Below are 72,089 nucleotides of genomic sequence, written 5' to 3' on the forward strand. Positions count from 1 at the left end.
ATTTATACGACGACGAGTTAGGGGCTGGAATAATGTATGAAGGGAAATGTTCGATAGCTTTCTAAGTTCTTTGAAAACCTTTAAGAAAAAGACAGAACAATTTATAGGGAATCTGCATCTGGACGATAGGCATAAATGGAGATTGATTGATTGATTGATTGATTGATTGATTGATTGATTGATTGATTGATTGATTGATTGATTGATTGATTGATTGATTGATTGATTGATTGATTGATTGATTGATTGATTGGTTGATTGGTTGGTTGGTTGATTGGTTGATTGGTTGGTTGGTTGATTGATTGATTGATTGATTGATTGATTGATTGATTGATTGATTGATTGATTGATTGATTGATTGATTGATTGATTGATTGATTGATTGATTGATTGATTGATTGATTGATTGATTGATTGATTGATTGATTGATTGATTGATTGATTGATTGATTGATTGATTGATTGATTGATTGATTGATTGATTGATTGCCTCATACCTCTCATGTATTCTTGAATTTAATATATGTTTCTCGAAATAATTTCAGTTAAAAAGACTTAATAAATTAATTTACTTAGAAGTAAAGAAAACATACATTATGGTGTAATAAAGAAGTGTACCGAGCTCGATAGCTGCAGTCGCTTAATTGCGGCCAGTATCCAGTAATCGGGAGATCGTGGGTTCGAGCCCCGCTGTCGGCAGCCCTGAAGATGGTTTTCCGTGGTTTCCCATTTTCACACCAGGCAAATGCCGGGGCTGTACCTTAATTAAGGCCACGGTCGCTTCCTTCCACTTCCTAGGCCTTTCCTATCCCATCGTCGCCGTAAGACATATCTGTGTCGGAGCGACGTAAAGCAAATAGAAAAAAAAATAAAATAAAGAAGTGAAGAATTGAAAATATTTTATTTTGAACGCTTTCACGCCATATAAGTTAACAGCACACTGCCTCCGCCATTCTTTTATGAAGACCAGAAAATAATGTTTAACACAAAGGGGAGACTCAGATAAATCTACACCAGTCCGGATAGTTCGGGAGTAGTTCGTGAATCCAATAACAATATTCAAAGTAGTAATAAACATAGTGAACGGGATAAATAGTGATTTTCTTGATCCAACCCTTACCATCAGAGTAGAAGATGTTTACAGGACGTGACCAGACTGGGGTAAAGTTATATTACAGTTACTGAGGAATTAGCAGAGTCTCTGCTACATGGATCTTTGACATTGATTTTCGTCACTCTGTAGAGTGAATTCAGCAACAGCAAATGCCAATGATATCTTGAAGTTGTTTCGAGCTGCTGAACGCCAGGAAGTATGGTAAATTGTCTTCATTTTGCATTTTGAAATAAATATATCCTATGGGTGGGTGTCATCCAGAAAAATGTAAAACGTGTGTATAACTGTATAAATGTGTGACGGAAGTGTAACCATAGCAATCGTGCAGATTGTGATGTAAGGTAAGCATGGATGGTCAGACAATGCTACCTAGCGACCGTACAGGCTGCGATGTAAGGTAAGCATGGATGGTCAGACAATGTTATCTAGCTACGGTGCAGGCTGTGATGTAAGGTATGGATGGATGGTCAGACAATGTTACCTAGCAACCGTGCAGGATGTGATGTAAGGTAAGCATGGATGGTCAGACAATGTTATCTAGCTACGGTGCAGGCTGTGATGTAAGGTATGGATGGATCGCCAGACAATGTTACCTGGCAACCGTGCAAACTGTGATGTAAGGTAGGCTTATAGATGGATGCTCAGACAATGCTACATAGCAAGCGCGCAAGCTGTGATGTTAGGTATGGATCGATCGTCAGACAATGTTACCCAGCAACCGTGCAGGCTGTGATGTAAGGTAGGCTTATAGATGGATGCTCAGACAATGCTACATAGCAAGCGTGCAGGCTGTGATGTAAGGTATGGATAGATGGTCAGACAATGTTACCTGGCAACCGTGCAAACTGTGATGTAAGGTATGGATCGATCGTCAGACAATGTTACCTGGCAACCGTGCAGGCTGTGATGTAAGGTGTGGATAGACAATGTTACCTAGGAACCGTACAGGCTATCTCTTATGGGTGGTTGCCATCTGAAATTATCAGCCGTCGGTGGATGGCCATGACCGAGTGACATATTATGATCACTTGATTTTCGCAAAGGAAAAGTGGTGTCCTTTACTTTTTTAATCGGGAAAAATCAAATTAATGATCAAGTTTAGTACTATCTAGCTACGGTGCAGGCTGCGGCTGTGGTATACCAGGGTCGTTCTGTTACGAAGAGATGCTAAAGCAAAGCAAAGTCATCTCCATACAGGACATGAAGGCCCTTGGAGGGGTGGAAGGTAAAAGCTTCCACTACCCGTAACCTTGGCGCTCGGTGGGGTAGAGTGGTTTGCTCTACGTTCGGCCGTCTATTCCTCCAGTAATTCACATGGTACTCATTTGTGCTGAAGGCTAAGTGAACCTTAATATCATGAGCACCTCAGAAGTGGAAATTTCGTGTCTTAAATCTTTTACCTTCCTGACTGGGAATCGAAGCCACGTACTTCAGGGTAAACCGAGTACATCATTACAGCCCCAGCCTGGCAGACTCTTTAGGAAGAGATGGCAACTCTCAAGACCAAAACGAGTGTAAATAAAATTAATTACTCATAACCCTGAGATAAATTACGAATATAATATCTCCTCAATTATATCCAGAGTGACAAATTATATACCGAACAAGTGGCTGTCAGCTATAAGCTTGTATGCGGGAGATAGGTAGTTTTCTGTGGTTTCCCATTTTCACGCCAGGCAAATGTTGGCGCTGTACCTGTTAAGGCCACTGTTGCTTCATCTCCATTCCTAGCCCTTTCCTATCCAATCGTTGTCATAGAATATGTCTTTGACGCAAAGCAACTTGTAAATTTAAAAAAGCCTAGTTATATGTATCGCCAGCCCCATGGTGTAGGGGTAGCGCGCCTGCCTCTCGCCCGGAGGCCCCGGGTTCAATTCCCGGCCTGGTCAGGAGTTTTTCGTTCGACTTGAGGGCTGGTTTGAGGTCCACTCAGCCTACGTGATTAGAATTGAGGAGCTATCTGACGATGAGATGGCGGCCCCGGTCTAAAAAGGTCAGAATAACGGCCGACAGGATGCGACGTGCTGAACACACGACCCCTCGTAATCTGCAGACCTTCGGGCTGACCAGCCATGCAGTCTGGAATATTTTTGTTTTGTAATGCTTGTTTTAATGGAAGTACGGATGGGATTATCAGCCCTAGTGTAAAGGGTACTTGATAAATATCACACACCAAAAGCACACATTTTTTATCGTTAAGTACCTGTCGGTTCCAATGCAAAATCAGCGACCCTAGTGGGTGTGTCTTATGTCACTCCATTATCTAACTCGCGGTGCAGTATATATAAGAGTTAGAGTGATCTGCTAGGTATCACAACTTGTAACCTCCCACAGCAACATGAGGCAGCTCCTGGTGAGTAGAACGTAGCTAATGGGAAAGTATGAATATTATCAGTGTCATTGCCATCTGTTTTGGTAATAAATATCTCTCGCGGTTTAAAGAACAGTAATTTAAAAGTTTAGTATAGTGCCTGCCTTTGAATCCAACTGTCATGTGCTCAATTATGGCAAAAGAATTCGAATTTTTGAAGGACGAAACAGTCCATTATCATTCCATGTCGGACGATGTCGGGATGTCAGTGATTTCTGGTTACACATTTGGTGCTTACCCAGCAATATTACCTGAAACATAACCATAGAGTGACCAAGAAAGTTCCATTTATCTTTCATCCAGTGGAATAGAATGGAGTGTGTAAATTGACACGGAAAGTAGCCCAAAAGGCGTGGAATGATAAAGCCTGCACACAGTAATAGATGTCATATGATTATAATTATTATTATTTAAAGTAGTGAGCTTCCATGGCTTAGGAGACAGCGTCCTGGCCTGTCACTGCTGTGTTCCGTGGTTCAAATCCCGGTCTCTCCATGTGAAATTTGTGCTGGATAAGGTGGAGGCCGGGCAGGTTTTTCTGCGACTACTCCGGTTTTCCCTGTCATCTTTCATTCCAGCAACACTCTCCAATGTCATTTCATCTGTCAGTCATTAATCACTGCACCAGAGGAGTACGACAGGCTTCGGCAGCCGGCAAAGTTTCTATCCTCGCCGTTAGATGGGGCTTTATTCATTCCATTCCTGAGCCGATCGAATGAGTGGAAACAAGCTGTGGATTTTTTCAAAAAGTATATTTACATCACAAGGCTCCATAGCTCAGGAAGCAGCGCGTCGGCCTTTCACCGCTGGATACCGTGGGTTCAAATCCCGGTCACTCCATGTGAGGTTTGTGCTGGACAAAGCGGAGGCAGGACAGGTTTTTCTCCGGGTACTCCGGCTTCCCCTATCATCTTTCATTCCAGCAACGCTCTCCATTATCATTTCATAGCATTTATCAGTCATTCATAAATCACTTTGGGAGTGGCGACCCCATCGTACTAATAGCCTATACATAGTTCATTCATTACATCTCTGACCCGGTCAATGACTGGAAAACAGGTTGTAGGTTTTCGTTCATTCATTTACATCAGAGATGGCTACAGTCCTGTACTCAGTGCCTGCACGATCCAAGACTGACAAAATGTGCACACAACCTGCATAGAAGCATTTTGCAGCAGCTGTAATACAGCGTGCTAAAAACTCTAAAAGACTATCCACTAAATAAATGAAATTAATTAAGTCCTATGTTGCTTCGACAAAGAATTATATTTAAGATGTTTTGAACAATTTAGTCAACGGTATCACTCAAATAAATATATATTCATTAAATACATTCATTATTGAAGTAATTATTTCCTATTATAAATATCAAATAAATATCGTAACTTGCTTCCTTAAATATAGATCATATGTTAGATACACCTACTCGGAAAAATTGAAGGGTCATTGCTAACAAAATTACCGAATTAACAAACACCTTTCCTGAAAATAACAAAAATGTTTACACAATTATTTACTATTAATTCATTAGTCTCACTCCATATGGAACGAGTTCGTTACTGCGAGCGATACGAAGCACTCGTTCAAGGTGTTCATATCTTCATTACAGAAAATAACTGTTCACACAGAAACAATCGTAGCATTTTCGTAGCCAGTTTATGCACACTCGAAAACATTCCCTAGGGAATACTTCGTAGAACTGTAGTAGATTTGGCCTTGAATCGTATTTTGCTTTGATCTCTCAGCGACGTCTGAAGTCAGTCTCCTTACCGGGTGAGCTGGCCGTGCTTTTTAAACATTCTTATGAGTATTTTGTTCCTTGTTTTAGGCTTTATCTGCCGTCGCGACGCTCGCCGTCGTCGTCACTGCGCAGTATGGTTATTCTGGTGGTAGTAACTACGGTGGAGGTCACGCCGAGTCCTTCATCCACTTCGTGGGTCCTGTTATAGGACACGCTCAGCCCGTCCACAGCGTAGTCAAGGACAAGCACGGACATGAGGAGCACATCGTCGACTACGTGGTGAGTTGTTGTAACATTAGTTTATCAATAAAACAACACCCCACTGATATAAACACTGAAAAATGTTTGTGTTGTATGTCCAGGCCCATCCTCACTACGAATACAAGTACGGCGTAGCTGACCACCACACCGGAGACTTCCACGGTCAGCAGGAGTCTCGGGACGGACACAAGGTGGTGGGAGAGTACAGTCTCAAGGAGAAGAGTGGTAATGTGAGGACCGTCAAGTACGTGGCTGATAAGGACGGCTTCCGTGCCGAGGTGCACAACAGTCACCACAACACTCATCCTCAAGGATACAGCAATCAGGGAGGCCATGGATACGGCAGCTCTGGAGCTAGCAGCGGCTACAGTCAGGGAGGCCGTGGATACGGCAGCTCTGGAGCTAGCAGCGGCTACAGTCAGGGAGGCCTTCAGAGTTACGGCGGTTCAGGTTACAGTCTTGGAGGTTACTAATTCTATGGACAGACCACTCAACACGACTGATCATAACCACACTCATCACTGTCAGACTTTCATAAATGTCACCATTCATAAAATCCGACTCATGTTGTAAGTGTTCATAAGACCGTTCAATATGATTTCTCATTTTAAAGTTATATTTTACTTTATGTGTTTTGTTAATTGTTAGCAATTTATATATTTTATTTTGTTGATTATCTTCTGTGCGAAATAAAGTCGAGCATTTTATAGCAACTTCTGTTCTCTTATTTGTTCTTAAATTAGCACGTATTTTCTTTTTTTCCTCATTATATCCCACTGATCATTAGTTCTCCCTCCTTTACCTTGAGATGCAGTTTTAAGTTCGGTGCAGTGAAAGTATGCATTTCTCTCCTGGTAAATTTCTTCGTAACAGTTCATGTAAACCTTCATACGTCATCTGGCCCGTCATGCACCATTACGGGGAGTACCTAAACATTTGCACCTAACGTCGGGGGGGGGGGGATGATTTCTGAATTCAAAACAAGAAAATATGACCCTATGGGAGTTATGTTCTACAGTGCGTTGGTACTGACGTACAGGAGTTTCACTGAAAATTTTGTGATCCATTTTGATCACGACGAGGCCACATGGCATCGCAACCTTCTACAACATATTTGTTAAGAAGGAAGCCATAGTTAACAGTGTCGACGCCTTTAAACGTAATTTAAGAGCTCCTCGGTCTGTTGAACACACAAGTTAATTATGAATATTATATTAAAACGTGCCTGTAAAACATCACTGTTAAACAAAGAATGACATGTTTCGTTTATAAATGGCATCATCAGATTCTACCAAGTAAATATTTCGAAATTTGCTCACTTCGAACATTGATATAGGAATTACAAAGAGTCTGGAGCGTGCATTGTGTGTAAGTGGAAGTAGCTCAGAAAGGAAGGGAACAGAAGCAGAATAATGCTGAAATTGAGATGGGGGGATCAAATCACGAATGAAGTGTTAGTGAATCGAATTTGTGAGGGTAGAACGAACTGGTAAAATTTGGCCAGAAGAGACACGTACAATGACAAGACACATCTTAACACATCCAGAATGTAGGCAACAAGTTCGGAGATGGACTAAGGCATGAAAATGATAGGTTATAGTAAATATAGGATGAAGTAGTTACTATAAATGAAAAATTTAGCACAGGATGATGTAGCATGAGAGCTGGGTGAAACCAGTCCATAGAACGTATATGCAGTCAAACATCTGTAACACGAATGTTTAACGTCGAATTGAATACTATAAATTAGAAAGGGTCTATGCGCCAAAAATAAAGAACTGAGAAAAAGCGATAAACATGTTTCATTTCAATACGAGGTTAGTAGTAAGAAAATAAACCATACGTTGTGACAGACATGCTTCATAGGAACGTGTAATGCACGAAAAATCACGAAAATTCACCATTTCACTAGAAAAAACGTATCTGGAAACTGATATTTGAGAAAGGGTCTATGTACTATGTAGACTACCATATGCAAACATCTATGTCGAAACATATAGTACTAATGTGTCTCTCTGTAGAGTATGTGGCACAGCTTAATTTAACGTATATTTAAGGGAGTCTACTCTGTTATACTGTCATAAAATTGCTTGTGTTCATTTGATAAGAAGGGAATCATTTTCTTCAAATCAGCTTTCTTTTCAAGTGTGAGGCAATTTCTGCACTCCAGTGGTTGTAGTTCCATTCTTTATAATGCTGCATGTTGTCCAGGGGGCAGGATTCTCCTTCGTAACTTTAATCCAAGAAACCCGGATATATTAACTGTTGCTGTGTTCACAGCTTTGCTTACATCCTTGAAATCATTCTCCTCCACATTTACAACAATATAAGGATGTTCTGATCTACTAGCTGTTATTAATGTTTTCAGATCATGTGGCACAAACGTCTTACTGACACGTTTCGTCTTCTCAATCATAGCAAAGTCACGGTCACAAGGAAGAAAGGAATGACCACTAACAAGAAGCCTGTGACTAATTTCATCACAGTGACCGTTGGCAACGAGATGCAGAAGAGCAACAACCATCATATTTTTGTTTTGTCCGATGCAGTTATCGATCCAAATTACCAGCTTACTCTTATTAAAGGGAAGAAGGGAAATAACTTTTAGCACTGAGAAAACAATTTAATTGCCACCACGCCCAGTAACACTCGCATTCCAAAGACACATGTATGCATCGTCAGTGTCACAAACATGAACACACAGATTGAAACAGGACAGTTGGCGGCAGTGTGTCAATGACGGGATATACAATACCTTCTGTAAATCGACTGTGATCACACACTTATCGTTACTAGGCGTTTGTGACAATAGTCTACCTTCATATAAAGCAGACATTACCTGCTCTACTTTTCTCTGGTGAAGCTCAAGATCTGCTTTGTGTTGGGTGTTGCTTGGGTCACACTTAATTTGGGCATGCAGTAAGTCACAAGTGCTACAAGTGTGCGTTTTCGGCCGTCCAAATCTCAAATTAGGAAAATTCTTCTTGAATGCATCAGCATAGTAATTGTATGTCACTTTCGTACCTGGATATTTTACAGTAAAAACTTTAAAGAGCCTTGACATATTCAAATCTGCGCTTAATGATTGTTCATTAGATCGCTCCCTACTCTAACGATTTTAGTCTATGGGGAAAGATTTCATGTGTTTACAAATTAGCTTCCTCTCACCGTCTGAATACTTTCTTGGTACACCGTACTTTCTCCTATTATCAGCATAAACGCATTCTCTTTTTTTTTCTCTCTTGCAAAACTTGGACACTTTGTGAGACGGTGCAAATATATCCGAAAAGGTTTTACCACAGACTTGTGAATGACTACCTTTACCATCTGGAACAGTGTAGTAGACTGTAGTTTGTCGACGGCTTTCTTCAGGATCGTCATATTTTCCATGCCGTCTCTTTACAACACGTATCTGACAAGACCAAGAAGTAACATTCGCTGTTTCTCCGACATGCATTTGTAGAAATCAAAACACGGCCGTTGTTTATGTTCAGCTGACAAAGTATGACATTCTCCTTTACACTTGTATATTACCCGTGAAAGAATTAATTATATAACATATCATGGTATTATTACTATTATTGTCCGACTCGTTGGCCGAATGGTCAGCATACTGGCCTTCGGTTCAGAGGGTCCCGGGTTCGATTCCCGGCCGGGTCGGGGATTTTAACCTTAATTGGTTAATTCCAATGGCCCGGGGGCTGGGTCTTTGTGCTGTCCCCAACATCCCTGCAACTCACACACCACACATAACACTATCCTCCACCACAATAACACGCAGTTACCTACAAATGGCAGATGCCGCCCACCCTTATCGGAGGGTCAGCCTTACAAGGGCTGCACTCGGCTAGAAATAGCCACATGAAATTAATTAATTAATTACTATTATTAATATTAGTAGTAGTAGTGGTGGTTGGTGTTGTGCAGACGTAGGTTATTTTAGGAGTATCACTTGCACGAGCTTTCGGAGGCTGTTTTCCTGGCACATCTTTCTGCCTGTAGTTTTTGAAGGATTGACCACTGTTCCTTAGTCTCTTCCTTTCCTTAGAAACATTTTCAGAGCCCCTCTTTCTCCTCATTAGAATGTTAACATCACCACTGGACGACATTCTGTGTTACACGCGGTAAACACGCTACTATCAACACTGGTCAGTAAAAGCGGCACTTAGACCTCTTTAAACCATTTAACTCAAATTTGCTTACTTTCGCACTTAGACCCTTTCAAATTTATAGTATTCAATTTTCGCTTTCTAAAATAAAATTTCATTTCCAGACGGAATTTTGTATATATGTTGCTGAAATTATGGCGTGATTGTATTCTTGAAGCTTCCATAGCAAAACAGACACAACAAAACAAAATAACGTCAGTGCATGAATCAAACCTGGATGATTCGCTTCACGACATCTCGAAGTTACTTATATATATATATATATAAATAGCATGTCCTGACTGACTGACTGACTGACTGACTGACTGACTGACTGACTGACTGACTGACTCATCATCGCCGAGCCAAAACTACTGGACATAATGAAATGAACTTTTGGGGATATTTGTGCATTACAATTTAGGTGCTCAGTAAGGGAGAATTTTTGTATATTCCGTCGCCAAGGGGGGTGGATTATTTAAATGAATATATCTATATCTCAAAAACTTAAAAGTTTACAGACGCAAAGATTGGTATTTGGAATCTTCTTTAAACATAAAGAAACAGTTTTTTTTTTTCGGCGAATCCCCTTAAGAGGATGAAAACAGGTTGAAAAGGGGTTGAACACATTTTATAAGGTTACTTATATCTCAAAAACTTAAGACGTTACAGTCATGAAATTAAATGTCGTATGGCTTTTAGTGCCGGGGGTGTCCGAGGAAAGGTTCGGCTCGCCAAGTGCAGGTCTTTTGATTTGACACCCGAAGGTGTCCTGCGCGTCGTGATTAGGATGAAATGATAAAGAAGACGACACATACACACGGCCTCCGTGCCAGCGAAATTAACCAATGATGGTTAAAATTCCCGACCTTGCCAGGAATCGAACCCGGGACCCCTGTGACGAAAGGCCAGCAAGCTAGCAATTTAGCCATGGAACAGGACGTTACAGTCATGAAAACTGGTGATGGGAACCTCAATTAAAAATAAACACATAATCTTTTGTTTTTGGAAAATCCAGTTAGTGGATGGTGAACAGGAGTGAGGAACGGGGTGAAATTTTCAAAATAATATATTTACAGTACATCTCAAAAGCCTAACATGTTACAGACGTGGAAATTTGTATTTTTAATCTCCTTTAAAAATAAAGAAACGTGTACTTTTTGTTTTCAGAAAAACACTTAAGGGGGTAAAAAGACTGACAAACGAGTTGAATTATTTGTATTAAGATACTGACATCTCTGTTGTAACCAAGGTTGAAGTTTACAGAACACAACTTTTATTGCTTCACTTTATGATATTTACACAAATAACAGAAATTTATTTTGAAGCAAAAAGGAATATTGAATCTTGAGAAAAGTTTGTCTTTATACAATATGTACAGGTTTACAGTCTTTAGATACACTTCTATCTTGAAAAGATAGTCTTTGTGAATTGACACGATGATAGTCGAGAACTATCTGGCACACTAACATAAATGTCTTTGAGAGTCCTTGTTTGTTGAAGTGCCTGAATTCCTAAAAAGCAAGTTCAATTGATTGAAGAAATTCCACCTAGCGAAACTAAGGGAGCTTGCATAAGTTAGGGAATGAAAATGGCTTGTAAAAGAATTACGGAACATAGGCAGTGGAAACAGGTAAGGGAGCGGTGACCAGAGGTGAAACCTCGTACTGCCAGAAATTCAGTCCACCTGGTCGAAGCACATTTTCAAGAGGAGTAGCCTCCGTGCTCGACGTAGGGTGTATTCTGGAGCTGGACACCGGGGGAAGTGGGCGATTGAGCAGGAAGGGAGCTCCTATTTATACTACACTCGATGGTCAGGCACGCGCACTGAGGGCTGCGCGTCGAAGCTAGCAGAATGATACACAGGCGCGCGTGCAGCTGGCTGTCGGAGCGAGAAGAGAGCGCCGGACATACAACACCCTCCCCTCCTAAATACGCCGGTACGGCGTGAAACGGCGGCGGCGCTGGCGGCGACTGCGATGCTGGGGCGGAGCTGCTGATGTCGCTGTTGTATTGTCCGGAGCTGGAACTGGGCGGAGTGGCGCTGTCTCGTCCTGAAAGGAACCCATTGTTATTAAATGATCTAAAGCTCGTTCTGCAATAGATTTATCTGGTTTAGCAATAGCATCAATAGCTGGACAGGGGCGGTAGCGCAGACGTATCTGATCTTGATGGCGGCAGATACGTTTCTCCGTAGTCTGTATCTCGTAGAGACGATGACCCAAAGATCTGCAGATGACTCCAGGTATCCAGAGTGGGTTGGATTTGAATGTCCTGGTGTAGACCTTGTCGTTGAGGGAGAACTTCGTTGTTGAGGTCTTATGCTGGGCCGGAAGAGGCTGTAACAGAGAAAGTAAAGTTCTGTGAGGTCGTCCATGGAGCTTCTGTGCAGGAGTGATATTATCAGCGCCGGGTAGAGTTCTGTAGGTGTTTAAGAGTTGGAGCAAGGCTTGGTCTTTAGTTAAGCCTGAAGAGACAGCTTTCTTCATACTTCTTTTAAATGTTTGTACGAAGCGTTCAGCTTCACCATTAGATTGAGGGTGAAAAGGTGGTGCTAGGATATGACGAATGCCATTATGTGTACAAAAGTTCTGAAAAGCAGTAGCTGTAAATTGAGGTCCGTTGTCCGAAATGAGTACTTGCGGTAAACCTTCTGTAGTAAAGATTTTCTGGAGAGCACGAATGGTAGCTTCGGTTGTAGTAGTCGAATGCATATCCACGACATATGGAAAGTTTGACAGTGAATCGATGACTATTAACCACATGGAATTGAGGAAAGGACCTGCGAAATCAATGTGTACTCGTTCCCATGGAGTAGTAGCAGGAGGCCATGAAGCAAGATCAGAAGACGGGGCGTTCTGATTCGTTTGACATTGGTCACAATGACGTATTAGCTTTTCGATGGCGGCATCAATACCGGGCCAGTAGCAGTGTTGACGGGCGAGTTGCTTTGTTCTGGAGATACCCCAATGGCTTTGGTGTAATAACTCGAGAACTTGTTTCTGTAGGCTAAGTGGGATAACCACTCGGAAGATGGTGCCTGCTTCTAGTAGTACAACTCCGGCACGAGTCGTGAGACGATGCTGCATACGATGATAAGGTGCCAGGTGGGCAGGAAGTTTGCTCTGAAGAGGCCAACCGTTGCGGATGTAAGTACGTACAGTAGCAAGTGTATTGTCCTTATCCGTAGCTTTAGCTATGCAGGTAGCATCAATAGGAAAACTGGATACAGTATCTTCAAGTTCTATGTCCAACTGAAGACATTCAGATTCTTGAGAATCGAAGGCAGTATCAGGACCAACGGGTAAGCGGGAAAGGGCATCAGCATTACAATGCTGGGATGTGGCTCGATATACAATCTGATAGGAATAATCAGAAAGGAACATGGACCATCTTTGAAGCTTTCTGAGGGAATTCTCTGGGATCTTATTACCAGGATGGAATAAGTGTACGAGAGGCTTATGATCGGTAATGATCAGGAAATGGTTGCCATAAAGATATTCATTGAAACGGCGAATACCAAAGATGATGGCTAAAGCTTCTTTCTCTATCTGGGAGTATCGACGTTGATGGTCATTAAGTGTTTTCGAAGCGAAGGCGATGGGGCGTTCTTGTCCATGACGATCCTTCTGGGAGAGAACGGCACCGACACCGTAGTCTGAAGCGTCAGTAGCTAGCGTGATGATCGTGTCGGGCTGAAAATGAGTGAGTTGTATAGCTTGAATTAAGGCGTTGTTGATTGTTTTCCATGCCTGTTGGCATTGCGGAGTCCACTGAAACTTAACACCTTTTTTACGTAGAGCGTTTAATGGAGCTGCCACTGTAGCGAAGCGTGGAATGAACTTATTATAATAGTTCGCTTTGCCTATGAAGGACTGAAGCTGCTTGAGGTTCTGAGGTGCTGGCATGTTTACTATCGCGGAGACATTCTGCATACTAGGACGAATTCCATTCTTATCAAGTATATGTCCGAGGTAGTGAACTTGAGGCTGAAAGAAGGTACATTTAGCGAGATTCGCTCGTAGGCCATTGTCTTTCAATTTCTGGAGAAGAAGGCGGAGATTGGTTAGATGTTCCTGATGATCTTTTCCAGTAACAATAATATCATCCAGGTAGTTAGCACAACCGGGAATTGAGGCGGTGAGTTGAGCCAAATAGCGCTGAAAAATAGCCGCTGAGGATGAAATACCGAATGGGAGCCGCTGGAGCTGGAGCAGTCCGAGAGGAGTGTTGAGTGTGAGAAATTTCTGAGATTCTTCGTCTAAAAGTAGCTGGAGATATGCTTCTTTAAGATCAACTCGAGAGAAGAATTGTCCACCAGAGAGACGACGGAATAAGTCTTCTGGACGTGGAATAGGAAAGATGTCGGTTTCGAGTTGTGCGTTGACTGTAGATCGAAAATCGCCACAAAGTCGAACATTACCATCCGGTTTCTTGATTATCACGAGTGGAGTAGCCCATTGACTAGAAGTAACTGGTACTACAATTCCAGTTTGTATCCATCTTTCTAATTCTTTCGTGACCTGGTCTTGAAGTGCGAGGGGTACTGGACGTGCTTTGAGGAAGCGAGGCTTAGCTCCGGATTTCAGCTGTATGTGAGCTGTATAGTCTTTTGCTGTGCCGAGTTGAGAGTCGAAGACTTCAGGAAACTGCGCTAGGAGAGCGGTAACATCAGAAGTAGGATGCAATGTAGATACGACGTTAATGTTGTCATGTATCTGGAAACCAAATAAGTTAAATAGATCCATGCCCATAATGTTTGATGCAGTGTAGTTGTTAACTACGAGAAGAGGAATGGCTTTCTGAATTCCTTTATAACTAGCCTGAAGCTTAATTTGACCTTGGATGTCAATTTTCTTCTTGTTAAATGTCACGAGCTGGATGTCAGCTGGAGAGCATGAAGGTGAATTTAAGTCGTGGTAGGTAGTCAGGTTAATAATAGAGACAGGTGATCCAGTGTCTAATTGAAAATCGACAGATCGATCAGAGAATGAGAGAGGAATGATGATTTTGTGAGAATCCTTTGTGGGAAGAATAAGATTGATCTGATCAACTTCCATGTCTTGGCGGGGCTGTATATGCTTCCGGCGCGCTGCAGTAGTCTTAGCAGGGCGGAGCGAACTTTGACAGACAGTCTGAATGTGTCCAAGTTTATTACATCGTTCACAAGTAGCTTTGAAAAAACGACAGTCACGACGTTCATGATGCTTGAAACAACCTCGGCAGGAAGGCAGGAGTTTCGAGGTGCTTTTAGAATTGGGCTTCCGTGGAGCATTACGTGAGGGAACCTGGCGAGAATGCTTGGTGGAGAGCGCCTTATTCGTACGGTTCACTGTAGCAGAGGACTGGCGGGCCTGAGGCGAGACTTGTGCAACTTCGTGTGGAGAAGCTATGGCTGCGGCAGTCTTGGTAGTCAGCTCATAAACCGTAGCAATACGCTGGACGTCTTCTAAAGAAGGGTTACTCTGCTTGACAGCGTCAAAACGTATTTTGTCTTCAGGAGTATGTAAAATTATCATGTCCCGAATGAGAGAATCAGTGTAGGATGAACCACAACCGTCCTTGGAGCAGATGAACTGGCAGGGTTTAGCTAGACCACGCAATTCAGATATCCATTCAGTATGTGTCTGATGGGGTTGCTTTCTGCTCTGAAAAAATTTATAGCGAGCAGCCACTATGTGAGGAGCTTTGGCATAGTGTTCCGTGAGACGGGCTAAGAGCTGCGTGAAGGGTACCTCAGATAAGTGTTCTTCTGGACTTAATTTACGTAGTAATTCACACGTAGCATTGCCAACCGAACTAAGAAATAGTGCGCGGCGGCGTTGATCGTCTGGGACAGAATGGCAGATGAAATGCTGTTGCAAGCGGGCTAAATAAACTGACCATTCTTCCTTAGCCGGGTCAAAAGCAGAGAACGGAGGAATAGCTGATGGCTGTGTAGAGACAGAAATAGCTTGAATAGCCTGAATTAATGCTGCCTGTTGTTGTTGCATAAACTGTTGTTGTTGTTGCTGTAAGGCTTGGAAGACCGTAGCAAGTTGTTCCGCAGTAGCCATTGCGAGATGCGTGCAAGAAAGAGTAAGGTAAGCTGTGTGTCAGAACTGGTTGGAGTGTCGTTGTTGTTTAGCACGTCGCCGTAGAGTTGACAACTGGGCCCGTTGAATTGTAGTGTCGTTGTTTTTATCTCGTCACTATAGAGTTGGCGACTGGGGCTGAAGAATTGTAGTTTGTTGCTTTTTACCTCGTCGCCATAGAGTTGGCGACTGGGGCCGAAGAATTGTAGTGTCGCTTTTTACCTCGTCGCCATAGAGTTGTGTTGTAACCAAGGTTGAAGTTTACAGAACACAACTTTTATTGCTTCACTTTATGATATTTACACAAATAACAGAAATTTATTTTGAAGCAAAAAGGAATATTGAATCTTGAGAAAAGTTTGTCTTTATACAATATGTACAGGTTTACAGTCTTTAGATACACTTCTATCTTGAAAAGATAGTCTTTGTGAATTGACACGATGATAGTCGAGAACTATCTGGCACACTAACATAAATGTCTTTGAGAGTCCTTGTTTGTTGAAGTGCCTGAATTCCTAAAAAGCAAGTTCAATTGATTGAAGAAATTCCACCTAGCGAAACTAAGGGAGCTTGCATAAGTTAGGGAATGAAAATGGCTTGTAAAAGAATTACGGAACATAGGCAGTGGAAACAGGTAAGGGAGCGGTGACCAGAGGTGAAACCTCGTACTGCCAGAAATTCAGTCCACCTGGTCGAAGCACATTTTCAAGAGGAGTAGCCTCCGTGCTCGACGTAGGGTGTATTCTGGAGCTGGACACCGGGGGAAGTGGGCGATTGAGCAGGAAGGGAGCTCCTATTTATACTACACTCGATGGTCAGGCACGCGCACTGAGGGCTGCGCGTCGAAGCTAGCAGAATGATACACAGGCGCGCGTGCAGCTGGCTGTCGGAGCGAGAAGAGAGCGCCGGACATACAACAATCTCAAAAACTGAAAATATTACAAACGTGAGAATTATTACTCGGAGTCTTCTGTAACACTAAAGAAATGCTTCTGTTTGTTTCCTGAAAATCCATTTAAAAACTAAAGATGTTGCAGACGCGAAAATTGGTATTTGGAATATCCTTTAAAAGTGGATAACCGGGCGACTTGTCAGGTGTGAGCTTGCATTCGGGAGATAATGGGTTCGAACCTCACTGTCGGCAGCCCTGAAGATGATTTTTCATGGTTTCCCATTTTCACACCAGGCAAATGTACCTTAATTAAGGCCACGGCCGTTTCCTTCCCCTCCTAGACCTTTTCGATCCCATCGTCGCCGTGACACCTATCTGTGTCTGTGCAACTTAAAGCCAATTGTAAAAAAGAAATAGAGAAGCACGTATAATTTTTTTCAAATAATTCATGTAAGTGGGGGTTGTGAAAGAATTGAAAAATTAGTTGAATTATTTGTATGTGGATACTTATATTTAAAAAAAACTAAAGACGTTAGAGATGTGAAAATTAGTATTAGGAACCTCCTATAAAAATCAAAGAACAGCCAGTTTGGGGGGAAATGAACTGAACCGGGGTGGGGGTGTAAAATGAGCTGAGTTATTTTTATCACCATCCGTTCATGTATTAGTCCTATAGAAGAACTGTTACGGTCTATACTAAATACTCGCATTTTCACGCCATCTCTTCCTGGGGCGTCCCAGAGATCTCTTCCCACCGAGGCAGTTGTTTATAACTGCTTTGGGGATCCTGTTTCTGTCCATCCTGTTTAGGTGTTCTATACAATTTCTCTGGTATTCATAGATGTATTCCAATATACTGTAGATATGCTTTTAAGATCATTCAGAACTTCTCTATTTCTTTTCTGTTCCCACTTAGTATCTCCTGGTGCCCGCCGCATTTCAGCTGCAGTTATTCTTCCCTCATCGCATTTCCTCAGCGTCCACGCTTCACTTCTATAGGAAAGTACACGCCTTGCCATGGTTTTGTAGACTCTTGTACGGGTTTGTTTTTGAAGTAATGATGGTCTAAAACCTCTATTGATGATTCCCAAACATCTGTTGAATTTGGAGACTTTCTCGGGTATGTCCAGTTCTTCAAAGAAAGACAGTTTGTAGCCGAGGAATTTAAAATCATTTACTCTTTCCAGAATGTTCTTATTTAAGCAAATATTGCTTCTTACTGGTTCCTTGCCTTAGCTTCTCAGGGGATATTTCCATTGAGTACTTTTCTGAGGCTAGGTTTAGGTTATACATTGAATGCTGTAAATCATCTTCGGAGGTGGCGACCAGTACTAAGTTGTATCCAGCTGTAGATTTCTGTTAATGCGGATGGATCCATGTCTTGTCCCTCTGAATTATCGTATGAGAGCATTCATGTAGATTATGAACAGGAGAGCGCAAAGACCACAACCTTGTCTTACTCCTGTGTACATTGTTTTCCACTTTGATAATTTATCGTTGACCTTGACGGTAATCAGGTTATGTTTGTAAAGGTTACTCACGGTCTGTACCACATTTTGTGGGCTGTGATCAGATATTAAAATATTTACTTTGTCAAAATACTTTTTCATGTCCACAAATGCAATATGTGTTTCTACATAAAATTTCCTGTGTTTTTCTAGAAGGATTTTCATTGTGAAATAGCCACCGCAGCAAGAACTTCCCTTTCTGAAGCCGAATTTTTCCTCTCCCAGAATGTTCCCATAATGTTTGTATAGTTTATTTTTAATGAAGTTGGCATACATTTTATAACCAGAATTTAATACACATATTCCTGTGTAGTTTTCACAATCATTTTTGTCGCTTTTTTTTATAAGGATACATATATCTCAAAAACTGAAGATGATACAGTCGTGATAATTGGTATTTAGGAGCTCTTTTATAAATAAAAGAACACATACCATTTTGGGGAGAAATCAATTTAACAGAGGGAGGGGGGCTGAAAAAGGAGTTGAATTCTTTTTATAAGGGTACTTATATCTATCAGCCAACGGCCGTAGCCGTGTTGAAACACCGGATCCAGTGAGATCTCCGAAGTTAAGCAACATTGGGCGTGGTCAGGAGTTGGATGAGTAGCCACACGCTGTTGGTGGCGGGTAAGGGAATGGAGGAGCGGAAAGGAACTGCCCACCATACCGCACGTAAACTCCGGCTCAGGAACACCTCTGCGGAGGTTCGGACCTGCCTTCGGGCAGAATAACCCTTACCTTACTATATCTATCAAAAACTGATGATGTTAGAGACGTGAAAACTGGTATTTGTGATCTCTCTTAAAAGTAAAGAAACACGTGTATACTTTTTCGGAATATCCACTTAAGGGGTGAAAACAGTTGAAAAATCGGGTGAAATTTTTAAATGAGTACCGGTATATCTACTTTATATGTCAAAATCATAATATGTTACAGACGTGACACTTGGTATTTGGAAAGATATTTAAATATATAGGAACGTGAATTTTGTTTAACTTATTGTTTTCGGCAAAGGCACTTAACGGGGGTGAAGAATGAAAAAAAAGTTGAATTATTTCTTATGAGGATACCTATATCTCAAAAACTGAAGATGTTACAGATATTAAAATTGGTATTTGAATCTCCTTTAAAAATAAGGAAACACGTATTTATTTGGAAAATCCACTTAGGTGGAGGTTCGGGTGGGGAAATTCTGCTAGAGGGGTTGAATTATTTTTATGGGGATACTTATATCTTAAAAACTGAAGATATTACAGACGTGGTAATAGGCATTTGGTATCTCCTTTAAAAACAAAGAAATTTTTTTCGGTTTGGAAGAAGACTGATTCTCACATGTCGCAAGGTCATCCTAGCCCCAAAAGGCAATACCACAAACGTAATTTTCTGAGGAAAATGAAACTCAGTTTGTCCTTCGGAGATTTTTATATAATATCTTAGTACAATAGAGAGGAACGATTAATTTTATCAAATCACGAAATCCACGCAAGCGGAGCCCCGAGTAGCTGCTAGTAAATAATAAAATAAATGACGATATGAAAATGTTACATTTTACATTTTTCACGCCATTAAAGTTAACAACACACTTCATCCGCTGGTTTTTTCCACGATACTAGAAGGTTGTGAACGTACAGATAATTTTGAACACAAATTCAGATAAATCTGCAGCGGTCCGGGTAGTCCGGCAGTAGTCTGTGAATTCATCACCAATAACACTACACGTAATACTAGTTGAAAGTAGTAATAAATATTGTGGAAGTCTACTCAGGTCTTCCAAACACAGTAAACGGGATAAGTACTGAAGTTCGCTGATGCTACACCAAAGAGATCCAACCTTTACCATCAGAGATCAAGACGTTTAGAGGACTTGATCAGATCTTCTCCTCACTCTGGAGTAAAATTATATTTCACTCACTGAGAAATTACCAGAGTCTCTGCTACCTCGATATATGAGATTTATCGAATTCGTCATTAACAAATGCCAATGATACCTTGAAATTTTATTGCGCTGCTAAACTTAACGAAGTAGAGTGAATTGTCTTTTTTAATGGAGGTAAACAAAAGATCACTCCAGTACCACTTAGGGTCGGGGAGTCCCAAACGTTGTCTCTGAGGTCCCTTGAGCGTATCGCATCCACGTCCAGGGGCGCTTAGCCACAGAACATAATACTGCATTCACTAAACAAGATACCAATTCCTTTTCTTACAAGTTGCTTTGTGTGGGATCGACACAGATAGGTCATATCGCGATGATGGGAGCGGTAAGGGCTGGGAGTGGGTAGGAAACAGCCGTCCCCAGCGTTTGCCTGGAGTGAAAATGGGAAACCACGGAAAGCCATCTTCAGGGCTGTCAACAGTGGGGTTCGAAACCACATTCTCCCGAAGACTGGATACCGGCCGCATTTAAGCAACTGCATGTATCGAGCTCGGTGTAATTACACCATGTCTGACACAATTCGTATATTATTCGTATATTACTTAGGAGTAATATTGAATTTCTTTGAAAGTTTTATTTATCTTCATTTACATAAAGATAATTTATAAACGCACATAAATTATAAAACAATGTGACACTTGTCCAATAATCACAACAGTCTGGGTCTGGAAACTTACTTTTTTTTAAAGTTACCTGATTGGTTTGTTGGATCAACAGGACGGGTGGTGTTGCTTTGGGAAGATCAAACGTTTAACAAGCGTAGTTACTCGAAGCCGAGATCAGCCTCTACATTAGCTCTGTTCCTGTACTTCGTTTCAATTTGTGTGAAAGCAGAAAATGTAAATCCACTAGGTATGTTGTCACGAAAGGAATCATTTCCTTTCTAGAAATTGTAGAACACATTGGATGTTCATGTTCAGTTTCAAAGAACGGATTTCTGATCGACGAGATATTCTCAACCAGAGGCGGAAAATATTGTCTGAGTGCGGATACTAGCAATTGCAAGTGTCTCAAATTACACGACTTACACTGCCTTGTCGTACTTTTTTTCCGCTGCCAAATTGTACCCTATATAGTATGTAAATTATACAACAGTGAAGACTGAATTTCTAAATATAGTATATTTTTCTATGAATTGTGAGTGTACAATAAAATTTCACTCTTCAAATATAACTTATATTATGACTGCGGACCCTTTTGATTATAAAGCCGGGCGAATGGCTCAGGCTGTTGAGGCAGGTTCGACCCTGGATCAGTCCTGTGGTATTTGAACGTGCTCAAGTAAGTCAGCTTCGGGTCAGCAGATTTACTGGCACGTAAAAGGACTCTGCGGGACTAAATTCCGGCGCCTCGGCGTCTCAAAAAACCGTAAGCTTAGTTAGTTGGACGTAAAGCAAATAACATTATTATTATTATTATTATTATTATTATTATTATTATTATTATTATTATTATTATTATTATTATTATTATTATTATTATTATTATTATTATTATTATTATTATTGGTACCGTGTTTTTGTGGTAGTTAGAGGTGAAAGAAGGTGCGGGGTGGTGAACAGGTCTCAAGCTACGAAAGTAAAATTAATTTAAAATTTAACAAGGTTATATTTTCTTTTCAAACTCAGAAATAACAAGAATGGCAGGTACAGAGTAGCAAGGCAACAAAGAGCAACAATAATATTTACAGGTTTTGGGTTTCGGGCCCCGAACTTCCAATTCTCGAGCAGTTAGCCCGAATTTACATGTACATAAGGTTTAGCAAAGGGGCAGAAAACCCCAATCATGCCCAGGAGCACTTGCTCCGAATTACACAGTAATACCTCCTAGAGGCACGCAGAAACAAATTGCAAAAGAGCGATCCGCTCTCAAAGTTTTAAGCCTATCACAAGGCCACACCTAACTCTACTTTCAAGCTGTCCTCTAAGGACGTAAGCACAGGGGTAAAATATCCAACCTACTGAGGTCTATTAAGCGATAAAAGGATAATTACATGACCTCTAAAATAACAATTTGAGAGGAGGCGATCTGCACTCCTAATGTATTTGTTTCAAAACCTAATTTGGCTCTAGGCCACTGATGCAAGGGCTAATCCCATACTAAAGAGGTGACTTTAGAAAGAAACAAATTTACATAATGTAAAGGAAAAATAGGTTGAGAAAATAAGTTCACCTCAAAACAATATGAGTGGGAGCTCGAGAGGGTTAAGCACTCTCTATCCCAATATGTAGTTTAAAAGATAGAATAGATACAAGTTTCTTTACATTTTAAGGAAGGTTACATAATGGAAAAACTTCGGACCCGCCCCGAGAGTTAAACTGCTGAGCAAGCAAGAAAAGAAGTAATTAATCGGCCATTACCTGGTTGTTGACTGCCGCCGAAGAAAGAGGCGCTTCCCGCCCCCTGCTATGTACTTTACACACGAAAAGATGGAACAGAAGTGGCGCAGAGACCCTAAAATCAGCAGTTTATATACTCTAGCGGAAAGTTCGAGGCGTTTTAGGAAGGAAAACACCCGCCCACAATCTTTTATTGGTGGTTAAAGAAAACCCCTACACAAGATGAAGAAGAAACACATCATTGGTGGAAAATTAATTTAAGAAATTCGGGATTGGCTAAATTCAAAACAAGGGGAAAGAAAGGGTTAATATTGCCAACTTCAACAATGACTGAAGGAAATTTAGCAAAGAACAAACTTTTGAAATTAAATTTTCTCCAAAAAAACAGTTCTTTCACTCCGCACTAGGGTGCACTATTGTTGATCTTCAGTAGTCTCCTCTAGAAGAGAAAGTTCACACTTCTTACTACAAGCAAAACAAAAATACGTCGAAAATGACACAGTTCAAAAACTCCAAAATTTCCAGGTAGTGACATCTTCTGAGAAAGTAGAAAATTAATACCGTAGATAAAGTTCAGACTTCCTCCAGCAGAGGAGTTTCAACTGGCGCAAATTTTAAATAAGCGGTGTGGAGGTGTACCGCCCGGTACAGACCTCCCCCCCCCCCCAAAGGTTCCTCCAGGGGTGACACATGAAATTTGTTTGAAAACAAGGTCCAAGTTATGATGTGGATATGAAGATTGATTGCAGAAGCATTTATCGAAATGGCTGAAATTTAGTTTGATTCAGTTTCAAAATTTCTTGTAGTAACAGCGGAAGTACTGTCTTAATGTTTGTAGAAGGTTGAATTGAGAAGGAAAACTTTAGTTTTAAAGTTGAGGAAAAATTTTCTAAGTCCACCAGATATTGTTGTTGAATTCTCAGGTATAGTAATTGCTGATAGTAATTGTCCATGTAGTTAATTAAATTGGATGGCCTGACCGGCCGCTGCAGCTTGTGTCCAAAGGAGGCCGCTCGGACCCCTCAAGTACCCTGAGATACCGCTCGCCCGCACTATGAGAGGAGTAGAGGTGTTGAAGCACGCCGCGCCCGCGGTGAACATATACAGGCTACGGGCCAGTAGCAGGTCGTGCGCCGCACATCAGCCTTGGCCGGGAGGAGGGCTCCGGCTCGCCGTACACTGGTCGACCTCGCTGGAAGAGAGGGGGCCCTTCCTCTATTCCAGTAGCGGTACAGCGCCGCGCGGCTGCAGGGGCACTGAAACATTAAAGCTAGGCGGCAGAATTTTGTTGGACCATCATCATTTTTTTGAGGGCACCGGCTTTGTGGAGAGGTTGAGGGGCCAGCGGCGTGCAGAAATTCATTTCAGATGCGAGCCACTGTGTGTAGTGGAGCAGGAGACGGGAGCGTGGTAATGGCCGTAGCAAGGATAGGATGGCGGTTTAACCGTGCGGGGAAGGTTTACAAAAACTTACATATGAAACAAAATATTATAGAAGAGGCAGAATGCCTTAAAAGTGAAAACTCAAAAAAATATAACCTTCATATTCCTTTCACGATTATATGAAGCAAGTTAACCCAGAAATTACACCGGTTTCACCTGTGACAGGTGAACCCTAAATATCCTATCGGTGGCTGGATTGCTTAATAATAATGTGACCGGCGTAAGGAAATCTAGAATGATACACGGCCCATGAAATCTGGGGGCAAGCTTGCCCGCGGGAACAAAATTCTTGACCATCACCTGGTCACCTACCTTCAAATGGGTGGGTCTCCGTCCACGATCATATCTTTCCCTAACCTTTTCATGAGAGACTTTAAGATTGGCTTTAGCCTTCTTCCAAAGATCTTTAATATTATCCGGATCTATTGTCTCGGGTAGAATGTCACTCAGGGACCAGAGGTTACAGAGCGGCGTGTTGGGAACAAACTTGAACATCAAAGAGGCTGGAGTAAATTTATGTGATTCATGAACCGCCGAATTCAAAGCAAAAGGTAACCAATGCAGGGATGTGTCCCACCTGGAATGATCTTCATGATGATAGGCAATAAGCGCGGACCTGAGATTACGATTAACCCGTTCAGCCAGAGATGGTTGAGGGTAATAAGCAGAAGTAGTTACATGAGAGATGGACAAGTCAAAACAGAATTTACGAAAAAGATTTGATGTGAACGCCTTAGCATTATCAGACACAATATATTGGCACGGACCAAAAGAAGCAAAAATAGATTTTAGGCAAGTAATGGTGGACTGAGCGGTAGCCAGCTTAGTCGGAAATAACCAGGAAAATCTAGTAAAGCCATCTACGCATACAAAGATAAACTTGTTAGCATTTCCCTTAGACTGGGGGAAGGGTCCTACATAATCAATATACAGGCGTTCCATGGGGTGCGACGCTTGATGTGAAGACAAAGGCCTACCTTGGTGGACATGGTGGGTTTACTGAGCAAACAAGATTTACAAGCTTTTACAAGTTCACGGATTTCACCGTCCATACCTTTCCAGATGAACATTTCACGAATCTTCTCACGAGTTTTAAAGATACCAAGATGCCCTCCTAATGGGGTCTCATGATAATACTTGAAGATCATAGGTACAAGAACAGCTGGAACGACAACTTTCATCATCTTATCATGCCTCGAAGGGCAACATAGAACACCATTCCTCAGAACATAAGGGACAACATGTTCCCCAGAAGAAAGGGTTTCCATTATCGGAGCCAGCGTCGGATCTTCACGTTGGTATTTCTCGATATCCCTAAAAAGCACGGGGGCATCTGTTAAGATGGCTTTAACACCAGATAGTATGGACTCGGGAGGTGATGAACTGTCGACCGGTTCGTGGGTCTCGACGTCGTTGGAAAACATTCGACTGAGTCCATCAGCAACAACATTTTCGGTGCCTCGGATATGCCTGACATCGAATTGGAAGGCAGAAATACGGATGGCCCAACGGGCTATGCGGCCAGTACGACGCGGCCTACCTAAAACCCAGCTTAAGGCTTGATTATCTGTCTCCAGGTCGAATTTGACATGTTCCAGATAGAGACGGAACTTTTCTAAGGCAAATAAGACTGCCAAACATTCGAGCTCATAGATAGAATACTTGGCTTCTTGAGCCGACAAGGTCCTAGATGCATAGGCGATGGGTCGCCTCCCTAGTTCATCTTGAAGAAGGACTGCAGCTACTGCTGACGACGACGCGTCGGTTTGGACAATGAATTTCTTTGAGAAATCAGGCATAGCAAGGACAGGGGCATTACAGAGAGCTAATTTAAGATCTTCAAAAGCGGCTTGTTGAGAAGGTCCCCACTCGAATTTGATGCCTTTCCTACGAAGAAGGTTCAAGGGCGCCGCTCTATTAGCAAAGTTAGGAATGAACTTCCTGAAGAAATTCACCATTCCAATAAACCTGGCGATACCTTTGATGTCCTTAGGGGGTTTAAAATCACGGATGGCCTGTGTTCTCGAATGATCGACTGCAACACCATCATGTGACACAATATGCCCTAGGAATGACATAGAGGGCTTAGCAAAGGCAACCTTGGACAACTTGACAGTTAACCCAGCCTTACGAAGGCGATCGAGAACTTCTCGCAGATGATCTAGATGTTCTTCAAAAGTCTCTGAAAATACGACGACATCATCCAAGTAGTGGTACAAGTACTCAAATTTGATGTCGGAGAAGATCCTATCTAGCAGCCTAGTGAGTACAGCTGCTCCCGTGGAGAGCCCGAAAGGCACGCGGTTTTATTCGTATAAATTCCAGTCCGTTGCAAACGCTGTAAGATGTTTAGACTCTTCGGCTAAAGGAATTTGATTGTAGGCTTGATTCAAGTCCAAGATGGTGAAGAAATTGGCCTTACGGAACCATGAAAAACAAGAATGAAGGTCGGGAAGGGGCACAGATTGTAACACCACCTTCCGATTGAGAGCCCTATAATCAATGACAGGCCTGAAGCCCCCCTGGGGTTTCGGGACTAGAAAAATAGGCGACGAATACGCCGACTTAGAGGGCCTAATAATACCATCCTTCAACATCTGATCGATGATTTCTTTCAGAGCCTTCATTTTAGGTGGAGATAGCCTATAAGGTGGAAAACGGACAGGAATCGAATCCGTGACCTCAATTTTGTATTCGATAAGGTCAGTAACACCAAGAGTATCAGAGAACACCTCTGGAAACGACTGACACAACTTACGAATACTATCAGCCTGCTCCTCAGGTAGATGTCTAAGGTCTAACAACATCTCATCCTGGGTAGGCGAAATAGATGAACATGATACAGAATTACACTTTAACAAGGGAATTTTACAATTGGACGCAAATTTGAATGTGCACGACCTACTCTGAAGATCGAGCACAAGACCAGTGTAGGAAATGAAGTCAGCTCCCAATATAATGGGGCAAGACAAGTGCTTGGCCACAAACAATTTGATTTTCCATGTAAATTTAAAAATACGAATTTTGACCTGTAAAGAACCTAGAATTTCTAACGGGGATGAATTAGCCGAAACATATTGAACAGGAGATGAATCATAGTCAGGTAGTTTACAAACAGATTTCAATTTTGCATACCATTCGGCCGAAATAATAGAACAAACACTGCCTGAATCTAATAGAGCTGTTATAGGCTCGTTATTTACCTCAATTTTGAGAAAGGGGACCGGTGCGGGGGTATCCGCCGCAATCCTAAGACACTCTTTAGAGCATTCAAAAGATGAATTTGAAGACTGATCGTTCCCTGAATTTTCGACCTGTTTACCAGGGGCTGAGCCTCGGGAAGAAGGATTAGTCGACTCAGCCGAAGCCACTAGTCATTTTTTATTATTGGCATTGGTGGAATTTACACCAGAAGTTGAGCAGGAGGGGGTGCTATTTGAATTTGGGCAATTCTTGGCGATATGTAAGAAAGCCCTACATTTAAAACCGCCTTGTGATGAACCAGCTCCATTATTTGCCCTACTAAATTTGACCAATGGACACTTGTTCCGCAGATGGTCAGGCGACCCGCAAGCGTAACATTTACGAGGAGTGACTGATCGGCGAGGTTGAGGCCGAGTATTACTAAAGGAAGGTGGGGGTTCTTTCGCGACACGCAAGGAATCGGCGTATCTAACCCCTTCCGCTGAAACGGCCAATGCTTCAAGTTCCGAGAAGGTTTGCGGGCACGCCGCGAAACACAAATATGACCTATAGGATGGTGAAGATAGATAGATAGATAAGAAATGGGTGAGCCCTGTTTTCGCAGAGCTCCACACGTAGGTCTATGAAGACCCTTTGTGCCCCTTGAATGGGTTTGCCTAGTCCAGACCTAGTGCTCCTATAAAGGATACCAGTGTCCGGATTTTGGCGTTCCTGATGTCCTCCAGGCTCACAAAATGTGAGCCCAGGTATCGATGTCTAGTGCCTGCAAAAGCCTCGCACTGACATAACACATGCGCGGAAGTCTCCTCCTCCTTACCGCATCTTCTACACATCGGATCCTGGGTGATTTTCATGATGTGTAGGTGTCTCTGTAAGGTATTGTGGCCTGTTAACAGTCCAACTACCATTCTCATTCTGGTCCTATTCAAATTCATTAGGACCTTTTTATAGCTTTGACTAGGCCCTTTGATAAGTTCACGTGCCTGTCTTGCTATGGTTAACCTCTTCCAAATATCTAGGTGAGACTGGTTTATCCATTGGGATATTGCCAGTCTCACACTTCGGAGTGACACTCCCAGGAAGGGCTCTGGTCCTGTGAAGGAACCCATTGAGCCCTGTTTCGCTAGTTTGTCAGCTTCTTCATTTCCACTGATTCCTGTGTGCCCAGGAACCCATAATAAGGTAACTGAGCTAAGCTCACACAGCTGATCTAACATCCTTTGGCATTCCCAAACCAGTTTTGATGTTGTTTTAACTGCACATAGTGCTTTTAACGCTGCCTGGCTATCACTACATATAGTGATGTGTCTTCTGTGTCCAGGCATTTTCCATATATTTAAGGCACAGGCTAGTATTGCGTATACTTCAGCCTGGAAAACAGTAGCATATTTACCCATAGGAAGGGAGAGCCTTGTCTTAGGCCCCCAGACCCCGGCGCCTGTGCCCGCCTCCGTCCGCGAGCCATCTGTGTACCATGTACAGCCCCCAGACTTAAGACGGGCCCCAGCGTCCGCGGCCCACTCCTCCCTTGTGGGTATCACCACTGTGAATTTATAATTCAAATTAAAGCTAGGCTTCATCAGATCCCCGATCATCATTGTCATAGGGCAAGTCTGGTGAAGCCTTGTAAGAATAGAGGCATGACCTCTATTCGGGTTTTTGAAGGACCATCCTCCGAGTGACCAAAGGCGATAGGCACTCATTCCCGCTATTACCTTAACATATAAATGTAAGGGGGGAAAACCTAGGATGGCCTCCATTGCACATAATGGTGTAGTATCCAGTGCCCCTGTTATTCCTAGACACGCAAGTCTTTGGACACTGTTTAACTTGGTGCTCACAGTTTTACTCTCTGAGCCTGGCCACCAGACTATAGATGCATAGGTGATCGTGGGCCGTACAATGGAGATATAGAGCCACTGGACCACCCTAGGTCTTAGGCCCCAAGTCTTCCCGACGACCCTGCGACAGGCCCACATAATCTTGCGAGCCTTATCCACCTTATGATCTATATGTTTCTTCCAACTCAGTCTTGCCTCAAGGATTACCCCTAGGTACTTAACCGAGGTTGTCTTAACTAATTTTTTTCCGAATAGGAAAGGCTCTGACAGTCCGTCTAGCCTCCTCCTCCTGGTATAGGATGGTGAAATTCCTTCTACAATAGCCTGTACAATCTGGTCTTCAGGAAAATGACGAGCAAACACCCTAGTATAGAATTTAATATCTTGGATAAAGTCTGCCAAGTTTTCATCCAATCGCTGTACACGATAATAGTACTTCTGAATAAGGGAGGACCTGGCCCTAGCCGGGATGAAGTTAGCTAGCAAGTGGGCGTGGAAATCCTCAATAGATGATTGCTCGGCAATGGCTCTTACTATTTTGTCAGAGAGAATGCCAATTGCATAGGGATAGATAATTTGCAAAATTTGACATGGAGAAAGAGAAAACACAAGGGCATGATCCTGAAATTCAACTAAAAATCTTAAAAAGGAAATTACTTCACTGGTGGTATTAACGGAAAACTTAGAGATACATCTGAGCAACATTGCCAATTGATGAGGCAAACTGCTGAACCCGGGTGACATAGTAGGTAAAGGTTTCAGTGGCAAGGAACTTAATTCAGAACGTACATTATTTAATGAGTTACGGCGTTCAGACTCGTCCAATGGCGCAGAGGTTGTTTGAGCAGCGATGGTTTTCCTATTTACTTCTCCCTTAGGAGGCTCTTCCTCGCTACCTACATTCACTGTGGTGGGTAGATCGCTTTTGGGAGGAACCTCCCCAGTTAACAATTGAGTGACCTTGCTAGAAAATTCAGAAATATTTTCAAGCAGCGTACTAGCTTCCTTCTTCTGAGCGTCATTCAACTTTAGAGACAACAGATCGTTAACTCTATTTGAAAAATGAAACAGCCTGGCTTGCACACGCTTAATTTGATTAGGAGAAGGATCATTTTCATCAAAAAAAACTAACTACAGATGCTAGCCCAGTAATATTCTCGACGATCGTGGAAAGAGAGTCGTCAATTTCTTTCTCTCCCCATGTGGGGATGGAAATGGGCAAATCAAGGGACTCTCTAAGCTTATTTGTGTCTACTGCAACCGTGCCTCCAGATTGCACATTTCTGATAGTTAACTCATAGATCAACTCCTCTTTGCGCAAATAGTTCAGATGGAGAACATCGCGAGGGCCGGGCATGATGACAGAACAATTTTGAAAAAATCAGAAAATTCCAGCAACTGAGAAAATTGTTAGAGTTTGAATCAAAGCAATGTTTAGCCGTCAAAAGGGGCTAAATTGAGACCCATTCAACCACGCTCTGCTACCACTTGGTACCGTGTTTTTGTGGTAGTTAGAGGTGAAAGAAGGTGCGGGGTGGTGAACAGGTCTCAAGCTACGAAAGTAAAATTAATTTAAAATTTAACAAGGTTATATTTTCTTTTCAAACTCAGAAATAACAAGAATGGCAGGTACAGAGTAGCAAGGCAACAAAGAGCAACAATAATATTTACAGGTTTTGGGTTTCGGGCCCCGAACTTCCAATTCTCGAGCAGTTAGCCCGAATTTACATGTACATAAGGTTTAGCAAAGGGGCAGAAAACCCCAATCATGCCCAGGAGCACTTGCTCCGAATTACACAGTAATACCTCCTAGAGGCACGCAGAAACAAATTGCAAAAGAGCGATCCGCTCTCAAAGTTTTAAGCCTATCACAAGGCCACACCTAACTCTACTTTCAAGCTGTCCTCTAAGGACGTAAGCACAGGGGTAAAATATCCAACCTACTGAGGTCTATTAAGCGATAAAAGGATAATTACATGACCTCTAAAATAACAATTTGAGAGGAGGCGATCTGCACTCCTAATGTATTTGTTTCTAAACCTAATTTGGCTCTAGGCCACTGATGCAAGGGCTAATCCCATACTAAAGAGGTGACTTTAGAAAGAAACAAATTTACATAATGTAAAGGAAAAATAGGTTGAGAAAATAAGTTCACCTCAAAACAATATGAGTGGGAGCTCGAGAGGGTTAAGCACTCTCTATCCCAATATGTAGTTTAAAAGATAGAATAGATACAAGTTTCTTTACATTTTAAGGAAGGTTACATAATGGAAAAACTTCGGACCCGCCCCGAGAGTTAAACTGCTGAGCAAGCAAGAAAAGAAGTAATTAATCGGCCATTACCTGGTTGTTGACTGCCGCCGAAGAAAGAGGCGCTTCCCGCCCCCTGCTATGTACTTTACACACGAAAAGATGGAACAGAAGTGGCGCAGAGACCCTAAAATCAGCAGTTTATATACTCTAGCGGAAAGTTCGAGGCGTTTTAGGAAGGAAAACACCCGCCCACAATCTTTTATTGGTGGTTAAAGAAAACCCCTACACAAGATGAAGAAGAAACACATCATTGGTGGAAAATTAATTTAAGAAATTCGGGATTGGCTAAATTCAAAACAAGGGGAAAGAAAGGGTTAATATTGCCAACTTCAACAATGACTGAAGGAAATTTAGCAAAGAACAAACTTTTGAAATTAAATTTTCTCCAAAAAACAGTTCTTTCACTCCGCACTAGGGTGCACTATTGTTGATCTTCAGTAGTGTCCTCTAGAAGAGAAAGTTCACACTTCTTACTACAAGCAAAACAAAAATACGTCGAAAATGACACAGTTCAAAAACTCCAAAATTTCCAGGTAGTGACATCTTCTGAGAAAGTAGAAAATTAATACCGTAGATAAAGTTCAGACTTCCTCCAGCAGAGGAGTTTCAACTGGCGCAAATTTTAAATAAGCGGCGTGGAGGTGTACCGCCCGGTACAATTATTATTATTATTATTATTATTATTATTATTATTATTATTATTATTATTATTATTATTATTATTATTATTATTATTATCATCATCATCAGCTGTTTACCCTCCAGGGTCGGTTTTTCCCTCGGACTCAGCGAGGGATCCCACCTCTACCGCCTCAAGGGCAGTGTCCTGGAGCTTCAGACTCTTGGTCGGGGGATACAACTGGGGAGAATGACTAGTACCTCGCCCAGGCGGCCTCACCTGCTATGCTGAACAGGGGCCTTGCGGGTGGGATGGGAAGTTTGGAAGGGATAGACAAGGAAGTGGGAAGGAAACGGCCGTGGCCTTAAGTTAGGTACCATCTCGGCATTTGCCTGGAGGAGAAGTGGGAAACTACGGAAAACCACTTCCAGGATGGCTGAGGTGGGAATGGAACCCACCTCTACTCAGTTGACCTCCCGAGGCTGAGTGGACCCCGTTCCAGCCCTCGTACCTTTTTTCAAATTTCGTGGCAGAGCTGGGAATCGAACCCGGACCTCCGGAGGTGGCAGCTAATCACGCTAACCACTACACCACAGAGGCGGACATTATTATTATTATTATTATTACTATTATTATTATTATTATTATTATTATCATCATCATCATCATCATCTGTTTACCCTCCAGTTTCGGCTTTTCCCGCGGACACAGCGAGGGATCCCACCTCTACCGCCTCAAGGGCAGTGTCCTGGAACTTCAGACTTTTGGTCGGGGGATACAACTGGGGAGTATGACCAGTACCTCGCCCAGGCGGCCTCACCTGCTATGCTGAACAGGGGCCTTGTGGAGGGATGGGAAGATTGGAAGGGATAGGCAAGGAAGAGGGAAGGAAGCGGCCGTGGCCTTAAGTTAGGTACCATCCCGGCATTCGCCTGGAGGAGAAGTGGGAAACCACGGAAAACCACTTCCAGGATGGCTGAGGTGGGAATCGAACCCACCTCTACTCAGTTGACCTCCCGAGGCTGAGTGGACCCCGTTCCAGCCCTCGTACCACTTTTCAAATTTCGTGGCAGAGCTGGGAATCGAACCCGGACCTCCGGGGGTGGCAGCTAATCACGCTAACCACTACACCACAGAGGCTACATTATTATTATTATTATTATTATTATTATTATTATTATTATTATTATTGTATTATGGCAGAGGACCTCTTGGTGTCTGTGGATCACAGTTTGGAAATAGCCGACTTAGGCGATGGGGACCGTAAGTACCCTCCCGTCTTACGATCAGCACTTAGGCTGTGCTGCGGCCACTGCCACCTCCGAAAGTGAAAATCTTATTTCTTACATTTTTCGACTTTCTGAATCGAACCCACGTCATTGAGGTTGACCAGAGAATGCCTTTCTGCCTCGGCCCGGCAATCCCTTTAGAAACAGATGTTAACTCTTAAAAACAAGACGAGCCATAAAATGATATCCTGTGTGACAAATTATATTTGCAAAATATTTGTTGGTACAGCGGTTTGTCCTGTAGGAAGAATGATTGTGGAATCAAGAGCCATATTAGGAGATATTATGGGAATTCTGCCATGCTATGGAACACGTTTTAGCCAGGCTGAATGACTCAGACGGTTTAGGCGCTGGCCTTTTGACCTCAACGTGGCAGGTTCGACCCTGACTATGTTCGGTGGTATTTGAAGATGCTCAAATGCGTCAAGGGGCTGCCTGGCCGAGGCGGTAAATGCGTGCTCGGTTCGCCAGGAAGGACGTGGGTTCGAATCCCCGTCAGGAAGTCGAAAAACTTAAGAAACGAGATTTCCACTTCCGGAGGTGCACATGGCCCTGAGGTTCACTCAGCCTACACCAAAAATGAGTACCAGGTTAATTCCAAGGGGCAAACGCGGCCGGGCGTAGAACTAACCACTCTACCCTATCAAGTGCCGAGGTTACGGACAGTGGAAGCCTTTACCTTCCACCCCTCCAAGGGCCTTCATGGCCTGTACGGAGATTGCTTTGCTTTGCTTTGCTTTTTGCAAATCCGTCAGCAGCCTCGTGTCGGTAGATTTACTGGCACGTAAATGAACTCCCAAATTCCGGCACCTCGGCATTTGCAAAGACCATAAAAGTAGTCAGTGGGATGTAAGGCAAATACTATTATTAACATATTCTTCTCCTCATGCAGTCGGAAGCGTTCTTGTTGTTTTTGTTGTTGTTGTCGTGTGATGTTTGTTTTAATGGGAATACGGTGGGATTATCTGCTCTAGTCAAAAGGAACACTTGATAAAGGTCAGATACCAAAAGCATGCATTTTTTTATCGTCAGGTACTTGCCGGTTCCAAGGCGAAAACAGCGACCCTAGTAGGTGTGCATTATGTCACTCCATTATCTAACTCGCGGTGCAGTATATATAAGAGTTAGAGTGACCTGGTAGGTATCACAGACTTGTAAGCTCACACAGCAACATGAGACAGCTCCTGGTGAGTACAACAACAGTGTTTCCTTTACAAATTCTAGTTTTATTTTTATGCAGTTAAATGCACCGTTTCTTTCAACATTATGTATATGAATAATTGATCAGAGTCAATGATATTTATTTTAGTGATAAACGTCTCTCAGTGTTGGAAACAACAGTAATTTACAGAGCTCGATAGCTGCAGTCGCTTAAGTGCGGCCAGTATCCAGTATTCGGGAGATAGTAGGTTCGAACCCCACTGTCGGCAGCCCTGAAAATGGTTTTCCGTGGTTTCCCATTTTCACACCAGGCAAATGCTGGGGCTGTACCTTAATTAAGGCCACGGCCGCTTCCTTACCACTCCTAATTCTTTCCTGTCCCATCGTCGCCATAAGACGTATCTGTGTCGGTGCGACGTAAAGCAACTAGAAAAAAAAAACAAAAAAACAGTAATTTAAAAGTAAGTTCTTTTTGTGGCTCAGTGGTATAGTGCCAGCTCGCGGATCCAACTGTCTTGAGTCAACTCAGCCAAACGAATTCGAAATTTTGGAGGATGAAAAACAATTCATTCGACATTCCATGTCGGATGATTTCGGGGTGTAAAATATTTCTGGTGACACATTTGGCGTTTACCCGACGAAATTAATTAAAACCATAGATTTCCCAATAAAATTCCATTCCCCATTCACCTAGTGGAATAGAATGGAACGTCTAAATTGAAATGGAAGCATCCTAAATGGCGTGGAATGAAAATGCCCCCTCATGGTAATTTATAAGTAGTGTGCTTCCGCAGCTCAGGCTGCACCTCGCCGACCTGCCATCGCTGGGTGCCGTGGTCCAATTCCCGGTCACTCCAGGTGAGATTTGTGCTGGACAAAGTAGAGCCGGGACAGGTTTATCTCCGGGTACTCCGGTTTTCTCTATCATTTTCATTCCTAAAACACTCTCTACTATCAATTAGTCATTAATCATTGCCCCAGAGGAGTGCGACAGGTTTCGGCAGCCGGCACCATTTTTCTCCTGGCCACTAGTTGGGGACTTCATACATTCCATTCCTGACGTGGTGGAACAAGCTGTGTATTTTTTTTTTTTTTTTGAGAGAACGTTAACACCAGATATGGCTGCAGTTCTGTACTCAGTCCTTGCGCAAAAATCTAATGCCGGGCTGAGTGGCTCAGACGGTTGAGGCGCTGGCCTTCTGACTCCAACTTGGCAGGTTTGATTCTGGATTACTCCGGTGGTATTTGAAGGTGCTCAAATACGTCTGCCTCGTGTGCGTAGATTTACTGGCATGTAAAGGTACCCATGCGAGACAAAATTCGGTCTCCGGCCTCCCCGAAAATCGTCAAAAAAATTGAGTGGGACGTAAAGCCAATAACATTATTATTACTACAAAAGTCTAAAAAAACTACCACCAAAATATTACATCCATTAAACAAGTCGTATGTTGCTTCGACAAAGAAGTATATTTTAGATGTTTGGAACAATTTAGTCATCTGTACCTCACAAATAAGGTAGTATAATAAATACTTATTTCCAATTTTGACCATCAAGTATATATCGTAGTTTGCTTTCTTAAATCTAGATTAAACAAAGTTAAGAAAGGTAATTACTGAACTAAATCTTTTCCTTAAAATGAGCAACATTTTACACATTTATTTACTATTAATTAGTCTCTCACAAACTGGAACGAGTTTCTTACTGCAAGCGATTCGAAGCACTGATATTCAGGTGTTCATGTCCATCTCGATGTCTTGTTTATTTTCATGACAGAAAACAACTGTTCACACAGGTACGTAGGGCCAAATAACCATAGCAGATTATGCACACTCGAAAACGTTCCATAAGGAATCCTTCGTAGAACTGTACTGTAGTAGATTTGGCCTTTAATCGTATTTTACTTTTATCTCTCACTAGCAAATGTACCCGTGCTTCGCTACGGTATTTTACATTGTATACGGATATCGAAGTAAATTACTGTACATGAAGAGAATAAGAATTTCTAAATTGCATGTCTCTTGGCGTTAATCCGAGAAAAAGCATAGGGAGGTCCGCAGACGTTGTTTCCAATGTAAAGTGCGAGTTGCGGAGTTATGATGATAACGACAGCTCCACTTGTCTACCGCAATTAACTATGCGTAACGTCAGTCACATTTTGATGGGTAAATTTGTTTATAATCGGGGGCACCCTTGCAAGGGATACTTATACCTAATGATAAAGAGAATTAGGTAAAACAGTTTTGGAAAAACTGCACGCTCCCTTGCCTTCTGCTAGTCAAATCAAGAAGGGAATTATTCATTACAACGGTACACAGGTGTTGGAGGAGGACCCCATTTCCTACTGCCAGTTAAAGTCGGTGTGGGAAGTACTGATTACAACAGCAGACGCCCTCCTGCTGACAGTCACTATTGATTTGTAAAGTATTAATTACAATGTCAGACACACCCCTTCCAGATCTACAAATCGACTTAAATGAATAAATGTAGATCAGCATACGGAAGTATATGCATGTTCACCTTCATTTACAGAATAACTGCTGCTAAACGGTGCATCATATCGAAAAACTGACTGTACTAAAAGACGCCTCTGGCCTCATTTACCGATCTAAATGGCTGGTCCTATGATATTTCCTCGTATCTAATCTATTTAAAGGTAAAATTGTTTTAGAAACGTTGAATAGGGTGAAATTTGTGTACGGTTTTCACACAATGAATTACTTTTCAAATACTTCTGCGACAGCTTCAAACATAGAATTTGGCTCACATTTGGCTACTGGGTGGGCCAATATTCGTGTAGAATTTGATGATCCCATCTTTCCTATAAGTGAATCAAACCATCAATTATACGTGTACAAAGTACAAAATTTAGGTAAATCCAGAAATAAAGCCAAAATTAACGTATAAGGGATAGAGATACGACAAAATTCATAGGAGCAAAGTTGTAGATCACTCCAAATTGAACCGAGCTTGTGCCATCCGTTTTGTGATACGACTTACCGTTTAGCCACCAAATACGGCGAAAGGAAGGTCTGCACCGCCATTAAAATTGCCTCCATATTTCGATATTTTTCGGGGGTAATAAATAAAATTTTTAAACATCTCGTAAATTTTCCGTCAGTTACAGACAAAAAGCTATAATTTTGCCAAATTTCTATTTTCCAACTCGTCCGGGAGATTGTGCTGCCATCTTGATATGGGGAGGGGGTAAAAAATTAGGACATTCAAGAAACTTTTAAGCCCTTGAAACCTATAGGTTATCGTTTTGGATAAATATCACCGACTGCGTTCTTATGCAGATTCGAAACAGCGTGTCCCCCTCAGTGAATTTTTAGAATTGTAGATTTTTCTAGGGTTCCTGAAGTCATCAGCTTGCCCGGTAAAAGGTTTTAAGATTCTAAGATGCCTAGAATGGTCTCATTAACTCACGTCTGTTTTCATTTTCATGCCTTAATTTATATATATATAGTAGAGTACATACAGATCGCGCCAAACTGACTACAATTTATTAATATGGATTATATTTCACCCCCTTCCCTAGTGGTTCTAGGGGCGTCTTACTCCCACAGTACGCTTTCCAGATAGTAAGTCATACTTGAAAGTCATACTGGAACATACACACGTCCATTATCTCGGTCATGTTTGGCAATTTATTTTTCCACCCTTTCTCACCCCCTATGCCAAAGGGCGGCTGAAGTTGGACTTTAAAAATCCGAAATGTTACTATTCATCTCAGCGACCCAGAAAACTATGGATTCGGAAGTATATTCGATAATTACTATATCACTCCCACCTCCCCCTCCCTAAAGAGGGCTAAACTTTGAGTTTTAAAAAATCGTGAGTGTTACTATTCATCTCAGCGACCCCGAAAACTATGGATTCAACACTATTTTCGATTATTTTTATATCTCAATCCCCCTCGCCCCCACCACGAAGGGGGCTGAACTGTAAAAAAAATCCGGAGTGTCACTATTCATCTCAGCGACCCCGAAAAGAATGGATTCGACACTACTTTCGATGATTTTTATATCTCAGCCCCTTCCCCCCCGCCCGCCCTTAAGTGTTCCTGGGGTGTCCTACCCCCACGTGGTTTGTCTCCTGATACTAAAAATTCGAAGTGTACAATTCACCTCGACGACCCCAAAAGCTGCGTGTTCGACTCTATGTTCGATTAATTTTATATATCACTCCTCCATCGCCCCCATCACGAAGAGGGCTGAACTTGGGCATTAATAAATTCTGGAGTGTTGCTATTCATTTCAGCGAGCCCGAAATGTATGGATACGACACTACTTTCGATGATATTTTTATCTCACCCCCTCGCCGCACCCCGCGCCTAAGCGTTCTTGGGGTGTTCTACCCCCACGTGGTTTGTCACCTCATACTAAAAATCCGAAAAGTACAAATCACCTCGGCGACCCCGAAAACTATGTATTCGACACTATCTTCGATTAATTTTATATATCACTCCCCCCTCGCCCCCAACCCCAAAGTAGGGTGAACTAGGATTTATAAAATATCCGGAGTCTCACAATTCACCTCGACGACCCCGAAAACTATGTATTCGACACTCATTTCGTTTAAATTTAAATATCACACCCCCCTCGCCCGCCACCCAAAGGGGACCTGAACTTTGACTTTTAAAAAATCGGGAGTGTTATTATTAATCTCAGCGACCACGAAAACTGTGGATTCGACACATTTTTTTATTATTTTTATATATTCACCCCCTGACTCCCACCCCTAAGGGAGCTACGGATAGCTTACCCCCTCAGTGCTCGTCTCCAGATACTAAGTCATAAGTGTACCAAGTTTGGTTGAAATTGCTCCAGTGGTTTAGGAGGAGATGTGTCATTTACACACACACATACATCCATTTTTGTATATATAGATTAATGTCTGAAGTCAATCAGCCCGCACTGCAAAAGACACGAACATGCGCGCACCGCATGTGTTTGCACTCACTTACCTATCTTAAAATTTGTCATTTGGAACATAAAATACTCATCCTTACATTAGGTTTGTGTGCATTTGATTATATTGCTTTTCAAACATTCATAGGAGGTTCCTGTTCTTTATTTTAGGTACTATCTGCCGTCGCTACGCTCGCCGTCGTCGTCTCCGCACAGTACGGTCATTCTGGAGGGAATAACTACGGTGGAGGTCACGCTGAGTCCTTCATCCACTTCGTAGGCCCTGTCATAGGACACGCTCAGCCCATCCACGGAGTGGTCAAGGACAAACATGGACATGAGGAGCACATCGTCGACTATGTGGTGAGTTGTTATAACATTGGTGTTCTGCTTTATAAAATTACTCCACCGATATAAAGTCTTAACAAGGTTTGTTTTGTATGACCAGGCCTATCCTCACTACGAATACAAGTACGGCGTAGCTGACCACCACACCGGAGACTTCCACGGTCAGCAGGAGTCTCGGGACGGACACAAGGTGGTGGGAGAGTACAGTCTCAAGGAGAAGAGTGGTAATGTGAGGACCGTCAAGTACGTGGCTGATAAGGACGGCTTCCGTGCCGAGGTGCACAACAGTCACCACAACACTCATCCTCAAGGATACAGCAGTCAGGGAGGCCATGGATACGGCAGCTTGGGAGCTAGCAGCGGCTACAGTCAGGGAGGCCTTGGATACGGCAGCTCTGGAGCTAGCAGCGGCTACACTCAGGGAGGCCTTGGATACGGCAGCTCTGGAGCTAGCAGCGGCTACAGTCAGGGAGGCCTTCAGAGTTACGGCGTTTCAGGATACAGTCTTGGAGGTTACTAATTCTATGGACAGACCACTCACTCTCTTTCATCTCAACACGACTAATCACAACCACATTCATCACTGTCAGACTTTCATTAATGTCTCCATTCATAAAATGCGACTCATATTTTAAGTGTTCATAAGACCGTTCAATGTGATTTCTCATTTTAAAGTTATATTTTACTTTATGTGTTTTGTTAATTGTTAGCAATTGATATATTTTATTTTGTTGATTATCTTCTGTGCGAAATAAAGTCGAGCGTTTTATAGCAACTTCTGTTCTTTTATTTGTTCCTAAATTACCACGTGTTTTCTTCTTTTCCTCACTATATCCCACTGATATTTGGTTCTCCCTCCTCTACCTTGAGATGCAGCTGTACAGTACGTTTGGTACAGTGAAGGTATTCATTTCTCTCCTGGTAAAATACTTCATAACAGTTTCTGTAAATCTTCATACGTCATCACCACCACGCACCATCTAAATGACCCTATTGAGATGTTGTCCTACAGTGCGTTGGTACAGTAATACCGGAGTTTCACTGACGATTTTCTCATCCGTTGGGTTCACCGCCGAGGCCATATGGTCAAAATTAATTTGTTAAGAAGGAAGCCGTAGTTTTTATTGTCGACACAGTTAAATGTAACTTAAAACTCCTAAGTCGGTCGAACACGTAGGTTGAATGTAAATATTATAACTAGAGTCGGCATTTATAGGCACTAAAACGCTTAAAATAGGCAAGCATATAGGCTACTAAATTAGCCAAAATAGGCATTTAAATAGGCACTAACGTGTAAAATATGCAACAAAATAGGCTTAAAAAATTACGTATAATTTAAGTAAACACTCACTTACTATAAAAGGAATTTACAAGCAACATTTCAATGTTTTCCGGTAACAATCGTGTTCTCCTCTCATGCATAATGTTTATGTACTTAGAGAAAGATCTCTCAACATCACATGAAGTGATTGGACAAACCTTCAGTGAAGTCACTTCATCTGGTTTTACTTCGCTGACAGCGGCTGCCTTCCCAGAGGTTCGGACAAAACTTCCCCTGACTTCTTCCACAATCCTAAATGACTCCACCAGCTTGATGAAATTTGAAGATGCTCCGGTTTATGCAGGGGCATACTAGCTCCCAACATTGCAGTGCATAGGTCTGAAGGAAATGGTTGGTGGTCGCTGCCGAAAGTGGACTGGTAGACAGGCTGCTTCGATACCGATTTCTGTACTCGTATCAGATGCATCGAAATATTTCTAAGTTGATCTGTGTGATATTTTTCTCACATTTGATCGGGAAAATAATAAAATTGACATAAATTACATTGCCCCTATATCTTAAATTTCTACAGTAAAAATTAAGAGGGGAATTCCTCAAAACAGTATTATTGGACCTTTATGTTTTCTTATATATATCAATGATATGTGTAAAGAAGTGGAATCAAAGTTAGACTTTTCGCAGATGTTGTTATTCTGTACAGAGTAATAAATAAGTTACAAGATTGTGAGCAACTGCAAAATGACCTCGATAATGTTGTGAGATGGACCGTAGGCAATGGTATGATGATAAACGGGGATAAAAGTCAGGTTGTGAGTTTCACAAATAGGAAAAGTCCTCTCAGTTTTAATTACTGCGTTGATGGGGTGAAAGTTCCCTTTGGGGATCATTGTAAATACCTAGGTATTAATATAAGGAAAGATATTCATTAGGCTAATCACATAAACGGGATTGTAAATAAAGGGTACAGATCTCTGCACATGGTTATGAGAGTAGGGGTTGTAGTAAGGATGTAAAGGAGAGGGCTTATAAGTGTCTGGTAAGACCCCAACTAGAGTATGGTTCCAGTGTATGGGACCCTTACCAGGATTACTTGATTCAGGAACTGGAAAAAATCCAAAGAAAAGCAGCTCAATTTTTTCTGGGCGATTTCCGACAAAAGAGTAGCGTTACAAAAATGTTGCAAAGTTTGGGCTCAGAAGACTTGGGAGAAAGGAGACGAACTGCTCGACTAAGTGGTATGTTCCGAGCTGCCAGCGGAGAGATGGAGTGGGAAGACATCAGTAGACGAATAAGTTTGGATGATGTCTTTAAAAGTAGGAAAGATCACAATATGAAGTTAAAGTTGGAATTCAAGAGGATAAATTGGGGCAAATATTCGTTTATAGGAAGGGGAGTTAGGGATTGGAATAACTTACCAAGGGAGATGTTCAATACATTTCCAATTTCTTTGCAATCATTTAAGAAAAGCCTAGGAAAACAACAGATAGGGAATCTGCCACCTGGGCGACTTCCCTAAATGCAGATCAGTAGTGATTGATTGATAATTGGCAATAATGCTCAGTATATATCATGCATTTTTTAACAACAGACAGACTATTAGAGATGATGTTTCTAGAAGTACAAAACTTTAAATTAGGAATAAAGGAATTAGTAATTTACATGGAAATATATCCTCAAGGATTTTCAGTTATAATTTGGCAGTATCGCGTCTAGTTCAACGGGTGAAAAATATAATAAACAGATGTGAATCGATACCGGAGTAGCGTAGAAGAGAGATCCGTCCTTTATGCTTGCCAAGGACCCACCAAACTGGCCCTAGCCTTATTCTTACTTATATAGAAGAATGAAAGCGAAACCTAGACACTACAGCACAGCGGTAAAGCCAGAGGGTCTCTATGCTTTAGAAAGCCTGACAATTAATAAAAAGGATGAGCTTCAAGATCTCGAAAAAATTGAGAGGAGAATCTTAAGGATGGAAACGGCTAAATAAGTACATTGAAGTACATCACTGGACTGAAAGCTTCGACGAAGTGGGTAGAAGAGGCAAAAAGAAATGTAATAGAAAGTGTACTTACAATGGATATGATTCACAACAGTTTATAAGCCGAGTGTACAGTATTAAAACATTCCAGGAGAAACCAACAAAACGTAGACCCAAATTGGTCATATCTGAGAAAGAAAGGAAGATTAGAAGTGAAAAGATGAAGAGTTTCTGGGAGGAGAAGAAGAAGAAGAAGAAGAAGAAGAGGAGGAGAAAACCTTAGATTCATTGCGGTCCATAGGCGGCAAAATTCGTAAAAAAGAAGAAGAAGAAGAAGAATGAAAACGGAGGCACTATAAATCTCAGATTTGTGAACATTTTATTTGTTTCTATTCGCCAGCTTTGGTCAGCCATGTCAGCTGTCATGAAGATTACTTTCTGTTGCCTGCAACATATCCTGCATCATGTGTGCCCACAAGACCGCCACCCTCGTTGAAAATTAAAAACCACGCAATTTGAAATTGTCGTGACATGCGCCCATAACTTTATTTTTGTCACTATTTAGTAAGACTCAAGACGGGATGGTAGAGGCTTGTTAACCTGGGAGTTTACGCCCCTCAGACTCTTTGTTTACCCCTCCCCCATCCAAATCCATACCAACGGTCTTTCCGCTGGCGGCCAGGTCTTGTAAAGATAGTCTTGGCAAACTTGTAAAACACGCTGTGGCATCGTCCTAGCCGGGCTACATTGGATGTGCAACCTGTGTTTCGCGAAGGCTTAGCAGAAGTGTAACAGAATTCACGATTCTTTTCTTTGCAAGTTACTTTACGTCGCCCCGGCACAGATAGGTCTTATGACGACGATGGGACAAGAAAGGGCTAGGAGTGGTTAGGAAGTGGTCGCGACCTTAATTAAGGTACATCCCCAGCATTTGCCTGGTGTGAAAATGGGAAACCACGCAAAACCATCTTCAGGGCTGCCGACAGTGGGGTTCGAACTTTCTATCTCTCGAATACTGGATACTGGCCACACTTAAGCGACTGCGACTATCGAGCTCGTTTTACAATTTTTAAGGGGAGTTTTAAAAATTGCGTTTCAGTTGTAAATCTCTATTTTTAAAAGGAAATGAATCACAGTTCAAAATACCTGTTTTAATTTTCATTCATTCTGTGACAAGAGACTACCGGCGTTCTAACTCCTCGCTCAGTAATTTAATGATTATCTACATTTTAGCAATATAAATGAATAATTGAAAGTTCACGACTAATACAGCATTGCAACAAAACAACTTGCTACAGTACATAAATTAATAGGCCTATATACGCTACACTGAAATGCGATCATAGTTCTCAATCACAAAAAAGACAAAAGGAGCAAATGAACTTACCTCCTTACCGCAAGCTTGACAGACTACCCTTCCATACGTAGTGAAATAGGGATCCCCGGTGGTTCACTGCTTCAGCCAGTAGGACTTCGACGAGTTTTTTTGTTTTTTCTTTTGGCATTGCCGCATACACACTTCTTCTTCCACTTCACAATCAATCACAGCACGTTCTGAACATAAAGCGAGCGCGTGCAACAGTTCGCATGGAAAAGGAGGTGCAGGACATATGGGTTGTGCAACATAGTTCAACGTTCACTGGTTCTCGCATATGTCTTAGGAGGTTGGCGGGGTTGAAGGCTTCCAGGTCAAATTGTTCCTTGTTTCTCCTGATGGAAATTTCCCTAGAACTATTTCTGGTGACTTCTGAGAACTCCCACTTTGTTCGTGGGGTAAACACATATTGAAAAGAGAGAAGATGATTCTGTCGAGCGCACTAGCTACAATATAATGCACTGGAAGAAAATGGGCTTTTTTAAGTACAGTCAAAAGGCATCAAATAGGTATTTATACTCCAAATAGGCACAAACCCCTGAAATAGGCATTTATAGGCACGATAAAACAAACGAAATATAGCCAAGAAGACCCTAAAATGGATTTATATCTCAAAAGCCTACATTTCTGAACACAGAAACAAAATAAGCAAATAGGCAAATTCCCGTCTCTAATTATAACTACAATACAACTGTAAAAGGTCGCTATTAAACAAGGAAAAAATACTGTTAAACAAAGAATGGCATGTTTCGCTCTTAAAAGGACATCATCAGATACTACCAAGTAAACATTTGAAATTTGCTCACTTCGAACATTGATATAGAAATTACAAAAAGTCTGGAGCGTGGCGTTATATGGAAGTGGAACTAGCACAAAAAGAAAGAGAAGAGAACAAGAATAATACTGAAGTTGAGATGGATAGATCAAATCACGAATGGAGAGTTACTGAATCGAATTTGAGAGAGTATAACGAATCGGTGAAATTTTGCCAGAAGAGATACGTGCACATCTTAAGACACCCAGACGTTATTCAGCTTTTGATTGAGTGTAGACGGAAAGTCCAAATATAGACTACGGCATGAAGATGTCATACTATAGTAAATATAGGATGTAGTAGTTATGTAGAAATGAGAAACTAGCTCAGGATGATGTAGCATGAGAACTGCATCAAACCAGTCCATGGAATGATGACAACAACATATATGCACTCAAACATCTGTAAAACGAACGTTGAACGTCGAGTATTCGCTATCTAAAACGTAATTCCGTTTTCTGACGGAATTCTATATACACCTGTTGTTCATACTATGGCGTGATTGCCTTCTCATAGCTCTCATAGCAAAACAGACACAACTACAGAAACGTCACTGCATGAATCAAACAGGAATGATTCGCTTCGCGATACCTCAGAGTTACTTATCTACATATTAAAAATAACATGTCCTTACTGACTGACAGTCACACTGTAGAACAAGAGGTATACACCCCTGTCGTTGCAGTTTCTGTTTCCCCATATGAGGCAGGTTGTAACAGTTCTTTCCATGAACCTTCATGCAATCAACCATAACTTGTTGCAGGGTCAGGAAAACATTATTCAGTGTCTCAGCAGAAAGGTCGTTGAAGGCTTTTTCAACAGCAGTAACAAGTTCATCTACTGTGGATGTTGCCTCTTGATGATGGAGAAACTGTATGGCATTGAAGAAGCCGAGATCTAGGACATTCATATCTGGGCTGTTTGGAGGCTGACAGTACAATTGTATGGTTAAACCAGTATTAGAAGCGGCAGCTTTAAACTCAGGATCAGACGGATCAATGTGCGGTTTTGCATTATCCTGTTGTATGTAGATGGGTTTTGATGCTGTCCATGAAGGCCATTTTAACTGGATAGCAGGAAGAACTTTCTCGATGAGCATCTTTCTGTATTCGTCCTGTGGAACGGATTGGATAGGTTTCGTAACCAGTGTCCCCCTAGGCCTATTTTTGCCACTGTGTATTACTGGTTCGTGGACGATGAATGGAAATACCCAAGTTTACCATCAAACTACTGGTTACGCATTGAACCAGGACCGGGACGTGCTATTGCTGCTAGAAACATCACCTTCGTAATGAAGCGTTTATTCTGACCGGTTCGATGTGGATAGGGTTCTTCAGCAGCAAGGTAAAATCGTCCTTTTTCTGCAGTCATGTACACTGACTGACAGAGCAAATGCAACACCAAGAAGGAGTGGTCAGAACTTTATGCCAATTGCAGGGTAGACTGACGTCACTGAGGTATGCTCATGATGTGAAATGCGCCGCTGTGCTGCGCACGTAGCGAACGATAAATGGGACACGGCGTTGGCGAATGGCCCACTTCGTACCGTGATTTCTCAGCCGACAGTCATTGTAGAACGTGTTGTCGTGTGCCACAGGACACGTGTATAGCTAAGAATGCCAGGCCGCCGTCAACGGAGGCATTTCCAGCAGACAGACGACTTTACGAGGGGTATGGTGATCGGGCTGAGAAGGGCAGGTTGGTCGCTTCGTCAAATCGCAGCCGATACCCATAGGGATGTGTCCACGGTGCAGCGCCTGTGGCGAAGATGGTTGGCGCAGGGACATGTGGCACGTGCGAGGGGTCCAGGCGCAGCCCGAGTGACGTCAGCACGCGAGGATCGGCGCATCCGCCGGCAAGCGGTGGCAGCCCCGCACGCCACGTCAACCGCCATTCTTCAGCATGTGCAAGACACCCTGGCTGTTCCAATATCGACCAGAACAATTTCCCGTCGATTGGTTGAAGGAGGCCTGCACTCCCGGCGTCCGCTCAGAAGACTACCATTGACTCAACAGCATAGACGTGCACGCCTGGCATGGTGCCGGGCTAGAGCGACTTGGATGAGGGAATGGCGGAACGTCGTGTTCTCCGATGAGTCACGCTTCTGTTCTGTCAGTGATAGTCACCGCAGACGAGTGTGGCGTCGGCGTGGAGAAAGGTCAAATCCGGCAGTAACTGTGGAGCGCCCTACCGCTAGACAACGCGGCATCATGGTTTGGGGCGCTATTGCGTATGATTCCACGTCACCTCTAGTGCGTATTCAAGGCACGTTAAATGCCCACCGCTACGTGCAGCATGTGCTGCGGCCGGTGGCACTCCCGTACCTTCAGGGGCTGCCCAATGCTCTGTTTCAGCAGGATAATGCCCGCCCACACACTGCTCGCATCTCCCAACAGGCTCTACGAGGTGTACAGATGCTTCCGTGGCCAGCGTACTCTCCGGATCTCTCACCAATCGAACACGTGTGGGATCTCATTGGACGCCGTTTGCAAACTCTGCCCCAGCCTCGTACGGACGACCAACTGTGGCAAATGGTTGACAGAGAATGGAGAACCATCCCTCAGGACACCATCCGCACTCTTATTGACTCTGTACCTCGACGTGTTTCTGCGTGCATCGCCGCTCGCGGTGGTCCTACATCCTACTGAGTCGATGCCGTGCGCATTGTGTAACCTGCATATCGGTTTGAAATAAACATCAATTATTCGTCCGTGCCGTCTCTGTTTTTTCCCCAACTTTCATCCCTTTCGAACCACTCCTTCTTGGTGTTGCATTTGCTCTGTCAGTCAGTGTAAAACCATTTTTCATCAACATGAATCCGATCGAACATGTCCTAAAATATTGCTCTGCGTATCGAAATTGCTGGATCGAAAATTGACAAACAAAACTGCAAACGCTTCTGTTCTCCTGTGAAGTTCAGTGTTGGTTTTAGTCTTGATGAATGTCGTCGAACTCCTTTTTCTTGGATTCTGCGATGCACTGTTGAATTTGCCATACCCAAAGCGACAGCTACAGATCTGATAGTCTTTCTTTGACGCAATGGAATGTTTTTAAGAATATCCTGATCTATGCATTTCTAATTTCTACCGACTCCGCCTTTCATTCTAGCGGACACATTAGCAACAATGTTGTCATTCATTATGGAGTTCTCACCTTGTTTCCATACGCGCTCTATGAACGGCAAATTTCACAGCACTTTCTTTTATTACACCTCTTTGCAAGATGCCACGAAGTAAATGGTCATAAATGGCCCTCCTCTGATCATCATCAATATTTTTCACTCTTCCCATTTCTTCAATGGCAAGTACAATATGTAAACGGTACGTCCTTCGTATTGGCATCTATTGTACACTCACGTCACTGCCACTGCATTCACCGACAGCTTGCGTTGATCTGAACACCTCGCTTCGTGCGGCCGCCTACCAAGGTCATGCGCATATATCCCAGACTGGTAAACCAGTTTATATGATCTGCGACAGAGCAAAGATCACTGTTCTGTGCTTAAATTGCTAATACGTTGCCGTTGTTAACAATAAAAGCTCGTTGACGGAATGCGACTATTATTTTGGGACAGAGGAATTATTAAAAACTAAAGATGTTACGTACGTGAAAATTGATATTTGGAATCTCCTTGAAAAATCAAGAAACATGCATTTTTGGGTGGAAATTCACTTAACGGAGGGTGGGGTTGAAAAGGGCTGAATTTGTTATGAGGATAGTTATATATCAAAAACTGAAGATCTTACAGACGTAATAACTGGCATTTGCGATCTCCTTTAAAAGTACTGAAACACGTGCTTTTTTTTCGGAAATCCACTTAAAGGGTGGAGAGAGTTGAAAAAGCGGCCGAATGAATATTTAAAATGAGTACCAGTATATCTACTGTATATGTCAAAAACGTAATATGTTACGGATGTGAAACTTGGTATTTGAAAAGACTTCTAAATATAGGAACATGTATTTTGTTTCACTTTTTGTTCGGAAAAAGCAGTTAACGTTGGTGAAAAATGTGAAAAAAAAGTTGAAAGATTTCTTACGAGGATAGGCCTACCTATCTCAAAAATTGAAGTTGTTACAGACGTAAAAATTTGAATTTGAATCCCTTTAAAAATAAAGGAACATGTATTTTTTTTTTTTTGGAAAATACACTTAGGTGGAGGTTGGGGCGGGGAAAAGTCTGCTAAAAGGGTTTAATAATTTTTTATGGGATACTTATATCTCAAGAACTAAAGATGTTACAGACGTGGAAATAGGTATTTCGGATCTCCTTTAAAAATAAAGAAACTTTTCTTTCGATTTGGAAGAAGACTGTTTCCCACATGTACAGTTCTATGTCGCATGCTCATCCTAGCCCCAAAAGGCAATACCACAAACGTCGTTTACAAAGACTTTCTTGGGTAAACGGAACTCAGATTTTTCTTTCTACTTTGGGGATTTTCAGATAATGTCTTAGTGCAATACCGAGGAACGATTAATTTTTATCAAATTACGAAGTCCATGCTAGCGAGGCCGCAGATAGCTGCTAGTAAATTATAAATAAATGACAATATGAAAAAAAATAACTTTTACACCCCATTAAAGTTAACAACACAGTAAATCCGCTGGTTTTTTCCACGATACGAGAGAGTTGTAAACATACAGATAATTTTTAACACAAAGGAGACACTCAGATAAATCTGCAGCTGTCCGGGTAGTTCGGCAGTATTCTGTGAATTCATTACCAATAACACTACATGTAATACTGGTTGAAAGTAATAATGAATATTGTGGAAGAACTCAGGTATTCAAAACACACTAAACAGGATAAGTACTGAAGTTCCCTGATGCTACACCAAAGATATTCAACCTTTACCATCAGAGTACATGACGTTTAGAGGACTTGATCAGATCTTCTCCACACTCTGAGGTAACATACTCCCCGTGGCCGTATTGAAACCCAGATCCCGTGAGATCTCCGTGGTTAAGCAAAATTGGGCGTGGTCAAGATGTGGATGGGTTGCCACGCTCTGTTGGTGGCGGTAAGAGAATGGAGGAGCGGAAAGGACTGGCCAACCTACCGTACGTACACTCCGGCTCAGGCACACCTCAGCGGAGGCTCCGACCTGCCTTCGGGCAGTAAACCCTTACCTTACAAGTGAGAAATTATCAGAGTCTCTGCTACAACGATCTTTGACATTTATGTATGTCACCCTGTAGAATGAATTCGTCATTACCAAATGCCAATGATATCTTGAAGTTTTATTGCGCTGCTAAACTTCACGACGAATAGTCAATTGTCATTTTTGTTTTAATGGAGGTAATCAAATGATCACTCCAGTACCACTTATGGTCAGGGAGTCCCAACGTTTTGTCTCTGAGGTCCCTTGAACGTATCGCATCCATGTCCAAGAACCCCTTGGCCACAGATCATAACACCGCATTCAGTAAACATAAAACAAGAGAACAGAATTTGGTAACGATACCAATTCCTTTCTCATAAGTCGCTTTGCGTGGCACCGACACAGATGGGTCATATCGCGATGATGAGAGAGGAAAGGTTTAGAAGTGAGAAGGAAACAGCCGTGGCCATAATTAAGGTACAGCCCCAGCGTTTTCCTGGAGTGAAAATGCGAAACCACGGAAAACCATCTTCAGGGCTGCCAACAGTGGGGTTCGAAACCACTAACTCCCGAAGAGTAGATATCGGCCGCAATTAAGCGACTGCAGCTATCGAGCTCGGTGTAATGACACCATGTTTGATACAATTCGTATAATTTAGGACTAATGTTTACTTTCTTTGAAGGTTTTATTTATCTTCATTTACATAAAGATAATTTATAAACGCACATAAATTATAAAACAATGTGACACTTGTCTAATAATCACAACAGTCTGGGTCTGGAGACTTACTTTTTTTTTAAATCACTTTTTTGCTTTCGTTGATCAACAGGACGGATGATGCTGTTTTGCGAAGATCAAACATTCTACAAGCGTAGTCACTCGAAGCCGAAGATCAGCCTCTACACTAGCTCTGTTTCTGTACTTCGTTTCAATTTGTGTTCAAGGTGAAAAAACCCACCCGCACAGGTGTGTTGTCATAAAAGAGATTAAACGCGGTATTTCCTTTCTAGAAATTGTAGGACATAGAGGGCTGTTCATGTTCAGTTTCAAAGAAGGAATTTCTGATCCGCGAGATTTTCTCAACCAGAGTCCTACTCGTTGGCTGAACGGTCAGCGTACTGGCCTTCGGTTCAGAGGGTCCCGGGTTCAATTCCCGGCCGGGTCGGGGATTTTAACCTTAATTGGTTAATTCCAATGGCACGGGGGCTGGGTGTATGTGTCGTCTTCATCATCATTTCATCCTCATCATGACGCGCAGGTCGCCTACGGGAGTCAAATAGAAAGACCTGCACCTGGCGAGCCGAACCCGTCCTGGGATATCCCGGCACTAAATGTCATACGACATTTCACATTTCATTTCTCAACCAGAGGCGGAAAATATAGTCTGAGTGCGGATACTAGCAATTCCAAGCGTCTCAAATTGCATTACTTACACTGCCTTGTTGTATTTCTTTTTCCGCTGCTAACTTGAACCATACATCGGTCAAGTTAAGAGTTATATATGTTGTATGTAAGTTATACAACAGTGGAGACTGATTTTCTGAATTTAGTGTAATATTCTATGAATTGTGAGTGTACAATAAAATTTCAATCGTCAAATACCGCTCAGGCGGTTGAGGCGCTGGCCTACTGACCCCAACTTGGTAGGTTCAATCCTGGCTCAGTCCGGTGGCATTTGAAGGTGCTCAAATACGTCAACCTCGTGTTGGTATATTTACTGGACATAAAAGAACTTCTGCGGGACTAAATTCGAGCGCCTGGGCGTGTCCTAAAGGCGTAAAAGTAGTTAGTGGGACATTAAGCAAATAACATTATTATTATTATTATTATTATTATTATTATTATTATTATTATTATATTATTATTATTATTATTATTATTATTATTATTATTATTATTATTATTATTATTATTATTATTATTATTATTATTGGATTATGGTAGTGTGTCCCAGGGGTCTGCGGACCACAGTTTGGAAATGTCTGATTTAGGCGATGGGGAGAGTGAATACCCTCGCGTCTTACGATCGGTACTTAGGCTGTGCTGTGGCCACTGCCAAGAAGGGTCCAGGGTCATGCTGTTAGGAAGAGATGAAAAAAAAAAAAAGTAAAGCTAAGTCATCTCCATACAGACCACGAATACCCTTGGTTCAGTGGAAGGTAAAATCTTCTACTATCCGTAAGTTCGGAACATCATGGAGTAGAGTGGACAGCTTTACACTCGACCTCCTTTGCCCACATAAATTAACCCGATACTCATTTTTGGTGTCGGCTGAGTGAACCTCAAGAATACATGCACCTCTGAAGGTGGAAATCTTATTTCTTACATTTTTCGACTTCCGGAAGGGGAATCTAACACACGTCCTTGCGGTTAAACCGAGCAAGCCTTTCTGTCTCGGCTCGGCAGTCCGTTTAGAAAGAGACGTTAACTCTTAAAAACAAGACGAGTCAAAATGATGATATCTAGTGTGATAAATTGTGTTTGCGAAATATTTGTTGGTACAGCTGTTTGTCCTGTAGGAAGAATGATTGTGGAATAAAGCGCCATATCAGGAGGAATTGTGAGAATTCTACCATGCTATGGAATATATTTTAGCTGGGATGAGTGACTCAGACGGTTTAGGCGCTGGCCTTCTAAACACAACTTGGCAGATTCTATCCTGGCACAGACAGGTGGTATTTGAAGGTTCTCAAATACGTCAGACTTTTGTCGGTAGATTTACTGGCACATAAAATAAGTCCCGCAGAAGGAAATTCCGGGTTCTGAGCTTCTCCGAAAACCGTGAAGTAATTCGTGGGACGTCAAGCAAGTAACATTATTAATATGTTCCCCTCCTCATGTAGTCCGAACCGCTCTTGTTGTTTTCGCTGTTATTAATGCTTGTTTTAATGGGCTTACGGGTGGGAATATCGCATCTAGTCAAAAGGGACACTTGACAAAGGTCAGACAGCAAAAGCATACACCTTTATCGTCACGTACCTGCCTGTTCCAAGACAAACCCAGCGACCCTAGTAGGTGTGCCTTATGTCACTCCATTATCTAACCCGCGGTGCAGTATATATAAGAGTTCGAGTGACCTGGTAGGTATCACAACTTGTAAGCTCACACAGCAACATGAGACAGCTCCTGGTGAGTACAACAGAAGTGTTTCCTTTACAAATTCTAGTTTTATTTTTATGCAGATAAATGCACCGTTCCTTTCAGCATTATGTATATGAATAATTGGTCACGGTCAATGATATTTATTTTAGCGATAAACATCTCTCAGTGTTGGAAACAACAGTAATTTAAAAGTAAGTGCTTTTGTGGCTCAATGATATAGTGTCAGCTTCCGGATCCAACTGTCATGGGTCAACTCAGCCAAACGAATTCGAAATCTCGGAGGATGAAAACCAATTCATTCGACACTCCACGTCGGACGATTTCGGCATGAAAAATATTTCTGGTGACACATTTGGAGTTTCCCCGACAAAGTTAGTTAAAATTAACAATAGATTTCCCAATAAGGTTCAATTCCTCTTTCACCTAGTTGAATAGAATGGAACGCATAATCTGAAACGGATGATTCTAAATGGCGTGGAATGGAAATGCCTGTACACAGTAGTTGTCGCCAAAAATTCATTATTATTATTATTATTATTATTATTATTATTATTATTATTATTATTATTATTATTATTATTATTATTATTATTATTATTATTGTTTACAATTGCATTACGTCGCACCGACACAGATAGGTCTTACGGCGACGATGGGATAGGAAATGGCTAGGAGTGGGAGGGAAGCGGCCGTGGCCTTAATTAAGGTACATTTGCCTGGTGTGAAAATGGGAAACCACAGAAAACCATCTTCAGGACTGCCAAAAGTGGGGCTCGAACCTACTATCTCCCGAATACTGGATACTGGCCACACTTAAGCGACTGCAGCTACCGAGCTCGGTATTATTATTATTATCATTACTAATATTATTATTATTTATAAGTAGTGTGCTTCCGCAGCTCAGGCGGCACCACGCCGACCTCTCATCGCTCGGTGCCATGGTTCAAATCCCGGTCACTCCATGTGAATTTTGCGCTGGAAGAAATAGCGCCGGGACAGGTTTATCTCCAGGTCCGCCGGCTTTCCCTGTCAACATTCATTCCAGCAACACTTTCCAGTATCATTTCATTTCATCTGTCAGTCATTAATCATTGACCCAGAGGAGTGCGACAGACTTCGGCAGCCGGTTCAATTCCTATCCTCGCCGCTAGATGGGGACTTCAGTCATACCATCCCTGACCCGGTGGAATAACCAGAAACCGGCTGTGTTTCTTATTAAGAGAACGTTAACGCCAGATATGGCCACAGTTCTGTCCTCAGTGTGTGCACAGAAGTCTAATGCCTGCCTGAGTAGCTCAGACGGTTGAGGTGCTGGCCTTCAGACCCCAACTTGGCAGGTTCGATTCTGGCTCACTCCTGTAGTATTTGAAGGTGCCGAAATACGTCAGGCTCCTGTGCGTAGATTTACTGGCATGTAGAGGAACTCATACGAGACAAAATTCCGGCACTTGGGCCTTTCCGAAAACCGTAAACGTTATTAGTGGGACGTTAAGTCAAGAACATTATTATTATTATTATTATTATTATTAGAAAAGTCTAAAAAACTACCACAAAAATATTAAATCCATTAAACAAGTCATATGTTGCTCCGACAAAGAAGTATATTTTAGATGATTTGAACGATTTAGTCATCTGTACCTCACAAATAGATTTATTCAAATGAAGTAATGTAATAAATACGCGAATTAATGAAATACATATTTCCTATTTTAACCATCAAGTAAATATCGCAGCTTGCTTTCCTAAAACTTGATATTATAGATCCTTGGAATAATTTAGAATTGCCTAAAACATAGCTAAGAAAGGTAATTACTGAACTAAATCCTTTCCTTAAAATAAACAATTGTTTACACATTTATTAACTATTAATTAGTCTCTCACAACTTGGAATGAGTTTCTTACTGCAAGCGATCGAAACACTGGTATTCAGGTGTTCGTATCCATCCCGATTACTTGTTTATTTTCGTGACAGAAAACAACTGTTATCACAGGTACGTAGAACCGAACAATCGTAGCAGATAATGCACACTCGAAAATGTTCCCTACGGAATCCTTCGTAGAAGTGTACTGTAGTAGATTTGGCCTTGAATCGTATTTTACTGAAGTCAATCAGCTCGCTCTGCAATGGACACGAACCTGCGCGCACCACGTGCGTTTGCACTCACTTCACCATCACTGAGATACGTTAAAATTTGTCATTTTTCACATTAGGTTTGTCTGAATTTGATTACATTGTTTTTTAAATATTCTTATAAGGTGTTTGTTATATACTTTAGGTACTATCTGCCGTCGCGACGCTCGCCGTCGTTGTCTCCGCACAGTACGGCCATTCTGGTGGGAGTAACTACGGTGGAGGTCACGCGGAGTCATTCATCCACTTCGTAGGTCCTGTCATAGGACCTGCTCAGCCCATCCACGGTGTGGTCAAGGACAAACATGGACATGAGGAGCACATCGTCGACTATGTGGTGAGTTGTTGTAACATTAGTTTTCTGCTTTATAAAAATACACCCCTGATAAAAACACTGAGCAATGTTTGTATTGTATGTCCAGGCCCATCCTCACTACGACTACAAGTACGGCGTAGCTGATCACCACACCGGGGACTTCCACGGTCAGCAGGAGTCTCGGGACGGACACAAGGTGGTGGGAGAGTACAGTCTCAAGGAGAAGAGTGGTAATGTGAGGACCGTCAAGTACGTGGCTGATAAGGACGGCTTCCGTGCCGAGGTGCACAACAGTCACCACAACACTCATCCTCAAGGATACAGCAGTCAGGGAGGCCATGGATACGGCAGTTCTGGAGCTAGCAGTGGCTACAGTCAGGGAGGCCTTGGATACGGCAGCTCTGGAGCCAGCAGTGGCTACAGTCAGGAAGGCCATGGGTACGGCAGCTCTGGAGCTAGCAGCGGCTACAGTCAGGGAGGCCTTCAGAGTTACGGCGGTTCAGGTTACATTCTTGGAGGTTACTAATTCTATGGACCCACCACTGACTCTCTTTCATCTCAACATGACTGATCATAACCACATACATCACTGTCAGACTTTCATAAATGTCTCCATTCATAAAATTCGACCCATGTTCATAAGACCGTTCAATGAAATTTCTCATTTTAAAGTTATATTTTACTTTATGTGTTTTGTTAATTGTTAGCAATTGATATATTTTATTTTCTTGATTATCGTGTGTGCGAAATAAAGTCGAGCATTTTATAGAAACTTCTGTTCTTTTATTTGTTCCTAAATTACCACGTGTTTTCTTCTTTTCCTCACTATATCCCACTAATATTTGGTTCTCCCTCCTCTACCTTGAGATGCAGCTTTACGTTTGGTACAGTGAAGATATGCATTTCTCTCCTGGTAAAATACTTCATAACAGTTTCTGTAAATCTTCATACGTCATCACCACCACGCACCATAACGGGGAGTATCTAAACATTATCATCTAACGTTAGGGAGTGATTTCTGAGTTCAAAACAAACAAATATGTCCCTATTGGAATGTTGTAATACAGTGGGTTGGTACTGAGATACAGGAGTTTCACTGACGATTTTCTCATCCGTTGTGTTCACCGCCGAGGCCACATGGTCAAAATTCATTTGTTAAGAAGGAAGCCATTTTTTGTTGTCGACTCATTTAAATGTAACTTAAAACTCCTCAGTGGGTCGAACGCGCAGGTTGAACGTAAATATTATAACTACAACACAATTGTAAAAGGTCACTATTAAACAAGAAATAAAAACACACACTGTAAACAAAGAATGCCATGTTTCGTTGTTAAAACGACATCATCAGATACTACCAAGTAAATATTTGAAATTTGCTCACTTCCAACATTGATATAGAAATTACAAAAAGTCTGGAGCGTGGCGTTATATGGAAGTGGAACGAGCACAGGAAGAAAGAGAAAAGAAGCAGAATAATATCGAAGTTGAGATGGGTAGATCAAATCACGAACGAAGAGTTAGTGAATCGTATTTGAAGAGTAGAACGATTCGGTGAAATTTGTCCAGAAGAGATACGTACACATCTTAAGACACCCAGACGTTATTCAGTTAGTTTTTGATTGAGTGTAGACAGTAAGTACAAATATAGACTACGGCATGAAGATGTCATACTATAGTAAATATAGGATGTAGTAGTTATGTAGAAATGAGAAACTAGCTCAGGATGACGTAGCATGAGAGCTGCATCAAACCAGTCCATGGAATGATAACAACAACATATATGCACTCAAACATCTGTAAAACGAACGTTGAACGTCGAATATTCGCTATCTAAAACGAAATTTCGTTTCCCGACGGAATTTTATATGCACGTGTTGTTCATACTATGGCGTGATTGCCTTCTCATAGCGTTCATAGCAAAACAGGCACAACAACAAACACGTCACTGCATGAATCAAACAGCGATGATTCGTTTCGCGACACTTCAGAGGTACTTATCTACATATTAAAAATAACAAGTCCTGACTGACTGACTGACTGACTGACTGACTGACTGATTCATCATCGCGGAGCCGAAACCACTGGATAAAATGAATTATTTTTTAGGATACGTACGTATTATAATGTAGGTGCTCCCTAAGGGAGGATTTTTGTATATCCGTCGCTAAGGGGGGTGAATTATTTAAATGAATATATCTATATCTCAAAAACTTAAAAGTTTACAAACGTAAGGATGGCTATTTGGAATCTCCTTTAAAAATATAGAAACACGTATTTCTTTAATTTTCGGCAAATCCCCTTAAGGGGGGTGAAAACAGGTGGAAAATGGGTTGAATAGCCTTTACGAGAATGCTCGTATCTAAAAAACTGAAGACGTTACAGTCATGAAAATTGGTGATTAGAACCTTTTTTAATTATAAAGAAACACGTATTCTTTTGTTTTTGGAAAATCCAAGTAATGGCGGTTTAAGAGGAGTGAGGAAGGGAGGAAAATTGAAAAAGACTATAACTACAGCATATCTCAGAAACGTACCATGTTGCAGACGTGAAAATTGGTATTTGGAATCACATGTAATATTAAAGAAACACAGATAGTTTGTTTTCGTTAAATCTACTTAAGGGGAACTAAGAGGGGAGGGTTGACATTTTTTTGCTATTTGTTTTACGTCGCACCGACACAGATAGGTCTTTGACGACGATGGGATAGGAAAGGGCTAGGAAGTGGAAGGAAGCAGCCGTGGTCTTAGTTAAGGTACAGCCCCGGCATATGCCTGGTGTGAAAATGGGAAACCACGGAAAACCATCTTCAAGGCAGCCGACAGTGGGGCTCGAACCCACTATCTCCTGATTACTGGATACTGGGTGACTTTTTAAAATTAGCATATGTACAGTACATATCAATAGCCTAACATGTTACAGAATGAAAATTGGTATTTTAACCCCTTTTAAATTAAAGAAATATGTAGTTTTTGTTTTCATAAAAACCACTGAGGAGGGATATAAAAGGGACTCAGAAGGGAATTGAATTATTGTTATGAGGATACCGATATCTCAAAAACTGAAGAAATAATCTTTTTGTTTTCTCAAAATCCACTTAAGGGAGGAATCAAAGTGTTGAAAAGTTAGTTGAGTTCTTTGTATGAGGATAGTTATATTTCAAAAACTAAAAATGTTGCAGACGTGAAAATTGGTATTTGGAATCTCCTGTAAAAATCAAGAAACATGCATTTCTGGGGAAAAATGAACTTAACGGAGTGTGGGGGGTGAAAAGAGCTGATTTTTATGAGGATGTTAGACACTGAAAACTGGTATTTGTGATCTCCTTTAAAAGTGCAGAAACACGTGTTTTTTCGGAAAATCTACTTACGGGGTGAAAAGAGTTGAATAAATGGGCGATAAATGTGTACCGATATATCTACTTTATATGTCAAAATCAGAATAAGTTACGGACGTGAAACTTGGTATTGGAAAGGCTTTTAAAAGTATAAGAAGATGTATTTTGTTTAACTTTTTCTTTCGGAAAAAGCACTTATCGTTGCTGAAAAAAAGCTAAAAAAGAGTTGAATGATTTCTTACGGGGACACTTATATCTCAAAAACTGAAGATGTTGCAGACATGAAAAATGGTATTTGGAATCTTCTTTATAAATAAACATTTTTTTCTTTCGATTTGGAAGAAGACTGTTTCTCACGTGTACAGCTCTAAGTCGCATGGTCATCCTATCCCCAAAAGTCATTACCACAAATGTCGTTTACAAAGACTTTCTGGGGTAAATGAAACGCAGTGTTTTTACGGCGGGGATTTTCAGATACAATACCGAGGAACGATTAATTTTATCAAATTACGAAATCCATGCGAGCGAAGCCGCGGGAAGCTGCTAGTAAATAATAAAATAAATGACGATTTGAAAATATAACATATTAATTTTTTTACACCATTAAAGTTAACAATAACACACTTCATCAGCCGGTTTTTTTTTCCACGATACTAGAAGGTTGTAAACGTACAGATACTTTTTAACACAAAGTGGAGACTCAGATAAGTCTGCAGCGGTCCTGGTAGTTCAGCAGTAGTCTGTGAATTCATTACCAATAACACTACATGTAATACTAGTTGAAAGTAGTAATAAATATTGTGGAAGTACTCGGTCTTCCAGACACAGTAAGCAGGTTAAGTACTGGAGTTCCCTATAATAATAATTTCGAGTGGCTATTTCTAGCCGAGTGCAGCTCTTGTAAGGCAGACCCTTAGATGAGGGTGGGCGGCATCTGCCATGTGTAGGTAACTGCGTGTTGTTGTGGTGGAGGATAGTGTTATGTGTGGTGTATGAGTTGCAGGGATGTTGGGGACAGCACAAACACCCAGTCAGCGGGTCATTGGAATTAACCAATGAAGGCTAAAATCCCCTACCCGACTGGGAATCCAACCCTCTGAACCGAAGGCCAGTACGCTGACCATTCAGCCAACGAGTCGGACACTGAACTTCCCTGATGCTATACCAAAAAGATCAAGGCGTTTAGAGGACTTGATCTGATCTTCTCCTCACTCTGCGGTAAAATTATATTTCACTCGATGATAAATTGCCAGAGTCTCTGCTACCTCGATATTTGAGATTTATCTTTTTCACCTTGTAGAATAACTTCGTCATTAGCAAATGCCAATGATATCTTCAAGTTTTATCGCGCTGCCAAACTTCACGAAGTATAATGTCAACTGATCACTCCAGTACCACTTAGGGTCAGGGAGTCCCAAGCGTTTTGTCTCTGAGGTCCCCTGAGCGTATCGCATCCCTTAGCTACAGAACATAATACTGCATTCACTAAACAAAAAAATAAGATTGTAACGAAACCAAGTTCCTTTTTTACAAGTTGCCTTGTGTGGCACCGACACAGATAGGTCTTATCGCGGTGATGGAAGAGGTAAGGGCTAGGAGTGAGAAGGAAACAGTCGTGGAGCGTTCAAATGGAGCGAAAATGGGAAACCACGGCAAACCATCTTCAGGGCTGCCAACAATGGGGTTCTAAACCACTATCTTCCGAAGAGTGGATGTTGGCCGCACTTAAGCGACTGCAGCTATCGAGCTCCGTGTAATGACACCATGTTTGATTTCATTCGTATAATTTAGGACTAATATTTTATTTCTTTGTAAGTATTATTTAACTTCATTTACATAAAGATAATTTATAATAATGCAAATAAATTATAAAACAATGTGACACTTGTCTAATAACCACAACAGTCTGGGGCTGGAAATTTACAAGTCAGCTGTTGCGTTTGTTGGATCAACAGGACGGATGGTGCTGTTTTGCGAAGATCAGATCATTCGTGGTCGACGATCAGCCTCTACACTAGCTCTGTTCCTGTACTTCGCTTCGATTTGTGATAAAGCAGAAAAAGTCCACCCACAGAGAAATGTTGTCATGAAAGGGGTTAAACGTTGTTTTTCCTTTCTAGAAATTGTAGAACAAAGGAGATGTTTATGTTCAGTTTCAAAGAAGGGATTTGTGATCCACGAGATTTTCTCAACCAGAGGCAGAAAATACTAGGTATTCCAAGCGTCTCCAATTAACTGACTTACACTGCCTTGTAGTATTTCTTTTTCCGCTGCTAACTTGAACCATATATCGCTCAACTTAAGAGTTTTATATATTGTGTGTTAAGTTATACAACAGTGACGACTGAGTTTCTAAATTTAGTATAATATTCCATGAATTGTGTGTGTACAATAACATTTTACTCTTCAAATACAACTTGCATTATGATTACGGACCCTTTCGATCATAAACCCGCGCGAATGGCTCAGGCGGTTGAGGCTCTGGCCTTCTGAACCCAACTTGGCACGTTCGATCCTGGTTCAGACTGGTGGTAGTTGAAGGTGCTCAAATACGTCAGCCTCGTGTCGGTAGGTTTACTGGCAAGTAAAAGAACTCCTGCGAGACTAAATTCCGGCGCCTCCAATAAAACATCAAATTAATTAGTGGGACGTAAAGCAAATATTATTATTATTATTATTATTATTATTATTATTATTATTATTATTATTATTATTATTATTATTATTATTATTATTATTATTATTATTATTATTATTATTATTATTATTATTATTATTATTATTATGTCCGCCTCTGTAGCGTAACGGTTAGTGTTATTAGCTGCCGTCCTCGGGGGCCCGAGTTCGATTCCCGGTACTGCCAGAAATTTAAGAATGGCAGGAGGGCTGGTATGTGGTTGAAATGGTACATGCAGCTCACCTCCAATGAGGGTGTGCCTGAAAAGAGCTGCACCACCTCGGGATGTGGACACGAGTTGACTTGACCATTATTATTTATTATCATTATTATTATAATTATCATTCAACAGAATCGAATGTCAGATTGGTGATACAAAGCTAGAACAGGTCGATAATTTCAAGTATTTAGGTTGCGTGTTCTCCCAGGATGGTAATATAGTAAGAGAGATTGAATCAAGGTGTAGTAAAGCTAATGCAGTGAGCTCGCAGTTGCGATCAGCAGTATTCTGTAAGAAGGAAGTCAGCTCCCAGACGAAACTATCTTTACATCGGTCTGTTTTCACACCAACTTTGCTCTACGGGAGCGAAAGCTGGGTGGACTCAGGATATCTTATTCATAAGTTAGAAGTAACAGACATGAAAGTAGCGAGAATGATTGCTGGTACAAACCGGTGGGAACAATGGCAGGAGGGTACTCGGAATGAGGAGATAAAGGCTAATTTAGGAATGAACTCGATGGATGAAGCTGTACGCATAAACCGGCTTCGGTGGTGGGGTCATGTGAGGCGAATGGAGGAGGATAGGTTACCTAGGAGAATAATGGACTCTGTTATGGAGGGTAAGAGAAGTAGAGGGAGACCAAGACGACGGTGGTTAGACTCTGTTTCTAACGATTTAAAGATAAGAGGTATAGAACTAAATGAGGCCACAACACTAGTTGCAAATCGAGGATTGTGGCGACGTTTAGTAAATTCTCAGAGGCTTGCAGACTGAACGCTGAAAGGCATAACAATCTATAATGATAATGTATGTATGTATGTTGTTATTATTATTATCATTATTATTATTATCCTTACCGTGTTTTGGTGGATCAGCAGAGGTGAAAGAAGGTGCGGGCTGGAATGGGTCTAACTACAAGTCCGAAAGATGAATTGAAAATTTAAATAAAGGTTATATTTTCAACAGATCACAAGTTTTAACAGTTTTTCACTAAGTGAAATAACAATGAATATTCAGGTACAATAACAGGCGAAAACACAAGTAAGGTGTCTTTACAAATTCTGGGCTACGAGCCCCAAAGTTTAACAATTTCTGAGCTCTCAGCTCACAACCACAAATTACCAAAGGGCAGAAAACCCCTAATTACATGGAGCACTTGCTCCCACCTCGTAATGTCAAGCCTCCTAGAGGCACCTTTCAAAATACCAGAAAGAGCTGACCCGCTCTTAATTGTCCAAGCCTATTAAAGGCAATAACAAATTATTATACTAAACTGCCATCAAGGCACAACTTATAATGGAACAGGGGTACCTCGTACCCAATCTACTGGGCCTTCGCAGGAAGGAAAACCAAACGGGTTAAGTTAATGGCCCAAAATACAAAGCTGAATGGAGGTGAGTACTTGCACTCCTACATGAAAGCTTGTTAAAACCTAAGTGGCACTAAGCCGATACACAGGGGCTATTCCCATACTATAGAGGTGACTCATATAAGAAAAATAATTTAACACATTAATGAAGAGAAGAAAATCGGTTATGAAAACGTAGTCACCTCAAATCCAAAATGAAGGCGAGCTCGAGAGAGTAAGACACTCTCTAACCCCGATTTACAGTTAAAGGAATAAGAAAATGTTTACATAAGCCGGCACTAAGTTACATTTTGAACAGGTAGAATACTTTGAAAAGGTTTCGAACCTTTCCCGGGGGTTAAACTGCTGAGCAAGAAAGAAATAAAGATGTTAAAAGGCCATTACCTTTGCTGAAGAGCTGCTGCTCGAAGGAAGAGGCGAAACCCGCCCCCTGTTATACTTCCATACACTAAGCTAGATGTTGTTGAAGTGGCGAAGGGCCGAGAAAATCAGCCGTTTTTAAACCCTCGTGGAAGATTCGAGACCTTTCATGAATATTCAAGACACACCCACTCAACTTTATTGGGTAGCTAAGAGTTACACATGGAAATTCGAAGAAGAAACCCCTGATAGCTGGAAAATTAATTACAGAAATGACTGATTGGCTAAGTTCAAAACAGGCGGAAAGAAGGCTTAATATTGCCAACCTACAAATAAAAGAACGAAATTTAGTTATAGGAAAACTTATGAGTATAAAATATTTTCAAGAAAAGTTCCATCACTTCGCACCAGGGTGCATGATCATAGTTTTTGGTAGAGACATCTGTGAGAGAATGTCCACACTTCTTGATAATTAGTAAACAAAAATAATTCGAAATTAACACAGTGACATCTTCAGATAAACGGTTGAATTAATTCAGTTTTAAAGTTCAGAGTTTCAGCTGTAGAGGAGTAATTTAAGGCGGAAAATTCAAATGTGCGGCGTATAGGTGTACCAACCGGTACAATTATTATTATTATTATTATTATTAATATTAATATTATTATTATTATTATTACTGGATTGTGGTAGCGGACCCCACGGGTCTGCGGACCACAGTTTGGAAATGACAGACTTACGCGATGGGGAGAGTGAATACCCTCGCGTATTACGATCGGCACTTAGGCTGTGCTGTGGCCACTGCCAAAGAAGAAGCCAGGGTCATGCTGTTAGGAAGAGATGAAAAAACAAGTAAAGCTAAGCCATCTCCATCTCTCTCTCTCTCTCTCTCTCTCTCTTAGTTTAGTCGATTTCGATTCTCCGTGATCCCATGAACTAAAATACGCCAATTTCTTCTGTCCTGCACTGCCACTCGAAGATTTTCCAATGTGGAAATTAGTATTTCTGTGATGTCATCGATCCATCTCATTCTTTGCCACCCGCTTCTCCTTCTGCCTTCGATCTTCCCCAGAATTAAAGTATTTTCTAATGAATTGTGTCTTCTCATGATGTGTCCAAAGTAGCTTAGTTTCTGTTTCAGGATTCGGCCATCCAAGGAACACTCTGGTTTTATTTGCTGTAAAACAGACCCATTTGTTCTCTTCGCAGTCTATGGGAGTGTAAGGATTTTTCTTCCAACACCACAATTGAAAGGAGTCTATTCTACGGCATTCAGCTTTTTTTATGGTCCAGGTCTCACATCCGTACATCACAACTGAAGAAACCATAGCCCTTACTATATGGATCTTTGTTATTAATGTTATGTCTCTACTCCTTAAGATATTGATTTATTATCAGAATGTTAAATCTTATAATGCGGGGTTATTAACAGCACTATCAAATCGAATTGGGGATGTAGCATTATTAATAGCTATTGCGTGAATAATAACGTATGGGAGTTGAAATTATGTGTATTATTTAGATTTCGGTAAGGATTCTATCTGCTATAACTAAGAGTGCTCAAATTCCCTTCTCTTCATGGTTACCGGCAGCTATAGCTACTCCAGCACCCGCATCAGCCTTGGTACATTCATCAACATTGGTTACTGCGGGGGTCTATTTATTGATTCGGTTTAATAGAGCATTCGTTGATACTTGATTATCTAAATTTTTACTGCTTATAGCCGGTCTTACTATGTTTATAGCGGGGTTAGGGGCCAATTTTGAATTTGATTTAAGAAAGGTTATTGCTTTATCAACTTTAAGTCAGTTGGGTTTGATAATAAGAATTTTAGCCATAGGATTCCCTAAATTAGCTTTTTTCCATCTCTTAACACATGCATTATTTAAGGCCCTTTTGTTTATATGTGCTGGTTCATTAATTCATAATATAAAGGATTCTCAAGATATTCGGTTTATAGGGAATATTTGTAATCAGATACCATTAACGGCTGTATGTTTTAACATTTCTAACCTTGCACTTTGTGGTATACCTTTTATGGCCGGGTTTTATTCCAAGGACTTGATTTTAGAGATTGTTGGATTATCTTACATTAATATATTTAGATTTTTTCTATTTTTTCTACACGTTTAACTGTATGTTATTCTTTACGGTTAGTATACTATTCAATGACGGGTGAATTTAATTCTACCTCATTCCACCCATTAAATGATGAAGGGTGAATTATATTAAAGAGAATATTAGTGTTGGTTATAATGACAATTTTGGGAGGGTGTATATTAAGCTGGATTGTATTTTCATCGCCTTCTATGATTTGTTTACCAATTACTTTAAAATTACTAGCGCTGATTGTAAGAGTTTTAGGGGGTTGATTAGGATATGAGATTTCTAAATTGTCTTTACCTTATAATCTGTTGTCACTAACGAGATTCATGATATCTAATTTTTTAGGATCGATATGATTTTTACCCTTTATTAGAACTTATGGAATAAGTTATTTACCTTTATATTTGGGAAAGCAAATTTTTAAAACTATGGATCAAGTTTGAAGTGAGGATTCCAATATGCCCAATATTCTCGGGGGATTCAGAATTGACAGAATAATAGTATTAAAATTTATTTAATAAGTTTTGTTTTATGGATGATTATACTGATTATGTTGATTTTATACTTAAATAGCTTATATAGAGCACAACACTGAAGATGTTGGGGAAGTTTAATGACTTTTAGGTATTTATAAGTATAATAATATAACAATTAAAATGTATTGTTTTATTTAAACTATATAAATTGAGAAATGTTAATGGAATTAAACCATTAAAATAAAAAGTTAGCAGCTTTAATTTGATCAACACATTTCTTTAATTGGAAATAAATTTCAATAATATTATTAACAATAATATACCTCTGCTTTGGTTTCAATTAAAGTAAATAAGGATGTAATCATCTAAGGTCAGGTCTAAACTGATTGCAATTTATCGCTTCTTATTTAAGGTAGATTTAGATATCAATATTTTTGAGTGCAAATCAAATGTTATAATTAACTACAACCCTAGTAAGGCGCCTTGATTTCATTCGTGATATAATCCTAATAATAAAATAAATAAAAAGGTTGTGCTAATAATTGATCATGATATAATATTTGATCAGCTTATAAAATAATAACTGGAAGGAGTAAGGCAATTTTTACATCAAAAATAAGAAAGATTACAGCGATTAGAAAGACCGGGGACGGAAAGGAAGATGAGCTGAACTTTTAGGATCAAACCCACATTCAAAGGGAGAAGTTTTTCTCGATCATTTATAGTTTTTTAGACATGATTGAAGCCAAAATTATGACGATTGATGTTAAGATAATTGTGAATAATGAGACAATAAATATAATTCAGATTATTTATTTTGAATTAATCCATCTTTTTGACTGGAAGTCAAATGTACTGATATACTAAATAAATAAATTATCTTCCCCATCAGTAGACAGAAATATATACGAATAGTCACACTACGTCGACAAAATGTCAATGTCACGCGGCAGCTTCGAATCCAAAGTGATGATTAATTGAAAAATGACATATTAGGTGTCGTAGCAAACAAATTAGGAGAAATGTGGTACCAATAATTACATGTAATCCATGGACCCCTGTTGCTATAAAGAAAGTTGATCCAAATACAGCATCACTAATGGTAAAAGGGGCTTCAATATACTCGTAGGCTTGTAGAATAGTAAAGTATATACCTAATAAAATTGTAAAGAATAATCTTTGGCTAGCTTGGCTATAATTTCCTTCTATTAAGCTGTGATGTGCTCAGGTGACGGTAACTCCTGAAGCAAGGAGAATGGTGGTATTAAGAAGAGGAATTTGGAGAGGTTTAAAAGGTTGAATACCTAAAGGTGGTCAAAGTCTTCCTAGTTCAATACTAGGCGAAGGCTTCTGTGAAAAAAAGCCCAGAAGAAGGAGATAAAAAAAATAGTTCAGAAATAAAAAAAATAAAATTACACTTCATCGTCATCCTTTACTTACTGGCAAGGTGTGGAGCCCTTGATGTGTTCCTTCCCGCGTAATATCACGTCATCATTGAATTATGGTTAACGTAATTAGAGTTAATGCTAAAAACAGAAGGGAATTATCATATTGGTGAAATCACTTAATTATTCCTATGGTAGTTGCTATAGCTCCAGTGGCACCAGTTAGGGGTCAAGGGCTTGGGTTAACTAGATGATATGGGTGATTTACTTCTCTAGAATAAAGCGTGGCTAAAATAGCAAAGGCATATGATTGAATGATAGCTACGGCTGATTCTAATGTTATTAAAAGTATTTGACCAATAAGTAGGATAGAGTCCGACTCGTTGGCTGAATTGTCAGCGTACTGGCCTTCGGTTCAGAGGGTCCCGGGTTCGATTCCCGGCCGGGTCGGGGATTTTAACCTTAATTGGTTAATTCCAGTGGCCCGGGGGCTGGGTGTTTGTGATGTCCCCAACATACCTGCAACTCTCACACCACACATAACAATACCCTCCACCACAATAACACGCAGTTACCTACACATGGCAGATGCCGCCCACCCTCATCGGAGGGTCTGCCTTACAAGGGCTTCAATCGGCTAGTAATAGCCACACGAAATTATTAGTAGGATAGAGAGTGTAGAGAGGACCAAGGAAGGCCCGGTGTTCCCCAGAAGAGTTAGGAGAAGGTGACCTGCAATTATATTTGCGGCTAGACGAACAGCTAGCGTTCCTGGGTGAATGATATTTCTAATTGTTTCAATACAAACTATGAAAGGTATGAGTCTGCTGGTGTTCCTTGAGGGACTATATGAGTGAATATATGAGTTGTATGGTTAATACCAAATGTCTGGAGCTTGTGAAAATATAAGGAAATAATCCTAAAAAGTAATTGAATAAAATAAGTGAGAATAGTGAAATACAGATGAAAGTTCTTCCGTTGTGACTAGTAGGTCCGATTTAGGTTTTAAATTTATTATAAAGGGTGTTTGTAATTGAAAATCAAGTGATAGTAACACGTGATGGGATTAATCAGTAAAGGAGGGGAAGTATAAGAAGTCCAAGAAATGTTCTTAATCAATTGAGTGATAAATTTATAATACTAGATGTGGGGTCAAAAATTGAGAAGAGGTTATTTATCATTTTCAATTTATGGAGTTTGAAGTTAGTGAAGTTTTATTGGTTGGTGTAGGAATATTATATATAAAAATATAATAGTTTATAATGGCAAATAAAATAAGGGTGGTTGAAAATATAAAAAATAAAATTAATCAGTTTATAGATATTATCCGAGGAATAAAGAAATATTAAAGTTTTTAATTATTTTAGTATGACAAACTAATGTTATGAATTAACTAATTTCTTCATCAGAAGTAGGTGTTAATTACTATAAAATGGTTTAAGAGACCAGTACTTACTTTCCTGTTGATCAGTTTATTATGCTATTAATTCTTTTAATGAATGAGTTAATATTAATTCTTTCGATTACGATAGGTATGAATCTATGATTGGCCCCACAGATTTCTGAACATTGACCATAAAATAAGCCGGGTCGATTTATAAAAGAACTTGTTTGATTTAATCGACCTGGAATAGCATCAACTTTTACCCCTAAAGCTGGGACAGTTCAAGAATGGAGGACATCTGCCGCGGTAACTAAAATTCGTATAGGTGTATTTATAGAGAGGACAGTTCGATTATCTACGTCTATTAACCGAAAACCGTCTACAGGCATCTCGTTATAAGGGAGTATATGAGTCAAATTCATAACGGGTGGTAAAGTCTGTATATTCATAACTTCAATATCACTGGTGTCCGACAGTTTCTACTGTGATGAGTGGGTCTATAGGTTCATCAAGAAGATAAAGATGTCGGAAGGATGGTAGAGCGAAGAAAATAAGTGTAATTGTAGGGAGAGTTGTTCAAATTACTTCAATAGTTTGTCCTTCAACTAAATAACGATGTGTAAATTTATTGAATAACAAACTTCCTACGACGTAGGCCACTAGAATAGTAATTAATAAAATATAAAGTGTATTGCACCTGTCCAGGGCTCTAGTGCATAACAATTTATATTGATTGGCTTATAAAGTGGCTGTAAGAATTTATTCGACGAGACCCTTGGACATTCCCTGGAATCGAAAGCCATCACCCTTACTTGAGTTTCCTTCGGCTTGCTCGAGAGCTTGGGTTCGTGGTATGTCCGGAAGGGGGCTTAAACTATTTAATTCTAAGTAAAGGGAAAGAGTCTCGGATTATCAGAGGTATACGAACACATTACTAATGAGAAGGAATGCCGTCTATTTTTTAAAAAAACACCTTTAATTAACTAAGGAAAACACTTGAAATTTCATTACAGACAGATATGCCGAAATAGTTATTAACACACTACACTAATTATTAATCAGGTCTGAACTCGAATGTCCTTTTCTGTCCTTTTCTCAGACCGGCATTCATCATTTCATAACCTTTACATCATTAAGCACACTGAAAAGGGCGTCCCCTTCGAATTATCTAACACACGAAAATCTTATTATGTTAAGCATTCTATACATATGTTATTTACAAGGGCATATCTTCTTACGGCACGAGTTGTCTCGCCCACTTCATTCGAATCATGTTAATTGAGCTTGTTTAAATGTTCGAGTACCCTTCGAAATACATGATAGCTATGTCACAGTCTCTATGCTAATGACCTCGTCTAATTTATCACACGGAGTATTTACCCCTTATAACGCCTGTTTCATAGGGATTTACCTAGGCGTTAATACAAGTGACATTACATTTCAACGGCGTTCCTAAAAACAACAGGCATATCAACCAATAACCAATAAATTGCATCACCTAACATATAATATACACACTGGAAGAAATAACACAACACCTTGCATTTGCTTCTCCATGCCAGAGAAGAGGGAAAAACAACAACAACAACACAGGATCTTGATACAGCTCCGATTTGTTACCACATGCGGGTAACCGTTTCCTTCGAACCCTGGGGCCTCGAGCCCAGGACTTCCATGATTTGTTACCACATGTGGGCAACATTCTTCTTCGAACCCTGGAGCCTCGAGCCCAGGACTTCCATATGTGGGGTGTACAAAAAAAGAACCTGGAACCCTATCCCGTTTTTTTTATTTTAATAATAATAACAAAGGTGGAAGGAGTTCATTCATTTGTCATACCTAGGATCTGCACGACGGTGTCTTTATCTTGAATTGTGCACGTTTTCGTTCCACTGTAGAAAGAAGGGAGGGTCGAACATCCCATTTCATGCAGTGGTTAGCGAACTCTTCTCATTCCCCCTGGCCATAAACCTGTCACGCGGTTCGACCCGCTTGTCTTTTATTTTCCTTTTCTTCACCCACAAAGCAAGGCTATCCACTGACTTGCTATATTCAAATTCTCGTATTATCGCAAAAAAAAAACCTTCTGGCTGCGATTTATTGGCACTCTGAACGCATCATCCTACATATGGCTTCAGCCATCTTATCCCTGTGCCGGCATTTTCCAAATGTCTCTTCTACCGGAGAACACATATCTGTACGCACCACTGTACTTTCAAACTTACGAACTCACAAATCACATACCGTCCCTTCTCCCCTCATATCCCGAAAACAGTGCACATTTAACCAGAGGACTCTAGCCTTCAGAATAACAATAAATACAATAAAAATGATTCATGGTTAATCGCGTCTATAAATTCAAGTACACCCCACACTTTGTTTACTGCCGTCTTGTAGTACGCCGCCTTAATATATATACAGGAGGAACTTCTATCATCAGGTGACGTATCATCCTAAATTACTAATCAGGAAATTTGTGAGGATTCGTCGCAGTTACACTCAGCCTTGGACGATCGGATCACCTAATGAAACTTTATTCCCGTTATTTACATTACGTCACCTGTAAATTATACTAGGGCCTTATTAATTATCATGCATTATATCCCCTAATCAATAAAATGAGTGGCTCCGGCCACGAAGAAAATCTAACAGGAAAATCTTATCAACTATAATCCCTGAAACCTGCGTTATACTCAAATGATACTCAAGGTATTTACATGCAAATGATCTTTATTTCCCTATAAGTGACTAGCCATCAAGATAAATGAAAGAGTACTTATCACTTCTGCGGCTCGCTGCCCTCAGGGAGTACATCCATTAGCTTAGACGGTCATCGGGGCGTTGATATCTGCAGGGTTGTCCATGGTCTTCATTTGCTGGTTCGTCCGCATGCCGACTGGATCCTCAGATGTCGTTGGAAGGTCCAGAGTATACCTGACGTTTTGAAGCGTCTATACAGCCGACCTCTCACCAGCCCTGAAGTTCTCGTAGGTCACACATGCAATGAGGAAGGATTATTGCGTTATAAATGCACTAAGTGTGTCGTGCATTTTAAACCCTTCTCGGCTAAAGGTAATCATATGTATATTTAAGTATCCTAGCCCTGGATTATTAGTCTGTCCTGCAGCTCGACACCATTTCTTTCCCTTGCACACACTAGTTCTCCA

The 72,089-nt window shown here is 41.1% G+C and overlaps 1 protein-coding gene across 1 annotated transcript; it reads left to right on the plus strand.

The window, feature by feature from the left end:
- Positions 1-34,262: 34,262 nt before the first annotated feature.
- LOC137501023 (cuticle protein 19-like) lies at positions 34,263-40,030 on the plus strand. Its single transcript, XM_068227871.1, has 3 exons — positions 34,263-34,277; positions 39,334-39,525; positions 39,611-40,030. The coding sequence occupies exons 1-3, from the start codon at positions 34,263-34,265 to the stop codon at positions 40,028-40,030; spliced, it is 627 nt and encodes a 208-aa protein (XP_068083972.1).
- Positions 40,031-72,089: the final 32,059 nt, after the last annotated feature.

Source organism: Anabrus simplex, chromosome 5, assembly GCF_040414725.1.
Source record: "Anabrus simplex isolate iqAnaSimp1 chromosome 5, ASM4041472v1, whole genome shotgun sequence".
Classification (NCBI taxonomy): domain Eukaryota; kingdom Metazoa; phylum Arthropoda; class Insecta; order Orthoptera; family Tettigoniidae; genus Anabrus; species Anabrus simplex.

Bases quoted from the DNA above. Each gene is read 5' to 3' on its own strand.
- LOC137501023 (XM_068227871.1), top strand. The intron at 39,526-39,610 runs GTGAGTTGTTAT...TTGTATGACCAG, and splicing joins AGCACATCGTCGACTATGTG to GCCTATCCTCACTACGAATA.